This window comes from Alexandromys fortis, unplaced genomic scaffold (genome assembly GCF_014885135.2).
Source record: "Alexandromys fortis isolate MF-2015 unplaced genomic scaffold, M_Fortis_MF-2015_v1.1 scaffold_99, whole genome shotgun sequence".
NCBI classification, from domain to species: Eukaryota; Metazoa; Chordata; class Mammalia; order Rodentia; family Cricetidae; genus Alexandromys; species Alexandromys fortis.
Window position 1 is genome coordinate 745,950 of NW_026067982.1, and position 71,250 is coordinate 817,199.

The 71,250-nt window shown below is 48.9% G+C and overlaps 2 protein-coding genes across 2 annotated transcripts in view; both read right to left on the bottom strand.

The window, feature by feature from the left end:
• Nucleotides 1-28,486: 28,486 nt before the first annotated feature.
• Plekhd1 (pleckstrin homology and coiled-coil domain containing D1) lies at nucleotides 28,487-57,896 on the bottom strand. Its single transcript, XM_050158648.1, has 13 exons — nucleotides 56,044-57,896; nucleotides 46,010-46,103; nucleotides 45,574-45,663; nucleotides 45,311-45,387; nucleotides 44,483-44,574; nucleotides 43,511-43,563; nucleotides 35,451-35,545; nucleotides 34,147-34,240; nucleotides 32,583-32,761; nucleotides 31,997-32,129; nucleotides 31,157-31,301; nucleotides 30,609-30,758; nucleotides 28,487-30,379 (listed from the first exon to the last, which is right to left on the bottom strand). Exons 1-13 carry the CDS (start codon nucleotides 56,442-56,444, stop codon nucleotides 30,213-30,215), a joined length of 1,770 nt encoding a protein of 589 aa, XP_050014605.1. The 5' UTR covers nucleotides 56,445-57,896; the 3' UTR covers nucleotides 28,487-30,212.
• An 11,201-nt stretch (nucleotides 57,897-69,097) lies between these two features.
• The window catches only part of Slc39a9 (solute carrier family 39 member 9), a 44,837-nt gene continuing 42,684 nt past the window's right edge, over nucleotides 69,098-71,250 (bottom strand). Inside the window, exon 6 of the mRNA XM_050158591.1 lies at nucleotides 69,098-71,250. This exon is cut by the window's right edge and continues 1,706 nt beyond it. The gene's annotated coding sequence lies outside the window, so the exon portion shown is untranslated.

Below are 71,250 nucleotides of genomic sequence, written 5' to 3' on the forward strand. Positions count from 1 at the left end.
CATCTGTCTGAGGTGTCTTACCTCACCTCCTCTTCCTCCCAGCATTCTGTTCTGTTTACTCCACCCACCTATGTTCTAACCTATCAGGGCCAAGCAATTTCTTTATTAATTAACCAGTGACCTTCCTCCATCACCTGGGGAGGGTTTCACACATAAGACAGGAAGCAAGAGGGGCTGGAGAGATGGCTCAGTGGTTAAAGAGCATTGCTTGCTCTTCCAAAGGTCCTGAGTTCAATTCCCGGCAACCACATGGTGGCTCACAACCATCTGTAATGAGGTCTGGTGCCCTCATCTGGCCTGCAGACATACAAACAGAAAAAAAAATAAATAAAAAATAAATAAATAAATAAATAAATAATAAAAAAAAAAGACAGGAAGCAAGAGACCAAGGAAAAACCAGACGCGCTTTAAGGAATCCAGCCGCTCCCGCAAGACCCAGTCCATTCTGCAACACCAGCTTTCATTCCTTCTGAGGGTGGGATCCTTAATGTAATACCTTCCATTAGGCTCCAGCTCTTCAAGGTCCCACCATCTAAATACTATCACCGTGGGAACCAAGGCCCCAGCATATGAGCTGTCTGAGGGCAAACTATATCCAAGGTACAGCAATGAGAAGGTAATCTGTAGTCTGGCTATTTTGTAGTCTGTCTCTTAGTCTCCCTCCATCACACAGTCCATTGAGACAGATGCAATTCTATGTAAGGGGCTGCATCTTATTTACCACCAATTCTCCTTAGGACAAGTAGATAAATACTGGATGGTGCGTAGAACGGATGTGTGTGCAGACCCGCAGTCATTGGTGAATATCCATTGAGCACCCACTATGTGACAAATACTACTCTTTGTGTTTGGAGATGGTTTCTTTGTGTAGCCCTGGATGTCCTGGAACTCGCTCAGTAGACCAGCCTGGCCTCAACTCGGGGATCCACACGTCTTTGCCTCCTGAGTGCTGGGATTAAAGTCTATGCCAGCACGACCATCTCAAATACCAGTTTTGATGTTATTAAAATTGAATCTCTTGGAGATACCTTAGGGGTATTTTGTGCAAAGTCATGAACATGTGTCTGCCTCCCTATTGCGTTTACCTAACTTCCCTCCTGAATATATACATTCTCAAGTAGACCTAATTGTCCCTCGAGATACTAACTTCAAGCCTCTTTGGACTCCTAGAGACAAGCCCTCTGCCAATCAACTAATCATTGCTGCTCCTTTTCCTTCACAAAAGGCTTGGTTAAGTGGGTCAAGTTTACAATGCTATGTGCTTTTAATTATAAGGCAGGGGAGAGAGAAAGAGAAAGACCAAGAATATCACCTTCCAGGGTGATACATGTCAGTTTAGAGAGGAGGCATAAATCATCGTTGTGGACCAAGAAAACCAAGCCTTAGGCCATGCAGAGTCCCAGTTCACCAAATGGAGTGCCTGCCCCACTGTTCAGCTGTTCTTGCTAAGACAAGAAAGTTAACATTTTAAAACTATTTCCCACTTAAAACTTTCCCCCAAGCAATTTCTGGTTAAGTCTCAATTGATGAGAAAGTTAGCTAAACAAGAGTCTCCCATTCACTTAAATGAGCAGCATCTAGGTAACAGGCATCAGCCACAGGTTGCTATGGAGACTTGCCTTTCCCGCACTGTATAACTACAGCTCTATCTTAATGTCTTAGAGAAGCTTGCCAGAGAAGAAGGAAACAGGCGTTTTTAAATTGTGCTTTGTTTTTGAGAGAGTCTCTATGTAGCCCAGGCTAGTCTCGGTCTCACGATCCTCCTGACCAAGCCACTCAGTCTCAGGGTGGCAGGCAGCCATCACCATTGTGTAGTAATGCTTGGCATCGCTTGGCACAGCTTGGAAAGAGGCTCTTAGGGACCCAGCAGCAGACACCTGTAGATTCTAGAACTGCTAAGTGTTCTATGTAGTGCCTGACTTTGCATGTCTGGAGTAGTGCCTAAGTGTTGCAATTGGTCACATGCTTTGGTTACATGTGTCTCTACAGAAGGGCACCTCATTGACTCAAAACATGGGGCTCTCTGGCATCCTACCTAATGCACCTCCTCCTGCTTTGTCTGCTCCCCAGCAGTCTGCCCCTAGCTCTTCACAGCTACCTCTGTCCACAGTGCCTGGCTTCTGACAGGTCAGGGTTAGTCCAGGCTAGAGGCTGGTGGATGTCAAGGCATGGCATGTGGGATGTTTGCTTCTGAGGAACGCTGATAACACAAAGTTATTGCTCCCCAATTCATCATTGCAAAATCATGCCCCTCATGATGACAAGAGCCTTTACCCATTCATCATGCATAAGCACGCCCCTCATGAGCAGAAATGCCAGTCCCACGTGACTTTTAAATCACCTGTCACTTTGAAGGGCTTATGCCTTTCTTCTCCACCGGCACAGTGCCGATACCCTGTTTTTGCGTCTGACTCTTTCACAGTTCACGGAGCTGTCAGGAAGATGGTCCACGTCTACTACTGTCTGTAAAAACACGTGTGCAAGCACACCCACCCTGCCAACCCTAGTGTTGGGGTTCTGAAGAGGGAAGGAACCTGCAGCCCTCATGTTCTCCCAGGGAGCAGTGGGCTATTCACAAGGGAAATCAAGCTAGTCTTTGGTGGGGGGTCTCTTCCTTTCACCTCCCTCCGGAGAGCTAAAGGGTTTCATCTGTAGACTGCTTCAGATGCTTGTCTATTAAGTGTGGTATCTGCATTTTTCAGGTCCCTCTACTGAGCTTCAAGGATGACCAAAGCTTTTCAGGACATACTATACCCCGCCTTTCTAGGGTGTTCCTTCACTTAGTGTGATTGATTGACTGGGAGATGGAATTTAGGTGTTCTGTTCACATCTGGGCCCATCTGAGAGTAAGAGAATGAATGGTATTCACAATGCCATGAAAACCCATTCCACACGACTACCACACTTTCAGAGCAAGGGATTTGTCAAAGGAGCAGGTACCTTGGGCTTATTTAGACCAATCCAGCATTCTCCTGCCTGCCCCTCTGTTGTATGTTAGATTGGAGACATAGATCCTACTTGGTAGGAAGTGGTTAAAATAGTTCATTTTTTGAAATCTCTGGAAACAGCATGCAGTTAGTGGGCAGTGTTGACTGGTTTTAGGGTGTGGTAAAGGAAGGAATTAGGGAGACTTAAGCTTAAGCCTGGAACTGAAGGGTGGGTGGGTACAAGATTTGGGTGGTCTCTCTTCTGGAGTTGTCTGTGTTAATCACTCTATGACAAGACCCCCAAATATCTTGAAGGAAGAGGGTCTTGGAATAATGGTTCCCCTGGGGCTATGTGTTAGGCTCAGGTTGGGGGGGAGGGGCAGGTATGTTGTTTACTAAACTACCTTATTAGGCAGTAAAATTGGATTGACATGGATGGTCATTTTGGAATTTGTGCTATATGGCTTATATTGATCCACGGAGACACTAAGCAGATGGATTGGCCTGTGCTGGCCCTGGCTGTGGGCTGGCCGTGAAGACAAAGAACGAAACACCCTGCTGGGTGTGCTCCCAGGTGTCACCTTTCTTCTGTCCTTGGCTATCCTAGAGGGGAAGCCCCAGGGGCTCTCAGAGGTCCCCAGAGCCCTCCGCAAAAGTGAGGGTAGGCAGAGTGTGCCTCCCAGGAATAGCTAGCTGCTTGCTTGAAAAGAACTCACAGGATGAACAAAATGCAGAGCAGATGGGAAAATTTGCTAAGTTTGGGATAGGATTACAAGACTGATAATAACTAATGCATTCAAAGCCCTTATGCCGTGCAGGTGACATTTAGTATTTTTGTCATTACCATTTTAAATTTATGCGTGTGAATGTTTTGCCTGCATTTGCACCTGCATTCCAGGTGTGTGCCTGGTGCCCTGCTCCAAGAGGCCAGAAGAGGGCATAGGATTCCACCCCCCACCCCACCCCCATACTGGTGTTACAGATGGTTTCGAGCTGCCACGTGGATGCTGGGCATCCAACCTCAGTCCTCTGGAAGAGCAGCTAGTGCTCTTAACCACGAAGACATCTTCCTATCTTCACTGGTCACATTTTAAAGCACTTAATTCTCACAAGATGTCTTTGAGATAACAAATATTTAATCTCATTCTAGAGGTGATAAAATTGAGACACTAAGCAGTCTTTCCAAAGTCACCTAACAAATGTGCAGAGCTGGTTTAGACCCAGTTAGCCTGACTGGACAATACACATATTTATGCAGTGTGTTTTGTTGCTTCCTGCAATCAGTGGGAATATTATTTTATAAGTTTATAAAGGTCTTTTCAGAGTGTCCCAATGACAGCTATTTGTAGTCCATCAGTAGATCTATCTATGAGACTCCTAAAATTTGGACTCCATGGGTCCTACTGACAATGAGGTGGAATAAAATTCACTGCCCAGAGACAAGGGGCCAGTATACTGATGCTAAATCTTACCATATCCGAGATAATGCGCCTTCTATAGCAGAAAAACTCAGAGTGGTCCCTGGACCAGTAGACCAGCATCAGATATCAGGAGTAGGACCTTTGATCTGGGTGTTAGCTACCTCTCTGGATGATTCTGACATGCCCTCAAACTTGAAAGCCACTGCTGTGGACCTGGCCTTCCCAAAAGACCACTCACGAGTGTCATGTGTCTGCTTAAATTTAAGCTAACTAAATTTAAATAAAGCTAAATAAATTTAAATACAACTGAAAATTCAGCTCCAACTTGGCAAGTGTTCAGCAGTCACATGTTGGAGTCACATGGCCATGATATGGGGGGGGGCACAAATCTAGAACATCACAGAAAGCTCCACTGAAGTGGTTCTCAACTTGTAGATCGCAATAACTCCTGGGGGTTAAATAGCCCTTTCACGGGGGTCACCTAAGACCAGTGGAAAAATAGATATTTACATTAAGATTCATAGCAATAGTAAAATTACAGTTGTGAAATGGCAATGAAAATAATTTTGTGGTCATGGGGTCACCACAACATGAGGAGCTGTATTAAAGGGCTGAAGCATTAGGAAGGTGTCTAGCTCAAGTAGCAGAAAAAAGTATACAGACCTTTCCCAGAGAAAGGCAGTCAGTTCTGTAACTTTGAGGTCATAATTTCCAATGTGTACATCAGCTTGACATATGTGCACAGTACCAGAATTTAGAATGGCTTAGAAGGCAATAAGCAATAGATTATACTCACAGAGCAAGATAAAAATCTATTGCTAGCTTGTTGAAATAGGAAGCGGCGGCGGGGCTGCGTCCCCAACACCCCGGCCGCTTGGCTAGCTCATGCCCGAAATAACAACACACAAACTGTATTCATTTAAGAACTGCTTGGCCCATGAACTCTAGCCCTTACAGGCTAATTCTCGCACCTGGACTAGCCCATTTCTAATGATGTGTGTAAGCACCCCAAGGTGCGCTTACCGGGAAGATTCTAGCCTCTGTCCATCCTGGGAGAGTTGAGCATGGCGTCTCTGCTCCAGAGCAGAGCTGTCGGGTCTGTCCAGGAGCAGAGCAGAGTCTGACCTCACTTCCTCTTCCGCCCAGAATTCTATTCTGTTTACTCCTCCCATCTATGTTCTAAGCTGAGGCCAAGCAGTTGGTTTATTATAACTTAACCAATGAAATCAACAGATTGATATATGACACTCCCACATCACTAGCTTTATTTAACATTATTGTATAATTTTTATATGCTAAAAGGTGTCACCTGTCCCCAGAACTTTCAATGAGGTTCAACTGCTCCTGACCTGCAAAGCAACAGACAGGGAGGTGGCAGGTGCTTCAGCTGGGGTATCTGAAGCCCATGCAGTTATTCAGTGTGCAATAGCACACGGGGTGTCATATTGTTGGGACATCCAGGTCCCGTGAGAAACTAGCACAGACAGCCTTGTGGAACACTTAGGTGAGGATTCTGTATGATGAACACATTTTCGCAGGCTTGTCTAGATACCACTTGGTTTGCTCCCACAGAAACCCATTTCCTTAGAATTGGCAAACTTTTCTGCCGTCTGTGCCCTTCTGTCTGACACAAGTTCCCAGGAGTTCCGTAGGAACTGAGGTAGTCAGCGGGAGGCTGCCTGCCCAGAATGCCAAGCAGCAACACTGCAGGGCAGGCTCACATCCCTGCGCCGCATCCAGCTTCCTTGGCATCAGCGCTGCCCTCCAAGAGCTCTTTCTCGCTCGCCATGGTGGTTTTCATACAGATCCACTTGTTTCCAGGTGGCAGAAACATGCCCACCATGTTTCTAAACCTTCTCCATGGCAACTCAGCGTGAGCAGGCTGCCAGCTCAGAGCTGGCCAAGAGAGGCCCTGGGGCCAGATAATAGACAGAGGCCTAGGACATCTGGGAACGCTGAAATTCTGTACTGACAGCGGGGCAGTCTGGAGGATAATAGCAATGAATCCCAAACCCAGTGAAGTGGACACTGAACACAGCGAGAAAAGCCCGGGTGAGCGCATGTCTCCAGATGTCCATCAACGAGAAATCAGAAAACAAAGTGTGCAAGGCTACTGACGTGTCCTTTCTTCTTTCTGTAAAGCTATTTTGCAGTTGAAAGCAGGAGAGAAATGGACTGGAGAGAAGGTCCAGCAGTTAAGAGCAATTGAATCCCTTCAAATCCAGAAGGGATTCAGTTCCTAGCACCCACATCAGGCAGTTCATAACTACCTGTAACTCCAGTTCCAGGGGAGCTAATACCCTCTTCTTGTTTCTCTGGGTACCGGGCATGCATGTGGTGCACACACATATTTGCAGGCATTCATATAAAAACAAAAAGATGAGGGATTAGCAAAGGAGAGGTTTCTAAATAGTTTGCCAGTGGGCTTGAGATTAGAGGGTATTTGCGTGTGTGTGTGTGTGTGTGTGTGTGTGTATGTGTGTGTTTAAACCAGGGCTTCACACATGCTAAGCTAGCCTTACCCATAACCCTGAATAAATTTTTTATAAATCCAAAGTGCTGTCCAGATGGTGTGTCTCAGATGCTCCCCCCATCCTCTGCACAGCCTGCCGAAGCTGATCTCACAATGGCCGCAGCCCCCCCCCCCCTACTCTTTAATAACAGCGTGAATCCTTAGGACAGGATGTCATCCCAGCAGAGATGACTGTTTGACACCCAGCATCTGCAGAGAAGACAGCTAGTTGTTAAGATGCGGGGTGGTGGAGGAGGTCACCAAGAAAATTTATGAACTAGCTAGAATGCCAAAGGATCCAGGTTGGGCTATGTCTGCAAGTTGGAAAAAGAGGCAGACACACAAGGCACATCTGTTCTGCTTTAAAAACATCACTGTTTGATGTGGCTTCTTTATGCCCAAGCTAAGGGCAGAGGTCCAGAGCTCATGCAGGGTATCAGCTGCTCTTTCTGGCTGCTCTCTGTGCCTTGCTAAGACTGCGCCTCTCCTTATCTTCACTCACATTTAAGTAGATTTGGGGTGGATCTTCCGATCTCAAATGACCCAATCAAGAAAACAACTTAGCTGGCTGTGGTGGCGCACACCTTTAATGCCAGCTCTTGGGAGGCAGAGGCAGGTGGATCTTTGTTAGTTCGGGCTAGCCTGTTTTACAGAGTGAGTTCCAGGACAGCCAGGACTACACAGGGAAACCCTTCACAGGTGTGTCTAGTTGCTTGAGATTTAGTTGATTCCAGTTGTGGTCAAAGTGACCACCAAGAGCAGCCATGGCAATGTCTGTGGTAAAATCCGAAATCACATCATTTGCTACAAGTTAAGCTAAACTCAGGGAGCCTTGAGCTGTCCCCATTTTCCTGGGATCTCCAGACAGGACTAGGACTCCCCCATCTCTGTGGTCCTCATTATGTTTGTTTCATTCCTGTCTGGACCCTTTCTTATACATAAGGGTAGGGGAGTACTTTTTTGGAACCATTAAATGTGAGTGTAAAACATAGCCTTTCTCGAGTTTCTTCCCAGTGCTGTGGGAGTCTATCCTCTTACAGAACTGTGCAGTGGTTAAAACTGAGGAGTCAAACACCCCTGGCCTTAAAGTTAACTTGGGAAAATTATGTGATTTACCTTAGCCTTAACTTCCTCATCTGTAAAATGGGAACAATAATGCTATACATAGTACCCAGATTATCGCGAGACCCAGATGAGTAAAAGCACACAGGGAGAGCAACATATTGCGTGGCTTGCAGGATGTGCTCAATCCTAGCCTTTGTCAATCTCATCATGACTCTTTGTTTTGTTGAGATAGGGTCTCAGGATACACCCTGGGTGGCCTGAAACTCACTATGAAGCATGCTGGTCTTGGATTTACAGAGAACCATTGTTCTAGGTCCAAACTATAATATTATGTTCCCTTGAATTCATGAGAAATTTGGTTGAAATATTCACTCCCAAGGTGGCATTATTTAGAGGTGCTGGTGTCCTAATAGTGTACGGGCGTCAGGAATGAGTTCTCTCTCTCAGGGCTAGATTGGTTACCTCAGGGTGGGTTGTTATCAAGCAGGCCTGCCCGCTCACCCTTCCACTCCTGCCAGGATTTAAAGCAGCACGGGGCTCTCTCACCATGTTCTTGGACTTCCCAACCTCCAGAAACACGAGCTAAGTAAACTTCTTTCCTACGTTAATTGCGCAGCTTGAGGTGTTTCGTTGTGGCCTCAGAAAATTGACTAAGACACTCGCCTGTGAGAGGCTTCCTATCTCTCCTTGTCCTGGATTCCACCAGGGAGAAAACCTGAGGTGACCGTCAAGGGCAGGGTGGTAGAGAACAGGGCCCACAAATGTGTGGATTCTGGTGCGAATAGACAGCCAAGCCTGCATAATCACCCCACTACTGCAGGGGGCTACTGTGGTACCTAACCTACGCAGTGAGATAACAGCCTCGTCTGGAGGTCAGTCTAGGGTGTGGACCGTGCTATGCTTTAAATCTCCGCAGCAGAGCCTGCTGGACAGTGTAGACTGCTCTTTTGACCCTAGCAGCCATAATGAGATTTGCTGCGTGTGGAGAATGCCAAAGGAGGGTCTGGCGAAGACAAGGAAGCTGTAATTAAAAGCACAGCCACGGGCTGCTGCCAAGACCAATGCCCTGGAAAGTGTCTTCAATGAAAGGCTGGCAGGAGACCAGAGCCTGACTCTGAGATGTTACTGCTAAGACCTTGGGTCTTGGAGGATATACGCTCCTGCTGCAGTGACCAGGGGCACCTAACACGAACACCCACACGTTTGAGCAGACCCCACAGCTACGTATAGTGGAAAGCAAATTCTAGAATTCACATCTTCTTCCAGTTAAGTCTGACATACAGATCCTTCCTTCCCTTCCACCAAAGGACTCTGATTTTGCCTAGTTTTCAAATCTAGAGAGGGAGGGAAATTTCTGCTACATTTCACAAACCCCTACCTGACTTCCTATTGCTGTGGAATGAACAAACATTTTTATTTTGAGCCCAGGTTAGCCTCAACCACACAGTAAAGAGTGACCTTGAATTTCTAATCCTCCAGCCTCTCTCTTCCAAGGGCAGCGAATAGAGGCCACGCCTGTTTTACTTAATCAGAGCCGGGATTGGACCAAGGGCTTTGTGTGTGCTAAACAAACGCTCTACCTGCTGAACGACACCCCTAGCCCAGGCCTCTCCATTTCTAGGTTCTTTTGTGAGCCTTCATACAAGGGAGAAAGGTCCAAATGCCACGGGAAGAAGGAAAAGGAGCATGGGAAATGCTCTTCCATGTTTGCCTGTGATGAGCTTGTAAAAGTGCTGGTCCCTTTAGGAAAGAACGAAGGCAGTTTGTAAGCGTGTGGCACTTCCACTGGTTTGTTCTGCAACTATTAAGCGCCTATTGAGTCCTTGATCCTGAGAAAATGTGGGCAGGTGGGATCCCAGTCCCCGACTCACGGTGCTCCCAGCCTTGTGGGATTTGCAGACTGGTGGTGAAGTCTGTAGTGGTTTGAATGAAAACATCCCCCCCCCCATAGACTCACAGGGAGTAGCATTGGAGGTGTGGCCTTTGGAGTAGGTGTGGCCTTGTTGGCTGGGGGTGGGCTTTGAGGTCTCAGATGCCCAAGCCAGGTCCAGGGGCTCCCTCTCTTCCTGCTGCCTATGGATCTGGATGTAAAACTCTTGATTACTTCTCCATGTCTACCTGTGTGCCACCATGTCCTGCCACAATGACAATGGTCTAAACCTCTGACCTGTAAGTGTAAGTCAGCCCCAATTAAATGTTCTTTTATAAGAGTTCTCATGTTCATGGTGTCTCTTCATAGTCAAAGAAACCATAACTAAGAAAAAATGTGGGGTGCTGTGATGGCTGCATCCGGTGGATACATCCAGGACAGGGTGAGCACACACAGGAAGCCCTGGTCAAGGAGGGGAGGATACACAGGGAAGCATCACACAGGCTAAAGCCTGAGGGAAGAGTAAGGAAGAGGTGTGTCTCCTCTTGCTTGAGTCTACAGTAACAGGTGGTCCAGGCTGGGTAAGAAACCCTGGCTGTTCAAGGCCCAGCTTCCTTTGCCGTCTTCCAGGGTATCTTTTAGCTCACCAACACCCCCTGCACTTCCCAGGAGAAAAGACCATGTGCAGGACCAACCATGTCTTCCTGAAGAAGTCTGACCAATCGCCTTTGCTTACATCCTACCAGCTGGAATCTTGTCCTAGGCTACTCCGGGCTACAAGTGAGGAGGGGAAAGTGTGTGTATAACCCAGCAACTCAGAGTCAAGGTACTTACCACAGGACTTGGTACCTAGCACATCTTTCCCCAGGTCTGTTGTTGGGTTTGTCTCTTGCCATTTCACAGATATTTTCTCCCTCCTGTGGCCTTGGCTTCTAATTGTCTGCTAGCAACCATCTCTTCTTCAGGGAGACGACTCTGGTTCCCTGTGGCTCTTCTGAAGGGTTCAGCCTTGGGAGTACAAGGCCCCATGGGTATCGTGGTTTGATGAGGCGCAGCTGTCTTCCCATGTGTTAAAACTGCTAATCCACAGACTTGGGAGTTCGGGGAGGCCAAAGGTTCTGCCCATTCAAGGCCAAGTGGTGTAAATCAGCCTGGCTTTTTTTTTTTTCAGTGCTGCCCCTATCTCAAAGCTGCGGGGCCACTGGGCCCCTGGACTGTGATGTCAGACAGTGTCACTGACCTCTGTGGGTGTCAGGTGCAGTCATTATTCCTTTGTCTATGCCCTCACGGCTACAACCTTGAAGAAAAATCATTCTGAAATTTGCAGCAAGTTGGGCCTATGAATAATTCAGCAGCGCTCCTGACGGGGAGGAAAGATTCGGTTTCTGCTCCCCCTGAACCATCGGAAACAGTAGATTAGCAGCACACTGCAGAGCAGCGTCTGCTCCGATTGGAGATGGCGGGTGGAGGAAGGGAAGAGGAAGAGAAGATGGAGGTGGATGTGTAAGGAAAAGATGTGGGATGAAACACCTTCCATGGGTCTTAGGCGTTCCCAAGTTCTTTATCTCACGTGAGTGACCTGAGACCCGGAGGGGTGATCTGTGGTCCGGCCGAGGGAGCTGCTTGAGGGACAGGCCACTTTTCCTACCACCCAGGCAGCCACAGCTGGATAAGAACCAAGCGCAAAGCCTGCCCAGCAAGGGAAGCTTAATCTGAACAGAGGAACCCAGAGCCCGTGTGCAGAGCCTGCCTAGACAGCACAGACCACAGGGCATCCTCCCGTTTCTGCTCAGCCGTGTTTCAAGACTCCAAGAGGTTAAAGGGAAGATACGAAGACTTGGGTGGGAAGTTCAAGCCCCAGTTCTGCCTTTTGTGGGAGTAGGATCCTGGGTATGTCACCCTCCTGTGGGATGCATGAGATAAGGATGGGATACCAGGGTCTGACCAGAAACTCTGCCTTGTCCCATCCTGCCCCATGTCAAGGCAGGCAAAGGCAGCTCTTACTACTGAAGATTTTTCTGTCCTCGTGGACCAGGCTGCCCATTATAGGGGCATCTTGATTTAGGAGGGGACTAACCAGGCAGCTTAGTTTTCTTTCTGATGAATCATAAACCTATGTAAATTTCCCACTGTAAGGAAAAGTGATTCTAAGGAAAATATCTAAAACCATTGAAGGGCAGAAGGTCCAAGGAACTCACCTGCTCACTTGGAGGGACGGCCCAGGACTTACAGGAAGAGCAGGATGCACGCAGGCCTAGGGCGTGTCTCCTCTTCCAGTCACTGGTTAACTCATTGTGATACTGAGGGGTAGGAGATAATGGTGGTCAGGAGCTCAGACTGAGTGGCACTTTGAGGCTATCTTGGAGCCGCTACACTGACCTCTGTTTCCTCCTCTGTCAAGTAAGAATGATAAAACAACGGTCCTGTTCCCTCAGGGGTGGGGAGGAACCAGGACTTTATGGGTTGAAAAGGTGTCGGCAACAGCGAAGAGCCCCACCACAGTGGCTCTATGTCCCCCTTCCCCGGCATGCTGTATGGGACAGGGTCCATGACTGTGGGTGACTAACATGTTATTGAGAATAAACCACTCGTGCAACAGCTGAGGGAACGATACAGATGGTGGAGACGGGTCCTGGCTCCCTGTAGATAGTGTGTGCAAGTCCATTTGAACACCCGACGGTCAGGTGCTGTTGGTCTCTGTACTGTGGGCTGTAGTATCTCCCAGTCTGGCCCTTCACTTTGTGGTCCCTGAACCCCGAGAGGCACTGATATAGGGAGCCATGCTGGTCAGCCCCTAGTCTAGAAATAGCAATGCGGTGTTTATCCTGGAAGCCCTTCCGCTCCCCCGCCACATGCGCAGAGCACACATCTCTCTGTGACGGAATTAAATCCATCCCAGAGTGTTTTACAGAGACTAGCAGGTTCCCTTACCGAACGAATGACGTCACAGAGCGCTACAGTAGCATGGCTGACTGCCTCTAACAGGTCTCATCCGGTCTCTTCCTTCTGCGGACCTCGGAGTCACTGGATCCTCATGTGAACCAGCCAAGTCATTTTCTTTTCTTTTTTATTTATTTATTTATTTATTAAAGATTTCTGTCTCTTCCCCACTGCCGCCTCCCCTCTCCCTCCCCCTCCCCCAACCAAGTCCCCCTCCCTCATCAGCCCAAAGAGCAATCAGGGTTCCCTGCCCTGTGGGAAGTCCAAGGACCACCCACCTCCATCCAGGTCTAGTAAGTATTTGGTTTCTAGCCAAGTCATTTTCTAATCAGTCCCTTGCCTTTTGTTTTTCTGTCCTTTGTAAGCCATTTGCTGCCACAAGAACACTCAGCATGTTAGTGTACCTGGGACACTGACTTCCTTAGGAGCCCACAACCCACAGCTGCCTCACCCACTTCCAGCCCCTGGACCACCTGCGATCACTGCCCACAAGACCAACTCTGAACTTCAGGAAGCACCATCCTCCCCAACCGTGGAACTTGCTAGCAAATAGTCTTTCACGTGCTCTCAACCTTTGCGTTGGGAGTGGGGCGGTTACCAGAGCTCAGACCCAGGTAAAGCACCAAGCAAGCCTCTTCCATGGGACTACATCCCAGGACTTAAGTATTTTTTAGCTCAATTCCTGCCCTCTATTAATGGCTCTATCAAGCTTAACTACCTGCAGTTTGAGTGACAAAATTTAAATACTATAAATAACTATTATAATTTAATATTTATTATTTCAAATTGTATCAAAATATTGGAGATAGTTTCAAATTCTGTAGTGTGGGTCCCCTCCCAGGAGAATGTTTCTTTCTCCCTACTTCTCATGAATCAGTGTATTGGTGACCACTGTAGATGGACCTTTGTTGTGCTACAGTGAACCAATCCCTTGGTCATCATCAAGGGTGGGCGGCTCTAAACGTTCCCGTCACGCGGCCTGTTTGTGTGTGACATAATTATTATACAATTCATAACTAAAGGGTAAATTTGCCCAACTGTGCTTTGGGATTCTGAGGGTGGTCTGGAGCAAGACGAGGTACCCCACCCGAACTGAGATTTTATCGATAACCTGGGAACACAGCTGGGAACCTGTGCTGGGAACCCAGAGAATGCTGGGGAAAGCGCACATGGTGCCCCCTGGAGGTTACAGACGGTAGGACACATGTCCCCGTGAGGGCTCAAGCAAGCCTTTTCCTATTCATTGCTAGCACATCAGAAGCCCCAGTGGTCCACCTCAGTCACCAGGCTAAGAAGCCTAGAATGTCATAATTGACCATGTCCCTTTCCAGAGTGTCCCTGGAGCATTCCCGTGATTCATTTTCCTGAATTCCCACCCCCAGGCCTTGTCTGTCTGGGATGGAGAAGCAAGTGCTGAGCATCTCTTCCTGGGGTGGGAAGAGGCAAGGCCCTTGTTTCCTGTTCCTTCGATTTACGTTAAGCCCTACCTCCCAGTGTGATGGTGCTCGGGCATGGATCTACAAGGAAGTCACTAAGATGAAGTGAGTCATAGCCATCAGGACTTACATCCTTAGGAGAGGGAACCAGATGTCCTCCCTCACGCGTGCAAGCACAAAAGAGATCAGTGAATCGACAGCCACATAGATGGTGAGGCAGAGGTCCAAATAGAACCTGCCTTCCTGGCACGGCACCTTGGGCTCCAGTCGCCAGACCTGTGGCCATCAGTTTCTGCTGTTCACACTGCCAGGTGCGACTGACAAGAAGTGGACCCTGCTAGCTTACATCCTATTGCCGCTGCTCACCCTCCCCTCCCGGGGCTCCCAGACTCCCTTTATCTACTTTTTCTATGTACCATAGCTCTCTGTGTCTTTTAATATATTACATAATTACTTTTTACTTTACATATATTGCTTATTCACTCCCCCCCTCCCGCACACATTAGAACAAGCTTGATGAAGGCCAAAGAATTTGGGGGTGTGCATATGTGCATGCGTGCGTGTGTGCGTGCGTGCATGCATGCCTGTGTGTGTGTGTGTTAACGAAGTCTAACCATGTAGCCAGGCTAGCATTGAACTTGTAAGCCTCCTGGCTCAGCCTTTACAGGGCTGACACAGCACTCCTTTTTTTTTTTTTTTTTTTTTTTTTTGTATTTTGAATGAGAATGGCCAGCCTTGGCTCACACATTTGAATACTTGGCCCCCGTGCTGGTGGGGCTGTTAGGGAAGGATTAGGAGGTGAGTCCTTGTTGGAGGGGTGTGTCCCTGGAGGAAGGTTTTAAGATTTTGAAACCCCAGCCCACCACTCAGCCTCCCTTTTTCTGCCTCCTGTAAGAGTTGAGCTCTCAGGGGCCCGTTTGCCATGTCTTTGCTTTGATATCATGGACTCTGACCTTCTGAAACCATAAACTCCCAAAGTAAATGTCTTCTTTTATAAACAGCCTTGATCATACTGGTTCATCATCACAGCAATATAGTAACTAAGGACAGAAGTTTTAGCTGGCTCACTGTATGTCTGAATATTTGGTACATCATGAGCTTTCGAGAGATAAAAGAGATAAATCACCCTCCTGACAGAAGCAAAGGGACCATGGAGAGCTGCTTATCTCTAAATGGGAAGCTGGCTAGCCTGGCAGGGGTGGGCAGAGCTGAGCGTACTCAGAATTAGCTGTAGACAATCAGAGGGGAAATGTGACTCAGGAGGCTCAGGACCAAGTGTACCATGAGGGCCAGGCTTGTTGGGGCTTCTGTCCTGCCAAGTTCCCACAGCCGGTAAGACCCAACTCCATAAGTTATAAACTAATTGGCCCATTAGCTCAGGCTTCGTAATTAGCTCTTATAACATATATAGCCCATTATTCTTATCTATGTTAGCCACATGGCTTGGTACCTTTTTCAGTGGGGTAGGTCACATCCTGCTTCTTCCATGGTCTGGGCAGGACTGGGGAAAGAGCTTCCTTCTTCCCAGAATTCTCCTGTTCTCATAGCCCCACCTCTACTTCCTGTCTGGCTACTGGCCAATCAGCATTTATTTAAAATATAATTGACAGAATAGAACTGTCCCGCACCATTTCCCCCTCTTTTTTTTTTTCTTGAAAACAAGAACATCCATAGTCTCTTTTTTGGAAATATGGGCATAGTTTTCCAGGCTACTTCCGGCTGGTTGAAGGCACTGATAATCTTATGGGGACCTAAAGAAAATTTAGAATTATGATCAAGTCCTGACTGGAGTATCCTGTGAGGCTTGATCATCTCAGGCAGCATCTTGAATCTGTTCTGGATGTAGAACTCAGACATCCAGGCCATCTGTTCCTACTGGAGATTTCTCAGGTGGTCTTCCTTGATCAAACCTGATTTTTCTTAACTCAGAATGAATCCACAGCCTCTCATTTCCTGTGGAAACAAAAGCAAAATCTCTTCTCCAAAATAACATACCTTTTGACTTCAATTGTGAAGTCAAAGTATTTTCAAAATACCTATCTTGGATTAATTCAGCATCATTTATAAACAAATATCTTTTAGCAGCTGTTGCTCCTTCCTCAGCATTCAAACAATTTAAAGAGAACATAATAATATACAGTATCAAGATTCTCTGTGTATTTTCCATCTTGATTTTAAACTCTATTTCTTTTATTTTTAAATTTTGGCTTTTTGAGACAGGGTTTTTGTGTATCTTTGTCCTGGAACTCACCCTATGATTGGTGTCCTCCCCATCTGAGCATCACCCCTACTGGAGGGGGTCACACATTGTGCCTGGAGAAGACGGTGCACTGCTCCAAGGGAAAAGGGGAGCAATCACCAACACACAGAGCTTGTAAGGACCCAGAGGGAGAGCTGCCCTGCAACACAGGCTCTCAAGGAATATGAGTGGGGGAGATTGGCAGACACAGAAAAGATGAGATCGTAGGACTAAAATGGTTGCATTCAGCGTTTGCCTAAGCTTTGTTCTGCTGGGAGTCTGGAGTCCTGAGGGATTGAAGCAGGAAAGGAAGGTGAGGAGGTTCACTCATTAGAAAGAGGGTTTGGGCAGCTGCTGATGGAGGAGCCAGTAGAGGCAGGGAAACCTCGTAGGGAAGGCTGTCCCACCAGCCTGGCACACCCATACGCTCTGTGGCAGCTCTTCATCTCCTGAGAGACCAGTTAGGCATGGGGACACATCTCTGTTAACCCCTGAGAGTCCTGCACAGGCAGAGAGGGTATGGAGAATCTGCAGCCTAACGCCTCGCCATGGATCACTGCCAACTCCTCTACCCAGGCTGAGGCGACCTAAACAGCCTTGTCATCCTTTGTCCCCCAGAGAAAGAAGGACTCATCTGTAGTCAGATACCTTTCAAAACTCTCACCCCAGTCTTTTTCTTGAAACGGTTCGCCTTCAGGCTGTTGCCATGACAACCGCTGACCCAACCTTCAGGAAGCAGCAGCTGCAGTTCAGAAAAGCTGTGGTCCTGCTGCTGCTCCAAAATTACTCAGCTTGTGATGCAGCTATAGCAGCCTGCAGCTCTCACCACACACACACACACACACACACACACACACACACACACACCGTCTGTGTCTATCCTTTGCACAGATTTCCCTTGCAACACCCCGCCCCCGGCAGTGTTGGCGGATTGCCTGAGTAATTATAGGAACTCATTCTCTTCACCCACTGCAGTGATTTAAGCAAGTGGTAAGGACAAGACCTGAGAACAGGGACCGTTCACTCCCTAGGATGGACACTGGAAACCTCAAAAAGAAGCTTCCTTCCTCCCTGCGGGCTTCTCATGCCTGTGCCTTCACCCCAAATGTTTGCAGTGGTAGAGGGTGAGGTCATCACAGAAAGGCACAGAGCCCAACAGACCTGTCCGGTGTCTGAACCCCGAGCCTTGGCTCCTGTGGCTAACACTCAGGTTCTGCTCCTCCTCAGCTTTGGGGGGGGGTCACTGTGCTCTGTCGTAAAGGCCCAAGTAGAGTCAATTGGCTCCCACATGCTCAGCCCCCTCTGAAGAAATTCCATCCCTTCTGTGTGTGCTACCTTCAAAGGATGGGGAAAATGCACCTTGGTCCTGGCTTTCCCTACTGTGGATGGGGTAAGGATGCAGCAGCAGCTGGCGGAAGCATTCGTGTCAGGGCCAGGACCAGACCAGGGGATTCTGGAATGATGCTCCTGTTGAGGAGCAGTGGAGAGACAGAGGAGCCTCTCCATAGAGCTGGCCTGAGGCTGGGAAGCCAAACCTGTGTTGCCACACCTGGAAAAGGGCACCTCCTGGCGTTGATGGGCTGCTGCCAATCAAGAATGCGCACACCTGGCACACCAGAGAGGACATTCCCAACCCGGCCTTCCTCATTCCCAGAGAAGCCCATGCTTTGGTAGCTGCGCTTTCTGTGCCTGGCCCTTGTTACTCATCTCTGACTCACATTTTACCCCAAATGCTGAAAGGGTGGAGCCTCGCCATGCATGTGTGTGTATGTATACATACACATACATGTGTACAAACATGCAAAGGGGCATAAGGAGGGAAAGGCGGTTTTAAACAAGTAATTGATAGGCCAGGCAAGCCGTTGGTTCTGGCACTTTGGAAACTGAGGCAAGTGGAACTCTGTTAGTTGGAGGCCAGCCTGGTCTATGTAGCAAGTTCCAGGCTAGCCAAGGCTATATGGTGAGACCCTGTCTAATACCAAACAAAAATAGATGAAACATGCCAGATATGATGAGCCTGGAAAAGGCCACCATCCCTCATTCCAGGAGTTTTCGCTGACTAGTATGGTGTCTATACTTGTAATCTCAACATGGGAGGTGAGGACAAGGATCAGAAGCCCAAAGTTATGCTGGTTAGGTAGCAAATTTGAGGCTAGTCTGGGCTATATGAGACTGTTTCGAAAAAACAACCAAAGGGCTCAGAGATAGCTCAGTGGGTAAAGTGCTTGCTGTACAAGCAAGAAGACCTGAGTCTGGGTCCTATGGGGACATGAGAAGGGAGAGCAGCCTGCATCCCGGAGTCTGATTGCTTAGCTGAGAAGTAAGAATTCAAGCACAGCCAACATTTGAAACCTACTATATTAATTATTAATTAATATTCCTTCCATACATAGATACTGTATGTTAAAATAGCAGAGACCCTCAGTTTAAGGCCTGCATGCATATGACCTTAGGTAGGGTTTCAACCCTCTCCTACACATTGCCCACGAATTTCAAACTGACTGTAGAGACTCTACCCTCCTGTGGGCCCTGTCTATTCTAATTGTACCAGGTGCCCCCCCCCAGGAACCACCAGAAATAAGACAGTGGCTTCCAACTTCACCCAAATCCTATCAAACTCCACCTAAATCCTATATATGACTAATATAAAATTGATAAGCTGTGTCTCCTCGGAGGAGCCCCCTTCTGTAGGTCTTACACCCTTTCTCTACTCCTCAGGGTTACACTTGTATTAAAATATTTGAATAAAATCTCAAACTCTGTTTAATACACTGGATAGTTCTGAAATTCTTTTTTGGCATTGAAGTCATGAATCCTTATTTGACCTGAGTTAAGGTTCCTGGAATATTCTAGAACTCCTGGGGTTGCTGAGGGTGGCAGTGGGGAGTTACAGTTCTAACTTGTACCCCACAAACATGGCAGTTTTCTTGATCCACCTGTAGTCCTACCCAATGCACCCCAGGAACTACCCTATGATCTCATTTTACTGACAGAAAGAGAGAAAACAGTTCCCCAGAAAGCCTTTGAACAGCGGGACTTCAGAAGTCACCCAAACCCAGCAAGTGTTGCCGTGACCAACAAGCTGGGTCCCACTTGGTGGAAAAGATTCAACTCTTGCAAGCTGCCCTCTGACATCCACTTATCAGCGTGCTCTCTCTCTCTCTCTCTCTCTCTCTCTCTCTCTCTCTCTCTCTCTCTCTCTCACACACACACACACACACACACACACACAATTAATATAAGAAGTATATATACAACTATTGTTAAGACAGCCACCACTCTCTTGAGAAATCTACACTTGGGTGTAGCTGTCCTTTCCCTAAGCATCTATTTCTATTAATGCTCACGGTTAAATGCTTAAATATCTTCTCAATGCACTCCAATTCTAGGGCCTGGGGAAACAGTTTAATGATTAAGAACACTTGCTGCTCCAGAGGGCCTGAATTCAGTTTGGTGTTAAGCATCTCAAAGGAGGTTCTGATTTCAGAGGCTGAATAGCAAGGGAAATGGGCCAGAAGTTTTTTTTTTAAAAAATACGCTCTTGATTCTCAAAGAATAGTCATTGAAAGAATGAGTAGATGCCTCTAGTTTCTAATCTGGATTTAAAAATGCTTTTTGACTCTTTTAAGGTCAAAGCCCTTAGGTATGGGAACCCCATCAACGACAACGCTGAGCTGGTTGCTTACTAGGTCGCTCCTGATGGACAGCAGAAAGTCCAAAGGGGCTAAGCAGCAAGCAAATGAGCTCACATGGTAAGAAGTCCTGAAATCGGATGGATCCAGGGCAGTTACCTCCAGTTTCTCAGCAATTCTGGAGGGAGCCAAGATCCATCTCTGCCTAGCCATCCTGCTGTCCTGCACACGCTGGTGTGGTCCCCAGGTCAGTTTTCCTCATGGTCCCAAGTGTCATGGTCAGACATGGCCAAGTCAGTGGTGAGAAGGGACTGTGACTTTCCCATGACTCACCTCAAGGAGGAAACCTGTCCCAGGAGTTCTCTGGCAGACTTGGGTCTTCCGCATCCTCTTGGCCAAGTGCCTCCTCCTGAAGCAATCTCCAGCAGAGAAGGATAATTGCCCTGGTTACATTGGGCCAATTAGGATGTATCCTTGAGCTGGAATACAGTTCACCTTCCTCTAGGGGTGAGTGCCTGGAAACCAACCAAGATGCTATTCCTGCGAAAGAAGTGACCCGGTGGTGAGAGGTACTTATCAGAAGGCACCAAACATTTGACTATGAAGTTGCTTAGTGCCACTCCCATCACAAACATACATTGTCAGAGAAAATATCTCCCACAGGACATCAATATTCATTCTTATACCAAGTTATGGTCACTGTGGACAGTGATAAAGGACAATAAGTCATGTACAAATTGGTAAGTAAACATAATACAGCTAGCAAATGCCCCACCCAAAATGAAGGAGGAAAAGAATCTTCTGCATAGATACACACACACACACACACACACACACACACACACACAAATAAACAAAAAGCCGGGCACTTCAGTACATATTTGGAAAGCTGCAATGCACAAATCCATAAGAACAATGGCCACCTTTCCCTGAGTGTCCTTTACAGCCATGCTTAGTCGTATTGCTTGATTTTTGAGACAGGCTCTCAAATCTGCTAGGCAGCTGAGGATGGCCTTGAGTTTCTGGCCTTCCTGCTTCTTCTGCCACTGTGTGAGGATAATAGCCACACGCCCTCTTCTGGTTCATACAGTCCTGGGGATTGAACCCAGGACTTTGGGCATGCTAGGCAAGCTCTCTACCCGCTGAACCACGTCCTCAATTCCTGCAGCTACTCTCCAAAGAAGCTGTTTCACACAAGGTCTCTTTAACATTGAAGCTGAATGTCCCATTTTTGCAGCGATGCCATAATCACTCATCAGAAGCAAACTCTAGAAGAAATCAGAGGCCACAATAGAATCCTCAGACGAGCAATGTGGTCATTGTTTCTGCCGTGTTACAGGAGGCGGAAAGAGTGGGTTTCATTGTACCAACTTCCACCCACATGTTCATTATCGAATGCTTAGTAGAAGGCAGCATCCTGGGTCTTCATCCTGGATGACAGGCCCAGGAGCAAAACCACTGGCCGCTTTGTTGAAAGGCTTATTGCTGTTCAAAGTTATTTTCAGATGCGTTGATAAAAACAAACAAACAAACAAAAGAGAAGCACTGATAATTTCCCTTTAATTTTATCATATGCCTGAGAAAACTTTTTTTAATTAATTAATTAATTTATTTATTTATTTATTTATTATGTATACAATATTCTGTCTGTGTGTACGACTATAGGCCAGAAGAGGGCTCCAGATCTCATTACAGATGATTGTAAGCCACCATGTGGTTGCTGGGAATTGAACTCAGGACCTTTGGAAGAGCAGGCAATGCTCTTAACCTCTGAGCCATCTCTCCAGCCCGAAAACTTTTTTTTAAGATTTATTTATTTATTATGTATGCAACATTTCTTCCATGTTTGCTTGCATGCCAGAAGAGGGCACCAGATCTCATTTTAGATGGCTGAGAGCCACCATGTAGTTGCTGGGAATTGAACTCAGGACCTCTAGAAGACAGTCAGTGCTCTTAACCTCTGAGCCATCTCTCCAGCCCCTGCCTGAGAAAACTTAAACTTGCAGTATTGAACATTTTAACAGCCTATGCCCATAACAAATAGGAAGTAGACTTCTGCCCCATGCCCTTTGCTCGTATCATGCACTCCCTACACACTTAGGACAAATTCCTCCAGGGATGAATGGAATCCCTTCGGCTAGAGCCTGGGTGGCGGTGCCATCCCCCCCCCCATTTGTTTCCTGAGAAGGTGACATTTTTCCCAGAAAGCATCTCCAGAGGTGGGAAGCTGCCGTCTACACCGGAATTGGAGGAGGGCTGTGAGAGGATCCAGTCACACGTGTGATAACGTTGTTCCAGTGAGCCACATTCCCAGGGTGGCTGCCTTGAGCTCCAAACCCTTAGCTTCCCTATTTCCTAGTCATGTGACCTTGGGCAAGTCCCTTAACCACTGCAGACTTTTTTTTTTTCTCTTATAAACCAAGGAAGGGGTGTTGCGAGAACACAAAAGAGAAATCAGTGTGAAAGTGTCTGGTATATAATGCACTCAGTATATATAAGGATCCAAACAGAACCTTTGTTTTCTATCCTAAAGGGAAGAACGACCTACAGATTCAAGCCAATCACACAACACTGCGTAGCCACAAAGCCGCAGCTCACGTTCCCACCTGGGTCTGCGGGCCTGATCAGAGCATGCTGCCATCTGCTGGGAAGAAGGAGGAAGTGAATAGCCAAGCATCACTTAACTGCAGGCGGCCAGAATGGAGGAAACACTGAAGGAAAAAAGGGAAGGACCTTGTGTCCTTAGAGACGGGCAAAGCCCCACCCCACCCCATCCCGCGCGCATTGGCCTTGTCGGAGGAACTGTATTTCAATTCGTTCTTATTTTTTAAGTGTTAAGATATTACTGAAGGAAAGAACTGTACACATTGCCATATTGTGCAGCATGAATGAACCTCGAGGATTTTATGCTCCTGAAGTAAACTAGTAAAAATAAAATCTGGGCAAGAGCATCAGGTGCTATCGCAGAGGACCCTGGTTTGGTTCCCAGTGCCTGCATGGTGGCTCACAACCATCTGTAACTCTAGTTCCAAGAGATCCAGTTCCTCTCCTGGCTCCTTTCAGGCTCAGGGCATGAATGCACTGAACACACACACACATGCACACGCAGGCAAAACAGTCATAAACACAAGATAAAATAAATCTTTAACAAAACTAAAACAAACAAACAAAAATGGGTCTGCAAGATGTCTCAGTGGGATCAAACATGAAGACTGGTGATTCCTGTTTGATCCCAGAAACCCACGTGGTGGGCGGAGAACTGGTTCCAGCAAGCTCTTCTCTGACCTCCACGTGTGTGCTGCACAGCACACATGTAAAGAAAAAGACAAAGACTATGTAGTTCCCTCTCTTGAGCTAGCTGTATCTAGAGTTGTCGTGGCCCAGGAAGAAGAATGGTGGTTGCCAGCCCAAGGAGTGGAGTGGGGGAATTATTTCTTCCAGGGTTCAGAGTTTGAGAGCATCCAGGAAACTGATTGCACAACCACATGAATATAGTCAACTTCACTAAGCCACCCGTGTGGTTTACCCTTTCAAGGGGTAAATTTTGTCTGCACATTTTAAAAATTTTGTTTATTTATATTTTATATATGAGTGTTTTTGCATTATTTATATTTTATATATGAGTGCTTTGCATGTATTCTTGAATGCCAGAAGAGGATATCAAGTTCTATTCCAGATGGTTGTGGAGCCACCATGTGGGTGCTGGGAATTGAACTCAGGACCTCTGGAAGAGCAGCTAGTGTTCTTAACCTCTGAGCCATCTCTCCAGCCCTTGTTTGCACATTTTACCACAATGAACAAAAAAACAGTAAAGGACAGAATCAAGCCCATGGACAGTGCATGACCCCACACAGCAGAACCACAATAAAAACTGACATCACGAAGATGGGGAAATGACCTCAGACATGGACGAAGGTAACAATGGACATATTCTATTTACTAGAAAAGCTGTCCACGTGGCTTTATTCTTTTCCTTGAGCTCATAAATTGGTTCTGTTCTTATCTCAAGGTCAAAATTAATGAATTGATATTTGAGACAGGGTTTCACTATGTATCCCTGGCTATCATGGAACTCACTCTGTAGACCAGGCTAGCCTCAGACTTACAGAGATCTGCCTGCCTCTGCCTGCCTTGTGCTGAGATTAAAGGTGTGCACCACAACTGGCTCAAAATTTTTGTATTTCAGATTAATTTTTAGGACAGTGTGGCACTGAGCTCAGTGCATTTTTGCTGAAGCCTATTTGCTCTGACCTCTAGTGGCAGTCACAGCCAGATTCCTATAGGCTACAGAGCAGTTAAGTCCTGGGTTACAGAAGTCCATAGCCTCCAGGACTCCAGGTGTCTTCATGCGACTGAAGGGGCCTCTCTTCTGCTGAATAAAAACATATAGATACAGAAATCAATATAAAAGTGGGTCTCCAATACCACAAGGCCAGCAGAGGCTTGCCCTTCGCCATCAGGACCTCCCACCACCTCTCCACAGCAGCAGGGAGGGGAGGCAAGGTCCTCCCCGGGGTCTTGTCACTTCAGGCACTGCTTAGCAAGGGACAGTCTTTGCAGACACTCCAAGCCATGGCTGGGACAGGTAACAGCAGGACTCACAGACCAAAAGCAGGTATCAGGTCCCCTAGAACCATGAATTCCCAAAACACAGTCACCTGGATGGCTCCTGGAGCCCCTGGGTGTACAGTGTCTGTCTCTAAGCAGCCCTGAGTCACTTTGGCCTCCTCACCTGATCACCAGGTTACACCCAAGGCAAAGTCACCAAGACACAGGACAGACTGTATTTCCAACTGTGGGGCTCTGGGAGAGATAGATTCATCACCAAGGAGTTTGGTTTACTAGATCTCCATCCCAAGATTCCTGGACTTGGCCTGTTCTCTAAACTTTTGAAGGACCAGCATTCGATCCCACTGGACAGAGTGGATTTCACTTTCTACCAGGCTAAACCAACTTTTTGGGGTTAAGGAAGTAAGTAGCTCTTCCCTGAGTCAAAGCTGTGGGGTTCTGACTTTGGGGAGACTCTGCAGAGGGCTGGAGAGTTCCATGCTGGCAGGGTCACATGGCTCCATGAACTCTGCTGGAGGTTCCAGGCAGCTGCTTTGTCCCGTAGTTTAACAGCTGCTGCCGGGTTAGATCACATCTGGCACCCTAGGCTGCTCCTGAGACTCGGGCACGTGCTGCCCTCCAAACAGGCTGCCCAGGTCAGACTGAGCTGTGAGCAAGCAATAGTTTGAACGTATTACCTCCTTCCAGAGATGGAGACGGGAACCTTGGAGGCAGCTCAAAACACCCCAAGATCAAGTTCTCAGCACAAAGGAGATTTATTTGCCCCAGAGGGACAAAGGGCAGGGAATAAGAGACAAAGACAAGAGACAGAGGATGAGAGAGAAGGGGAAGAGAACAAAAGGAGGAGGGCAGGGGTATTTGTCCCAGAGTGGAGGAAAAAGGACTGTCTCTGGAGAGAAAGGAGACAGACGAAGCGCATAGGAAAATGGCAGCTTATAGGGGGCTGGAGAGATGGCTCAGCGGTTAAGAGCACTGACTGCTCTTCCCGAGGACCCGGGTTCAATTCCCAGCACCCACATGGCAGCTCACAACTGTCTGAAAATGCAGTTCCATGAGATCTGACACCTTCACACCAATGCACATAAAATAAAGTTAAATAAATCATAAAAAAAGAAAATGGCAGCTTATAAAGGGAGATGGGAAACCTCATGTTGGGATGAGGTGTTTGATTTTAATTGGGCATGTTAATTAGGTGAGCCAAAGGGGGCTTTGATTGCTGAACTTCAATACTTTGATAACTGGACCTTAGTAGTCAGACTCAGGAGGAGGAAGCAGCCAAATAAGGGACTAGACCTTGGTGGTTGGCTAGTTTTAGGAATGTAATCTAATGGTTTTTAGCAAGACAGAGGGAATGGGGGAGAAAGGCAAGGCCAGCCAGAGCCGTGTTTGCCGTGCTAGGGCTGGCTAGATCCCTTCAACAGGTCCTTCCCTGGGCGGGATCATGGGATCTTTCCAAGTCTCTTGCCTTCTCCTTCAACGTGTCTTTGAGGAGTAAGAGGGTTAATATTGACAACTTGCCGGGATTGAGGATCACCATGGAAACAAACCTCTGTGTCTGTGAGAGATTATCTGGATTAAGTTCATGGATGTCAGAACATTCCCCGGAAATGTGGGCGGGGCCGTTCTACGGGCTGAAGTCTGGGGCTCAGGTTAGCGCTAACCCATAGCTTTCCCCGCTCTCAGCTTCCTCCCTACAAAGGCAGTGTGACAGCTGTGGGGGAAACCTTTTCTGGAAACACTCTCGGCTTCAGAGGCTGAACGTTTGCCGGCCTTGCAACCGAGTTAATAATATACCTGGAGACCACTTAAAGCTATGTACTTAACCTGTTTCCCTCTGTGTATTCAGCCTGTTTATCTTGCTTTAAGAGAACAGTGTAGCCAAGCTTACTGGGCCTTGGATTTGCCCTGTAACCCACTTTTACAAGCTAAACTGAGTGCACGGTTTTACTCTCAGACCATACTCCCTCTTTCTCTTTTGTGACTCTTTCATGACCCTAAACTGTGGTGTGTGTGTGTGTGTGTGTGTGTGTGTGTGAGAGAGAGAGAGAGAGAGAGAGAGATTAGTCAAATCATTAGATGAAAGTGGAGCATTGAATACAACAATTTAGTTGTCCACCTAAATGATGGAAACAGCACATAGATGTAGATTGACAGCATCTGTCTGCAGTTTGGCGTGCTATTCTGGGACGCTAGGGTTCAATAAAGTCAATTCTTCCCTTGTAAACTCTGGTTTAAAGGAATTAACTCAGGCGATTCCTCAATCCTTTCCTATGCCACGTTTTCTGTGTTGTTCAATTAATACAGAGCCAAGCCCTTAGGGGCAGACAATGGACGTAGGAAGAGAAGTCAAGAACTCCCATTTGGGATCGCTCTTGGTACAGATTGTCCCAAGAGGAAGACTCTCATCTGAGGTGGCACTGTCTCAACCAGCTGCCCCAAGCTTCTGTTGCCATGACTTCCCCACCGTAAGGGACTGTGCCCTCAAGCTACAAGCCAGAACAAACCTTTGTTTTTGTGTTGGGTATTTGGTCACAGAAACGAGAAAAGTCACTAAAACTGTGGCAAAGCATTAGACGCAAGTGACCCCTCCACGGCTATGTATCCTCCTGGGAACATTCATGATGGGACAAGGGGAGCCCCTGGGTATGCTGACCAGGGCAGTATAGACCAGGGCAGCCTGGCTTGACACTTATCTCCCATCCTCAGCTAGGAAACCAGTCGAATAGCAGGTTTCTGTACTTGATCCAGTAACTCATTTCTGGCTCTCCTGTTATGAAACAAAGCAGAAACCTCACCAGAGCATTTGACTGTCCATTTCTGGTGTGGCTATTGAAGCTAACGACAGTTGGTTTCTTCAGGCTGCCCCGTAGTCCCTACTCAGATCGGGGGGAAATCCTGCTGATTGTCCTATAACATGGTGACATCAGGACCTCGGGTGGAAACACATATCTTTCAGCTAGTTATTAAGAAGCCAGTCACAGGAGAAAAAGTGGGGGAGTTCTTTTTGCGGGACTATGCAAAAAGTGATGCTTCAATTCCATGGGTGGCCTGCAGGGGGCAGCATCTCTCTAGAAATGACTCCACTGCCTACTCAGAAACGCAGCAGGAAGTAACACATTTAATTAATTGGCCAATGAATAAGAGTTACTTTTAGAAATTGCTACATAATATTAATACCATCTATCATGTCAATATGTTTCCAGTGAGTAATTCCAGCCGTCCAGATTTTTATATACAGATGCTGCGTGTGCATATGCTGTGTTAGGTATGTTTGGAGATAACCCAGACTTGTCTGAGGATGCGCCGTACCAAGTGAGAATGGGAGGTAATGAACTAGGGAATTGGTTGATGCTTGTGACCAGACCCCCCTGCTGCGATTTGAGGCTGTCTCCTCCCAGACTCCTGTTAAAACCTAATTGCTATTACCACAGTGTTAAGAGTGGGACCTCAGAGGTTTAGGGGGGCTCTGCAGGAGTGAGGCAACATGGCAGCGGGTTTTGGCAGCTTTGTCTTGAGACAGGGTCTCAGTGTGTACCCCAGACTGACTTTGATCTCAAACTTGAGGTGGGCCCCCTGCCTCAGCCCCTTGAATGCTGAGATTACAGCCCAGTGGCTTTCATACCTCATAAAGTACTTAGTCCAGCTGGGTGTGTAGCTCAGGTTACCCTCAGTGGCCCTGAGTTCAAGGCCAGCCTGAGCTGTGTAACACCCTGAATAAAAACAGGATACGATACACACTCGCAGCTGCTCTGTTATAGCAGAACTTTTTTTTTTTTTCTGGTTAATAGCTTGCCCAGGAAAACCAAAACGCATTTGAAATTTTCCCCAAGAGCAAACCATTATTAATTCTTTAAAAACAAACAAAAACAGTAATCTTAGTTTTATAAATCTTCATTTCAAAATCCATTCCACATACATATATTATCTAGACAAGCGCCAGGTCTATGCGTGTTTATATACATTTAAAGCTTCATATTTACACACAAATGCAGACTCCAAAGCACCCTACCTGAGACCACCCCCACCAAAAAGGACTGCTGAGGACAGGGTAGCCTGGGCCTTGGCGAGGGCTCCTCTCGGGGCCTGCTTCTCCTGTCCCTCCCTCACACTTCCAGTCTTTCAAAGAACAAAATATGGGCGCCTTTGTTCCACCAGTGTCTGAGCACCCAGCCCCTTTTAACCACTTTTTAAAAGACTTATTTATCCCATGTGTATGAATGCTTTGTATGTATGTATGTACACGCACCGTGTGAGTGTCCGGTGCCTGTGGAGGTCAGAAGAGGGCGTTGGATCTCCTGGCAGTGGACTTACGGGTGGTTGTGAGACACCATGTGGGTGCTGGCAAGCAAATCTGGGTCCTCTGTAAGAGAACCAAGGGTTCTTAACCACGAAGCCGTATCTCTCCCCCACCCCCATCTTGTTTGGAAAGAATGATCTCAGGCAGCTTTGTGAGGGATGGGCCCCGAGGACTGTCAGAGACGAGGAACACGGTCCACAGTCCTTGGCCTCCTGAAAGGTGGAGATCTTCCACAAAACCTGCAGGCTGGTGTTAGTGCCACTGTGACAACAGTGAACCAACCCGCGGCTACTGGCTCACCGCAGACCCAAGTTCCCCTGTGGTGGGTTCATGGCTGTGCTAATTCACTGAGTGAAGCAGCTGCAGGGAGTGGAGACAGACAGGTGAGCCAGCTGGGAGGGAGACACAGCTCTGTGATCTCCGGGCAGCAGCATCACAAGAGCCCGAGGCAGCTGTAGCTCTGCCTGACTGTGGATAATACAGGAGCCTCGGCTGCCTTGCTCCTGATCCAGCTGTGCGGACTTCAGGGGAAAAGCCCCCCCCCCCCCCCCGGAGTCGAGGGCTCCCAATCAGGGCTGGGAAAGAACCAAGTGGGATCACGCGCTTCTCCCGCTCCTCTTACAGGTTGTTGGGGCTGTGTATGGAGAAGACCACTTGCAAATAGGAGGGCAGCCCCCAGGAAACAGATACCGCAGAGAGGGTATGGGTGCTGTGAGCCTGGGGTTGTGTCTTAGGGCCTACTCTTCCCTCTCCAAGGACATGGAATAAGTGAGGGGCCCGGACAAAAGTTGCAGAGAGGAACAGGGGTAAAGAGAGTTTGAGGGTGTCCCGTGACCAGGGGCAGAGCAGCAGAGACACAGATGGGTATGGTGGGTACCAGGGAAGTCTTTCAGTCCTCAGCTAGTGGGCAGGCCCTGCGTGTCCTTGCGGGATAAACATTTTCTTTTCCAGACCAACGGACACTACACATGGTCAGGGCTCATCATTACAACCAGGTAGTACCCAGTGTGGACCCACCCACCCAGAGGAGACCCAAGGTCAGGGCTTCAGCCTGGAGAGATGGCTCAGTTGTTAAGAGCACACTTGTGATTCTTCCAGAGGACCCAGATTCAATTCCCAGCACCCAAATAGTAGCTCACGACCATCCATAACTTCAGCTCCAGGGGCTCAACACTTCCTTCTGATCTCCAAGGTCAGGACTTGGTGAATGAGTGTACGCCTTCCTGGTGGTGCCCTGGCAGAGAGGAGCCAAGAGGAGTCAGGCTTCCTCCCTCCCCTACCAAGGAGGTGGAGGAGGATTCCCATCATTTCCCTCCCCGAGGGAGCGCAGAGGCCCCAGGCTGGGTGGCCATGATGTGGTAGATGGATTCCCGGAAGCGCTGGTCTCGGCTTAGCCGCTTGGCCACCTCCTTTAGCTCTTCTATGTTGTTGGCTTCTAGCTGGGAGGCCATGAAGGACTGAGAAGGCTTCACTGGGGAGACAAAGACCCATTGCCCCGTGAATGGCACTCCCCCTTGGCTGAGCCCACCCTTCCTCCCTCATCCCAGCCCTACGTGCTGGTGCCTCCTGCCAAAGGCTGGTAGAGCCAGGTTCAAGAACATATTATCCAGCCTGTCTACTTGGTCTCAAACCTGTTGTCTTCCTGCCTTGCCGCCAATAGCCTACGCTACCTGACCCCACGCAGGCATATGAGTGCTCACTGTCATTCCAGGAAGTACTGGACCGGCGACGGTGGAAACGGCAGCTCTTGATGCGGCGAGTGGCTGCCTTATGGATGTACACGGAGTTCTTCATGATGACCGGCATCTTGGCCTCCAGCTCTGCATTCCGGATGCATTCTTCAAAGAACCCTGTGGTGGCGGGAAGCAGCCATTTAGTGTATCTTTTTCTGGGCCTGTCCTTCCCCACCTAAGTGCTCATTTGGTCAGGTGGGAGATACGTTGATCTGTCCTTGACAGAACACAGTTCCTCCACACACCACACACAGTCTGTAGCTAGCACAGAGAAGATCTGCTGGGAACAGAGCTTTTGAAAAGAGGACAAAACTCCAGGCTTTCCTCACCCCAGGCCCAACTGCCACAAAGCGGCAGTGCTAAAGGGGGCTCCTACAGGACAGTGTCTGGTGTCCGTAATAAGAACTCCAGGAAGGATCACCTCACACACGCAGGGCCTGTTCCAGGTTCTGACGGGTTTGGGATTAAGGGGCTGAGCTCCGGGATTGGGGCTGGGCCCTGAAGGGAGGCCTTACTTTTCAGGTGGCTCACGTCAGCCCGCATCCTCTCTTCCTTCTCCTTGTTCCGAACCTTGGAATTAAGCCCTTGTTCCAGGCTTCTCAAGGCTGCCTCTGCCTCTCGGAGTCGTCTCTCCAGGTCCATGCGCACCTTCACTTCAGCCTAAATGGCGGGACAAGCGAGAGGGAAGCTGAGTCCAGGAAGCAGTCGCCACCTCCCCCAGAGCCTTCCGTGATGGCTTGTTTTCTTTGTTAATTCAACCCGATTTAGGGTTACCTACGAGACCCACGGTGTGAGGGCATCTCCAGAAAGGTTTAACCAACCGAGGATGCACCCTGGGTGTGGGTGGCACTGTCCCACGGGTTGGGGTGCCAAACTGAATAAAAAAGGAAGGGGGAGAAGGTGTAGATTCGTCTCTCTGCTTCCTGACTGCAGACACAATGTCACCAGCTGCCTCACTCCCACCATCATGCCTTCCCTATCATGACAGACTGCATCCCCTAAACCACGAGCCATCCTTCCGTTAGCTGCTTTTGATAGAAACGTCATCATAGCAATGAGAAAAATGGTTAGTATCCCTTTCCCTATCATCCTGGGCTCAAAGGTCTTGGGTGGGCGTTTCCACGTCTTGGTTCCACACCTTACCCAGGACCCAGATGGCTGGGCATGGCCCTGTTGCTAACACTTGACTATCAATGATAGAGAGATTGCTGCCTCCTGTGATAAGCCCGCCCCTGAATCTGGCCAGCTGGCCATTCTGGGAGAGGAGTGTAGGGTAGCTGTGAAGAACAGGGACGGGCAGGCATCCCCGGCCGTGTGGAAGGGCCCAGAGCTCAAGGCCCATGCGGGCTGCACACCTTGAGCTCCCGCTCAGCCTGCTGCTTCTCTGCGGTCAGCTCCTGAAGTGAGTTCTGCAGGGCTTGAGACTGGCTTGAGTAGAACTCCCGCTCCTCCTCCAGGGCCCTTGAGCGTTCTTCATTCTCCTTCATCCTGTGGGCAGGAGGGGAGCTCACCCAGGGGTCGCTTACAAAGGGGGTTGCCCCTGCCAGAGGCATGGCTAGAGAAGGGCTGCGTCCTCTCTGGGTCCAGTCAGATAGGGGATGAGGGAGGTGATGTGGAGAGACGGGAGCCCTAGACGTAGAGGTGCAGGGATTGCTACTTCCCTGACCTCGGGAAATCCTCCAACCCCAGCGAGGCTCAGTTTCTTCATGGGTTGGGTGGACAGCCGCTAAGGGAACCTGCTGGCCAGCCACGGGCACTGCTCTGAGGACTTGATGATGCTCTGAATGATTTGTCAAGACAACTTTGGGAAAGCCAGGTCATGGGCAAAAAGGAAGTGACCCGTCTTGTCAATGACAGCTGGAATTCAAATCCAGTTGTATAACTTGAGGGTAGTCACAGCTCCCAAGCTGCTGGAGGACCCAGTGGTCTCGGGTGCCTCACCGCTTCTCTGCTAGAAGCTTCTCTGCCAAAAGCTCCTGCATCCGCTCTTCAATCTGCCTGAGGTTGCTATGGAGACCATCACTGGCAAGTGGCTGCTCACTCTGATTGGCCGATGGCTGTGGCTGGTTCTTATCTTCCTCCAGCATCTCTAGGGTTTTCTTCTTCTCTAGGGAGAGTTCCTGGTGCAAAGGCAGGGAAGGGTGAGAAGGAGCATGGGTTAACCCTCCAGCGTGACTGTCCTGGTCTCCTTGCAATTCCGAGGAGTGACCGACTCCTCCCTTGGTCCTCCATGCTGAGCACCTTACACGCCTGATTCCAAGATCTCCTTTCTTACAACATGGCCAGGTTACTCCTCTATCAAGACAGACAGACAAACAAGGAGGAACCCAATGTGACTTCCAAGAGAGAGGGTACCTATCAGGGCCAGGTCCCAAGGCCTCAGGGCAACATGACCCTATGAGGTCCTTGTTCCTCGAGGAGAAGGGAGATGTTACTGGGCTCATGTGAAGATGCCCGAAAGGACCAGCACAAGAGTTCTCTGCACTATCAGCCAGGATCGTAACACCACAAGGAAACTCTGGGGTTGGAAATACCCATGGTAATCACTCCCCATACCAGGGAAAGCTAAACAAACCAAGGCTCCGGTCACTCCAGGGAGACTAAAACTCTCGCAGCCTTCACGACACTTCATGGATTCAACTAAGATGTACGGTCCCAAGCTCCCTTCAGGTGCTGGACTTCGGGAAATGGCTAAGACACGGCCAAGTGAAGTCCACAGTTTTGAAAATTCAACCCAGCGTGTTAATTCATGGATGTACAAATTCACTGGAACACAGAGCAAATACCTGCCCAGAAGAATCAAGGAAGCTTGACTACAGAGATGTTTTAGCTTAGTCTGAAGACAAACAGTTGCCAAAGAAGAGACAAAAAGATATACGTTGTGTAAAAGCAATGGTAGGGTGGAGGTGTGTGTGTGTGTGTGTGTGTGTGTGTGTCAAAAACCTTGTTTTCCTTAGGGACATGCTCTCAAGTAGTTGGAGCAGGGGCAAGGGATGAAAGGGTAGCAGGGAAGGAGGGGGGGGTTGTACTTGCATGCTATGCTAAGAAGCTAGGCCTCTGTCCTTGACACATGCTGCTTGCCCCTGCCCCTCCGCACCTGCCCCTCCCAGTCTCTTGTATCAGATGAAGGTGACCTGGAAGTCAATTTCCCCTAATGCTCAGTTTCACCCAGGAGCGGCTAAGTGAAGGAACCACAGAAGGATGTGGTGAGTGAGGCTATCACCCACTCTGATCAATCCGGTCTCTGGTATAACCCCAGCACTAAGAGAGCAGGTTTCCTGAGGCCACGGTCATCACAAGGGCAAGCTGGAACATTTGTTCTGGGTCTGGGAGGAACCAGTCCTGTGCCAGACAGAGCTCCCGACCATCCACAGGCGGGGTCCTTCAGATAGACTCCTCTTCACGCTCATTCTCCTGTGGGTACCTTCCCTGGGAGATATATGGGAAATCCAGTATTATATAGCCCCACCCACCAGCTCGCCTCCTGGGCAAGCAGCCCCCTCACCTCCAGCGTGTGCTGTAAGGATTCCGTGAGGTGCCTCAGCTCCTTCTTCTCCTGTTCTACACCCTTGAGGCATCTTGCGGTGAGTTCGAGCTCCCTGTGGGGATGGAGAGCTGGAATGGCAGCCAGCACCCTCCCCAGCCTCTGCACGCAACCGTACCTGATGCAGCTCAGCAGGGCCCGTGGACAGCCAGCGCTCTGCAACGCTGGGCACTGAAAACAGCTGCAGAGTCAGGGCTGCAAGGGCGGCTCAGCCAAATGAGGTGGGTTCCCTAACCAGGTACAGTAAGGTCCTGCAGCCGGGGACTTAGCTTCCAATTCAGTGTCTAACAAGTACTTAGGGAGATTCTCTTATTTGTATGATAATTAGAGAAAAAAAAGAGTCTCTATTCCTTCCCCCCATATATAACCAAATGACTCCCTTTAATAAGGTGCTTCTGGGCTGTCACTGATACTCCGTGGTGGTGGTGGTGGAGATGGGGATGGTGGAGGGGGTGGTGATGATGATGGTGGTGATAGCATTGCTATGACCCCGACCGAGCACCATCCATCACAGAAGTAGTTTCCAAATTCTGGATAGACTACATCTGAATCGCCTGGGCTGGGGATATACACAGGTCCTACATTCACGAGAGTATAATGCAATTAATGCCTAGAAGGGGCAACTAGATGGGTAAATAATACCTCAGACAAAAGATCCCAATGAGTCATTAACTAAAGTGCGGAAGGACCGCAGGAAAGATGGAGAACGCTGGGGGCATTTTTTGGGCAGCACTTCTAGGCCAGGCCAGTTTGCTGCCAATAACTTGGCTCTGGCAAAGGTAGGAGGGGCTTGGTCCATGGGGGAGACTGACCTGCACTCACCCACATCTCACACTCTTGTTCATACCATTGCAAGAGTGATGGGAAATGACCTACTAGGGATGGAGAGATGGCTCAGCTGTTAAAGGCCAGGCTCCCAACCAAAATTATAAGAAATGACCTACTGAGGGGGGTGGTTATTTTCTGGGCATACTCAAGATCTGGAGCATTGGAAAGATCAGGTCATAAGTGGTTTCCTGGCAAAGCCTTCTCCAGGTCTGACTGCACATGGCTGCCAAGGCTAGAAAATCCCCCCTGTTGTCCCTCACAGGGCCAGGGCATCCCCGTGTTGCCTTCCCCACCCCCCACCCACCCACCAGCATTGCCCATCCCAGGGCCTGGGCAATTCCATCCCTTCCTATCCCTCCCAGGGTCTGGGCATTCCCCGTTGCCCCGCCCCCCCGGCATGCCCCGCCCCCGCTGCCCGCCCCCAGGCCCTAGGTCACCTCTTGATCTGCTCTTGCTCAACTCTCAGCTCTTGCACCACCTCCTCGAATTGCTGTTTCTCAGCCTCCAGCACCTGGTTCAGGCGCTCAAGCTCCTGAATTGAAGAGGAAAGTCAGAGGAGACACAGGGCTCCTAGGCTCAGGACGACCCCTCCTTTCGCTAGCCCAGGGGACACCCCAGGGTTTGGATCAGTCTGGGGCATAAGGACAAGCTTGTAAGTTCCGAGGAGCCCAGGCTCCATTCAGCGCACGCGGTCTCAACTAACCCCAAAATATGATGAAGCTGGCCGTGAAAACGGTTAGCAAGAGGAAGGACAGACAGATTTAGAAATGATCCCAACAAGGGTCTTCCGACAGATGTGACTGTAATTCTGGATGTTGTTCCACTGGGCAACATGAAACTGTCTTCTCATTTTCCAGTTCCAAACTACTCTCTGGTCACCTGGGGGCTTTGTTCTCAAGCAGAATGGCATCCTTGCTAGGGAGGGGCACTGCCTATGGAGGGTGATGTTGCCACTGACTTTGAAGAGATTCAGATGGGGAAGAAAATATATAGAGGGGAGTATCTGATTTTAATTCCCACACCTAGGTTTCTTACCCACGTAAGTTACTTCTTTCTCATCTAATCTTTCCTGGTACCTGCTTACAAACTGCCTCAGTTTGCTAATGTGGTCACCACCTGGACAACTCCCTGGCGTTCCGGTGCCCCTGGGCACATGCCCGGCTACAGTACACTGGGTATAGGTAGCTGGGCTCGTGGGAGTAGCTGAGGCCGATGGAATGTGAGCAGGAGGGCAGATAGCTTTTGAAAAGATGATACATGGTAGGCTATGGTTCCTTTCCCCTGGCACAGGTAGGGGTCCCCTTAGCCTGGATCCCCAGGAATGAGGACAGATGAAACAGAGCTCCGACCAGTCCAAGTAGCTGTGTGAGAAAACACGTTTGTGCTGTTAAAAGCCATGGGCATATGGGGGCTTTTGGTTACTGCAGAAGCCATGACCTATCCTATGGCTATATTTGACATATCTAGATAAGATACAAATGAAATTTGTATTCTTGCACATATACCCCCTCCCACAACTAAAGAAAACTTCAGACCTTAAAAAAAACAACATATATATGAAGCCGGGCGGTGGTGGTGCACGCCTTTAATTCCAGCTCTCGAGAGGCAGAGGCAGACAGATCTCTGTGAGTTTGAGGCCAGCCTGGCCTACAAGAGCTAGTTTCAGGACAGGCTCCAAAGCTACAGAGAAACCCTGTCTCGAACCCCCCCCCCCCCAATCAGAAACTCTGTGTCAGTTTTGAACAACCTACAAAAAGCAGATACAAAAACATTGGCAAATAATGGGAGGTTTTGTGGAAATCTTCACAGGGAACCAATAGCAGGGCTCACCTTGTTCAGGCAACAAAACTCTGCCCCTCTCCCCACCTCTCGAGTCTCCCCTGTGCTTGTTCAAACTTTCCCTCCCTTCAACAGCTGCCTCACTCCCAACCTTTACCAAACTTTCTTCCAGGATCTCTCTAAGTCTCGGAGACCTGTGGAACCCAGCCCACAAAATAAGGGCTAGCACACGGTCCTGAGCCAAACAGAAGACCCGCGGGGCCAAGGGCAGCAGCCAGCATCTGGTCAGTCCAGGTTGCTACAGCGCACTTGGAGAAGCAGGCAACCCGTGTTGCCCACCAGGTCCATTTCAGCCCAAATCTGCCTCCCTCCCAGCTTCCCTCACCGAATCCAGCTTCTCCTTGGACCATCAAATACGACTAATTTCTTTTCCCTTCAGGTATTTAGAAAGAAACAGTGTGTTCCCAAGTCTCCTGTCCTCCAAGCTAAACACATCTTGTTTGCCATGCTTCACAGACAGTGATTTCTTGTCCTCAATAAAACTAATTACATCCGAGAAAAGAATGCAGCTGCAGGGGCCCCCGCTCAGGAAGCCTTGATACAGAGAGGATTCTTCGCAAGGAATTTACAGGCCCAGTGCAATTCCAGGAAATAGCCCAGTGAGATTCTTTTCTATTCATCCATGCTACATCTATTTACCAAGCACATACTATGTTCCAAGCTCCTGCTGGGCTCCGCGTGGAGGATCTGAAGATGTTCTTATGGAGCCCGTGGCCGAGCGTAGCTACTGGGAAACCCTGCCCAGGATTTTAGAGCAAATGTAGGAATCCAGTAGTGCTGAAATAATCAACCATCTCAGAGAATACTACAAAACAAGATACATGTCCTTCAGGACAGGGACACAGTTCCAGGCCAAGCTCTCCGGGATGGAAGTAGAACAGAAAACTCCACGGAGGTGAGAAGAGGGGCAATCAGTTGATTCTTGAGTTGAGAGACAAAGATGGGCAGATAAATGGGTTGGAGATTTAGCTCAGTGGCTTGCCTAGTAAATACTGGAGGAAAGAACATTCCAGATGGAAGGAATAGTACATACAAAGCCCCCATGGAAACATGTTGCCTGGAAGAACTAAGCCAGGCCTAGATGAGACATGAGGGCAAATACGATGGGAGAGAGACTGGATCAGAGAAGCAGGGAGGCTGGCAAAGGAGACGCTGGAGGTCATCTCTGACTTGGGTGAGGATCTTACTGAGTTTTGGGTGTTTTTTGTTTGTTTGTTTTCCCTGAACAAGAAGCAAAGAACATTTTGTTGTTTGGTCATTTTGTTTAGATATATAGTGAGACAGACTATCCCAGACTGGCCTTGAATATGTTCCCCAGTCCAGTCCAGCCTTAAATTCACAATCCTCTAGCCTCTGCCTACTGAGTGCTGGGATTGCAGCTGTGCACCGTTGCAGCAGCTGCAGTGAACGTTCTGAGAACAGACGGATGGTGATGCACTTTCTTTTCCCTTTAACCACTGAGTTGGCTACCTTGTAGAGGAAGAGACAAGGACGTAGAAACAGTTTAAGGGCACCAGATAGGAGGTGGTGGCACCAGTACCTGCTAGTGGTGGCTCTTAGAAGTAGGGTGGGAAAGAGAGGAAGGAGGGAGGACAGGGTGAATGAAGCATGATCCCCAAGTTCCTGGCTTGAATAAACCATGGGTGGTACATACCCTGAGATGGGCATGTGAGAGGAAACCCAGTCCTTTCTAGGAAAGGTAAAGGCAAGACATCTTGATCTCAGACAAGGTGTGCTCTCAGCATCTTTGGAAGTCTGGCTGGGATGTGAAGTCAGCTGTTGGGAAGCAGAGGATGGACGGCAACAGAAGGAAGGGACTGGGGATATCATCCTGGGAGTCATTTGCACACAAATAGCAAAATGTAGTGAGGGACTGTAGGCTAGACAGCCTTAAGATCTAGAGCAGAGAGAGGAGGGGAAGTTCAAGTACTGTGCAAGGCAACACGGTCTGCAGAGTTGCTGGGATGGCCGCACAAGTTCATTCACACAGACTGCTTGTAATTTAGAAAGTGCTTATCACGTGCCCACCAGGCCAGGCTTTCAATCTTAGCACTCAGAAGGCAGAGGCACATGGATCCCTGTGAGTCAGAGGCCATTCTGGTCTGTGTACTAAGTTTCAGGCCAGTCAAGACAACACAGAGAGACCCTGTCTCAAGATGAGGTATAATACATAGTTTGAAGAGACTATCAGAGTCAGATGGGAAGACTGTTAAAATTATCAGACCAGGAATTAAAAACAAACCCAACTGTAGGTTATCTGCTAAAGACTTTACTAGAAAAAAATAGTTATGTAAAAACAGATGACTAATATATGTAGGGAGATGGGATTTTTACACACATATGCACACACACACATACACGTGCGCGCAAACGCATGTGCACACACACTCCAAATTCAAGATTCAAAACACGAGACAATTAAACAATCGCCAAGTGTGATGGTGTGTTCTTGTGATCCCAGAACTCAGGAGGAGGACGCAGGAAACAAAGATGATCAGGAGTTCAAGGCTGACATAAACTACATCTCACTCTGCCTCACAAAGCAAGCAAGAAAAGAAAACCCAAAGCAAAATAATAAAGCCACACCAGGAAACAATAAAGAATGTCTTTGCTGAGAGAAACTCCTAACTACACCAGAGAGCTTGCTTTTCATGCCTTCCCACGTGTGTACAAGGCAGGACACAGCGTACACCATCAACTGGCAGCTGCCTATAGAAGAGGCCTCAGAATAAAACAGTCCTTTTGACAACTTGATTTTTCATTTTCTAGTCTCCAGAACTCTGTGAAATATATTGCTCTTGTTGAAGCCACTTGGCCTGATTTTTTCATGGTAGATTAAACTGAATAAAATCAATAAACCACACTATTCAATGATGGCAATATTCCATCAGGATCAATGAGCCGCACCATTCAACAAGGGCAATATTCCACATTATTCCCAAGCTCGCAGAGAATATTCACCAATAGAGTCTGGACTCTGCAGGAGGAGAACAGCTTAACAAATTTAAAAAACTAGAAACCACATAATGCTTGATTTTAAGCAATAATGAGATTATACTAGAAACTAAGAACAAAACAATAGCAAGAAAATCCACAGTGATTGGCGATTAAACAATATTTTCCTGAGTAACAGGAGCTGAAGAAGTGATTTCAAGAGAACTCCCCCCAGATTAAATATTGAGAACTAAGTCTTAAAAAAAAAAAGTAACATTCCTTGTCACTTATCCAAGTGAACTGACAGTGTCTGCCCACACAAAAACTATCTCTGAGAGTTCATAGCAGCTTCACTCAACCCAGAGGTCCGCCTGTGGGAAAAGAGATAAACCAAGGTATACACCCAGGTAACAAATTTATTCAGCTCTGAGAAGAAATCAGTATTCAAGCCATGGAAAGTCATGGTGGTCGCTTAAATGTACCTCACTGAGTGAAGGATGGTGAACTGAGAAGTCGCGTGTGGCATGCGACTCCAACTCCATGAGCTCTGGAAAGAGCGAAACTTGGAGACAGTAAGAAGATCAGTGGTTTCTGGGTTAGGGGTGGGAGAGATGAACACACTGGAACACAGGATTCTTAAGGCAGTGAAACTATTATTTGTGATATCCCAGTGGGGAATTAGTGGTGTTTTACACCTGTCAACAACTACAGAATGTGCTATACTGAGTAAAGCCCGCTTGGTGGTGGTGCCACACGCCTTTAATCCCAGAGCGTGGGACACAGAGGCAGGCGGATCTCTGTGAGTCTGAGGTCAGCCTGGTCTATAAGAGCTAGTTCCAGGACAGCCAGGGCTACACAGAGAAACCCTGTCTTGAAAGAACAGAGAGAGAAGGAGAGAAGCCTGATGGCCCTAGCAGATATGCCTGGCAGCTCCCCATGAATTCTGGGCTGAAAACACTTAGGCTAAGAGCCCAAGGATCTCTCTTGGAAAATGCCATGGCTACAGGTACATGGCCACACCATCACATGGAATATTTGCCTGAATTCTAGTCTGTTTAGCTTCTCGGTGACCCAGAAGAACACAAAGAAGCAATTGCTTTTATTAAGCATTGGAGATGAACACAACGTCCAGAGGAATCAGATGACAATCACACCAGAAGTGTTGGAGCTGAGACCCTACCGGGTCTCCTGGCTGTAGATTCTAAGGTTCCCTACAGTTCAGACTATCTCCCAGAAACCTCATACTTATCAGAAGAACCATCTTGCCTCTGGGATACAGAATTCTTGCTATGTAGCCCCAAACCCCTTTGCCAATTTTGGATCTAGGAGGGGAAGGTACTTGGGACAAGTAGACCTACCCTATAGGTGAGCTACCTAAGGAAGAAAAACATTCAGGCACAGGGGCTCAGTGTGACCAGACCAGGAGCAGAATGTGGGCTCTGTTTCTGGCCTAGAGCACATCACCGACAGGGAGCTTGACCCTCGTGTGGTTCTCTTCCTGCTGCCCGCTCCAAGCATCCCCCACCATACCAACATCTGGGCTTGCACCTTACTCATATTCTGTAGCTGCCAGCGTCCCACTTCAGTGTGGCATTCGGGAGGCCTGTGTGCCCTGGGTCTCTGCTGCCCTAATTTCCAAGCTAAGACCTAAATAATGTGTCTAAATTTTCCTCGGGCCAATTTCTGCCCCAGATTCAACCTCTGTTGGCTAAGTCTCCTCGCCCCATCGGGGGCGGTGTCTCCCACTCCATCCCATGCTGGGTCTCCCAAGTCACCTGTCCTTAAAGTTTCTGACAGTATACCAAAGTCTCCCTTTAAATGCACAGGATACTATGGAGAAAAAGACCAAACTCTAACGGAATCTAGATGAGAGTGTGCAAACCTTAGGGTTCAAACTCACTATGGTGAGACCAACTCAGGGTCCTACTCCCTTATTTGCTCTTCCTAGGCACTGGGCACACATGTGGTGCACTGACATGCATGCAGGCAAAACACCCACACACATAAAATACTTTTGGGGGGGGGTTGAGACAGGGTTTCTCTGTGAAACGGTCCTGGCTGTCCTGGAATTCGCTTTGTAGACCAGGCTGACCTAGAACTCACAGAGATCCACCTGCCTCTGCCTCCTTAGTGCTGGGATTAAAGGTGTGTGCCACCATTGCCCGGCCATAAAATACTTTTTAAAGACACTTAATCCCATTTTCTACTCCAAATTAAAACCTTAAACCTTGTTTTTCTTTTATTTGTAATCAACAAAAGGACTCTAAAGTCTATTTGGAAGGCTTAAATGGGCACAGGAGGTGAAATTTTGGGAGAAAAAATGGAAGTGGAGTCCTAGTGGCTTGAAATGAAGCCATAATGTAAAGCTGCCAGAATCAAGTTGGCTTGGCCTTGATTCGTTCCATGGTTGCCATACTTTCCTCTTAAACTGGGTGCTGTGGCAGGACCTGAGGGTTTGAGACTTGTATTTCTGACTTCAGGACGTGTTTGAGAGTCCCATGAGGGGGGACGGGTGAGAAAGGAGCGGAACTCCTGAGCTGAGTCAGTCAGGCACTGAGCTACAGCTGATGGCCTCAGCCCTGTGGCTGACCTGGAAGAGGACAGTGAAAAGGGACAAGGCTGAAGGCAGGGGATTGGGTCAGTCTCTGCCGTGAAGGCTCCTGTGAGCACCACTCTGCCAGGCCAGGCCTCATCCATGCAGGAGTGGCCCATAATTGATAATAACATGAGCATCCCACAAGCTGAGAAAAACAGCTGGTCACTGAGCACGCACTGCACGCACAGTGTGCCAAATGCTTTCAGTATAACATCGTGTTTCATCTTTACAACATCCCTGAAAGGATGGATTTCATTGTTTTCCTCGGGTTTTTGGATGAGAATATTGACATTCAGAGAGGTTAAGTAACTTGTCAGGGACCATCAAGTTGGAAGGACTAAGACCACATACAACCCCAGGAAGCTGACTCCAGGGCCCTCGGCTTACTTACCAAGTGCCCTGCCCTTCAGGTGTGGGGACGGAACAAATGGTCAAATGATTGAGACAAGAGTCCCCTTGGCCTTCAGGCTGCTTTAAATCTGTGTGAGCCTCCACAAGGCTGTACTGCTGGTGCCAATAGGATGAAGGGATCTCGGATGTTCTCAGACCCCATCACTCTTATGTACCAGAAGCCCCCACCCCAAAACCGAGGCCATTACATCCTCCTATGGATACCAGTAAAGCTGCCTATGAAGTATTCAGGCGGCTTTGTCTCTAAGACCTGCTCACTCATTCTTTTCCAGAGGGCTCATGGGAGAAATGTTGCTTCCCACCAAGATGCTGCAGCAAGATGAAGACACTGTCCTCTGGTGGCCTCGCTGCTCCATCCCATCTCTGAGGTCCCTCAGGCAAGTCTCTGGATGCCTAGTGCCCCCCACCACTAGTACCATCCCCTAATGTGGTGGTTCTCAACCTTCCTAATGCTGAGACCCTTAATTACAGTTCCTCACATTGTGGGGCCCCCCAACTATATCATTATTTTTGTTGCTATTTCAAAACTGTAAGTTTGCTAATGTTATGAACCAAACTGTAAATATCCATGTTTACGGATGGTCTTCGGTGACCCCCGTGAAAGAGTCATTTGACGCCCCTGCCCAAGGGGTTGTGGCTCACTGGGTGAGAACTACTGCCCTAATGGCAGCCATGAGGGGGAGCTGAGTCTTCCTGCGCAGTCACACTGCTGCTTACCTCCCTCTGCTCCCTCTGAAGGCACAGTTCTTCCGTCTCCTCCATCAGCTTGTCTGCCAAGGCAAACACACACTCACTGAAAACAGCAGGGGTCCCGAAGGCAGGGGCCTTAGGTGGCCTCTGTCACCTAAGCCATCTCCCAGGGAAGGGGTCTGCCCTCCTAGTTCAGAGGTGGGGTCCTGCTCTGCTGAGCGGAAGCTGTCCCACTGGCCCGAGCTGCCTTTCGGGTCATCTTCCCTGTGCTGTGCACGCATAGATCCACAGAGGACTTGACCGCGGAGGCTCGGGTGGGTTTTCAAAGCCTGTGGTCTCTGCGGTTTTCTATTGCTGGCACTAATGCCTGGTTAGTCAGAGAGGACACATTCCAGGTAAGGGACAGGTACTTAGAGCAGGCAGTGAGGAGCCGGGGCCCTGGATGTCTCAGCCGGCTCCCAGGAAGAGGATCAACCCAGGCTCATCCATCTCCCCATGTCATTGAGGGTGTCATTGAGCAGACAGAGCATGGGGGCTGGATCCCTGCAGCTAGGCTTAAAGTGACTTTGGTTAGCGATGAAGAGGATAGGCACAGGACTTGAGACTCAGGCAGGATAATATTTTTTCCACTTTTAGGTCCTTCAGCCGAAGGCCTGACACGTTCACACACCCAAGGATTTTCCCTTTAAACTGCTCTCCACCCCATGTCTAACACGAGGGACCATTTTGGTCTCTTCTCTAAGGAGGAGGAAATTGAGGTTTATAGTGACTGGGTGACCTACAGATCCACACAACAGAAAGGCAAGTGACGGGGCTGGGTCTAAAGCCGAGTTCCTGGTCACGAGTCTCTCCTGCCTCTAGCTTCCTGGTCAAAACATTTATCGCACCAAAATGTACTCTAGGTGTCAAGCTCCCTGCCATGCCCCAGAGAGATCTCCCGTACCACTCTTCTCTGTCTGTCACCCAGGTTCCCAATTCCAGCTCACCCCGGTAACCAACCTAAATATTCCTGCTTCTCCTTAGCCAGCTGTAGCCCCTGTGCCTCCAGGCTTTTGATCATAGCTTCTCCTAACTGGGCATTTTTCCAGGTCCTGGGGAGGGAAGGCAGATGGGAGAGAGGAGAGGAGAGGAGAGATACAAACAGTTAAACCAGAAGGAAGGCCCGCGGAGAAGGCGATGGTACATTTTTCGTATTAGCCTCTCTTCTGCCCTGCAGAATCCCGGCTCAGTCTGGCACCCAGAGCTCTGGGCACGCCACCAGCATTGATCAGTTACAGTAACTGGAGGCTGAGGTTGCAAAATGGGCCACAAGGACAGAGCCAAGAGCGCTCACAGAGGAGGGAAGGGACTGTTTCTCTCGTAACCTTCTACGCCACTGCATGTCCACCGCTTGATTCAAAGCTGGGTACTCGGTGTTATTGTTTGGGTTAGGAGATGAACTGGCTTGAACGGGCACGGGCTGTGTTGGTCACGTGGGTTCTGTGATTTGTAAACACCATCTCTGGTCCTTGCTAGGGTCAATGACAGGTCTGGGCAGGCAAGGTGGACATACTGGAGTGTTGAGTATGAGGAGCAATGATTGATTAACGCCTGAGAATTGGAGGCTAGTGGTGTCCACATCTGCCACCTGACAGTGCAGATGCCTACCCGAACTCACCACTTAGGGCACCCTCACAGACCATCTACAGTTCTTCCCATACACCTTAGTCAGCTCCCACAGCCCTGTCTCGGGACCCAGCAAAGAGGCAGGTGGGTAGGACCAGCCTCGCCCATCCGCTCTTATCCTGGCCCCTGAGAGACCCTGCTGGCAGACACTCAGACACTTACACCTTCCCAGACTCCTGCAGCATCTCGAGCCATTGCGTCTGCTCAAACTCAGACTCAGCAGCCAACAAGACATTTCCCTGCAGGGAAGAGGAGCCAGAGTAAGAGGTAGCCACTCCCAAGGAGAGGGAGGTGATCTCTTCTCTTCTCCCGCCCCCCAACAGGCCTGGGCCCTGACAGCCCTCTCATACAGGGCTGTTTCCAGGGGATCAAGACAAAGCTGCTTTGTCCTGTGGACCCTGGGCTAGGAGAAGGTCCCCACTCACATGGAAGTCCTGGTGTGAGATCTTCATGGCATAGGGCATGCTGGGCTCTTCTCTGGCCTCCACTAGGCAGCCGCCCAGTGGGATGACACCCTGAGGAAGAAGCAGAGCAGGCAGCTCCCACCCGACCCAGCTCACATCACTTAAGAGTCCCAGAAGGTCTTGGAGAAAGCCGAAGGCTTTGCTAAGGACCGCAGACGGGACCACATCCCAGGGTTATGATACCAAGGCTAGAACTGACTCCCAGAAGGAAGAGAGCTAGGGCTGTCTCTGTGACTCAGGAAGTGTGTGTGTGTGTGTGTGATGGGGGACCCAGTGAGCCCTGAGAGGATTTGTCTTCCACATTCTACCCAAATCACACAACAGATAGTTTCCTAGCATCCCCAAGTGTCCCCAGTGGGCCCTCCCTCGCTGTGGCCCTGGAAAGGAGCCTCCTTACCTTAGGGTGTATATTGAAGTATTTATTGGTTTCGAAGCTCTTTCTTTCACTCTCAGAGTAGTAAAGCAGGAAGCTTTCTTTGATGATAAAAAACCTAGAGGGAGGCATGAGAAAATGGTGAGATCTTGTGGGTCAAGAACACCCTTAGGGGCCCTGGATTCACATGGATAGGAGCCTGCGGGGACCCTAGTTCACACTGCACATGGCTCAGAGGGGCCTCAGATGACCTTCTGGATAGGCGGTGAAGGAGGGAGGCTCGTGGCTGGCTTCCAGGGATGCCCCTTCAGCTCAGGAGAAACCTGTTGTCCTTCTCCTCAGGTCCCTTTACCCTCTGAACTACCCAGTACTCCAGTCACGTGGGAGTGCCTGTCTAGGTGTGGATGGAGGATGAGACACATGGTTCTAAATGGGTGTTTTGGTGTAATCAAATGGAATCGGTATTCAACTGCTAATGTCTGCAGCCCTGATACCCCAAGGTGATCCTTGCATTCTCTTTTGTTTCTGACTGCTCACATCCTCTTTCTGGGACTCAAGTTTAACTTGGAATCAAAGTGGCCATGGTACTTTCTGGGTACCAGGGAAGCAAATCCTCCATGCCAACAGGTACATTCTTTGACCTGTCTTGGGGACCCTTACAGAACTATCAGTGGAAGCTTTAGGAAACCAAGTGTGCTCCAGGGGGAGCCCCAGTTAGGTCACAAAGCTCCTGAGGCTTAAAGACGCCAGAGTTCTCCTTCCTCCAGGGACAGTGCTCCGATGTGACCTGAAACGGATCTGGAGGGATCCTGAGTTGTGAGGCATGCACCTGTGCATGCATATGTGTGTGTGTGCGCATGCGTGTGTGTGTGCATGCGTGTGTGTGCATGCGTGTGTGTGTGTGTGCACTCCTGGGTGTATACACAGGGGAAAGGTCAGAGCAGCAACACAGTGGAACCTGCTAGGACAGACTCACAGTGGTCAACGGTGTAATTCTCTTAGCTGCTTAGCATTCAGTGACATGACACTGGAGACAATATAGGCCACAGCAGGAGTATTTGTACTATGAAAACCAAATGCTGCAGAATCACCCCAGGAGCCTGTTATTAAACCGTTCCCTTCTGGTGAGGAGCTTGAGAAGATGCTGGTGGCATCAAGAAGTCAGAGGACCCCTTCAGGTTCCACCATCCCCATGATCTTTCTTGTGACCACAGTGGCTTTGGGGCAGAGTGGAGGGGCAACCTGAATGGCTGCAGCAGCCCCTTTCCCAAGGGAACTTAAGCTCAACTTCATACTTTGTTGTGAGTTCATAATTTTGTTCTCTCACTCCCTTTTGAGATGGAGGTCTTGCTATGTTGCTCAGGATGGTCCTGAAATCATAGACTTGAGCAATCCCCCCATCTGCTGAGACTGCGGAGCAGTCTGACTTCAGCCCATGTCTGTGTTGTGCCAACCATCCAGTAGCCATAGAACAAATGCATTCCTGGCAGACACTGTGTTTGGGTTCCTGCACTTGGCACCAAGAACTCACTGGCACACCTGAGTGCTTCTTTATCCAGAGGGGGCCACTGGGTTCCTGGAGGGTAGGACCATGCCATATCCGTCCCATGGGAAAAACAGATGTCCTCCGATGGTTCCAAAAGAAAGTTAGAGTACGTAAGAGCTTAGACCTCCCATTTTCCAGCTTGGGGATGGGGAGTTTGGATAAAGACACTCAGCTCCCTGACCCTCAGTCTCTATAGAAGAGAAGTGAGGACACCTGCATTATGGGATGGAAGTGGGGACTGAATGAGACCGGAGTCATAACCTAGCCCATGTGTGAAGGACCCAAGGTGGGACGGAATGATGCATGGCCCGGCGAGGTCCCCTGCAGGAAATGCAGGCAAGCAGAATAGAGTTGCCTCCCCACTCCCACAATAGTGCAACACGAACCCCTTTCTATGTTGACTCCCTATCTGCAGAGGGATTCTGTATCTGCACACAGGATTTTTAGGCGGTATCTATGGTTCAGCAAACTAATAATTAGTCAGGACCACGATCTAATGGAACTGTGGCTTTATAAAAGAGGAACCTGGACTGGAGGTGTAGATAATGGTCGTTAGTTAATGGTCGTTTGTCTAGCATTCTCCAGTACCACGTAAACTAGCATTGTAGTACACACCGCTAACCTCAAACATTCAGGAAGTAGAAACAAGAGAATAAGAAGCTTGAAGTCAGCCTCCACTATGTAGTGAGTTCAAAGCCAGCCTTGGCCACATGAAGCTCACTAGTGGCACATGCCCCTAATCCCAGCATGTGAGTCTGAGGTCAGCCTGAACTACACAGAGAGCCCCTAAGTCAAGAAGAATCAGAGAAGGTAATTTCTGAAGAGAAGGCAGATACCTCGGACACAGGGCCCACAGGTATCAAGGTCCAGGGCTGAGCTGTACTTGGTTTTAAAAGGAACCAAAAGGCTGAAGCAGAGGAAGCAAGACTACAATCCCTGTATCTAGACTACCGAGGGCCTGGGGCTGCTGTGACAGCAATAATGGCAGCATTTACATTCACTAAGCCCTTACCGCCCCAACCTACCCGACTCCACAGTTACCCTCCCAGACAGGTGCCCTGTGCTTCCTATGTGCAGACACGGAGCAGAGAGCTGGCACAAGGACCTGAAACTCCCTGGTAGAGATTGGCTTCCTCTCAGAGTAAAATGACCGTGGGGGGGGGGCGGCTCAGCAGGAGTGACACGACCTGACTTACACTGTAAAAGGCTTGCCCTGGCTACTGCATGGGAAACAGGTTGCCCTGGCATAAACAGGGGATCTGCTAAAAAGCTATGGCCACACATCACTGTGTGTATGTAGAGTGGGTCGAGGCATGTAGAGTTCCCAGAGTCTTCCGGATACACAGGGCGTCCCCAGAGGTTACCCCCTTCCTAAAGCAAGCACAGAAAGGCAGAGGAGAACACTCCAGGCAGCCTCTGCTCCACGGCGGCCACACTTCAGCAGGCCGAGAGTCAACATGAACTGCCACATGAGCCATACCCAGCACAGACCTAGAGGCCGAGGGCCAGCTCCTACCCACCGTGGCTCATCTGACAAGACCCACAGGATCTTTGCTTGTCAAAGAGCCGTGGTGGTGGCCGCTTTGGTTGATGTCTTTTGGCTTCCTCTCAGCAGCTGAGACCCTTGCAAGTCTAGAAAGGCGTTCCTCTTCTCATACCTTTCTTCAAAGTCGCCCTGTTCTAGACACCCTTGTTCAGGAGGCAAGGCTGGAGCAGCCCATTTGGGGCCCTGCAGAGCTGGACAGCCAGTGTAAGGGCTGGTCACAGCCAATATGTAATTTCTACGTATTAGCTTCTGTGAGACTCAGAGAGCCTGCCTCTCGGACCAATGCTGGAGGTGAGGGCTTTTACTCCCGGTTCACAGGTGAGGAAAGAAGGGCTTAGATGTGAGGTAACGCACAAAGCCCTACGACTGCAGACGAAGGATCGGAGCCCAGGACCATCAGGCCCTCTTCCCACCCCCTATATGGCTCATGGAGCTGCCGTCCTGGCTCAGGACACACACCCAGAAGAGAGACATAGGAAAACAAACTGCAGTAGGCAAGGTGGGAGTCCATCAGATACCAGCAGTGGTGGGCAAGGATCTAGTCTTCTAGGCCTCAGGTCCCGTGAGGAGCTTGAGAATGATAATTAAAGGCTATTATTTCTCCTGCCTGGGAAGGAGGGAAATGAGCCTCATCACACAGAGGCTTAGCTCATAGCAAACACACGAGAAAAGTTCATTAGTACTCTGATTACTGCGATTCCTTATCCTTAAGCTCAGCGTCTGTGCAGCCACTCTGCCCCCCTTCCCATTCGGGCTCACACAGCAGCTACCGAAGAGAACATGGCTGCAGTCCAACTGGCTGGCTTCTTGCTTTCCAAACACATGCCACAGCCATGTCCTCCTCCTGTCTGAAGCCTCCCCACCTCCAGGGCCAACATCTGTCCTTGGAGAAGCTTTACTGTCAGCTTTTGCTTTTAGCTCTCCTGGGTTACAGGAAGCCTGGAGTGTGTGCACAGGAAAGGTTTCATGTCAGTCCTGGCTGCCTCCTCTCTCTAGAGGGTTTATTACCACTACTATCATTATTATTTTATTATTGTGTCTCAGATGGTCAGGCTGGTCTCAGAATCACCGTATAGCTGATGCTGACCTCGAACCTCTGATCTTTCTGCCTCCACTCCTGAGCACTGTGGTTATTTATAGGCGTGAGTCGCTATGCATGGTTTATGGAGCGCTGAGAACGGAGCCCAGGGTTTCATGCGCGCTACACAAGCAATCTACCAAACGAGCCAGGCCCTCAGCCCCTACCCTGCTATTTCCTCCAGATGGAAGAATTTAGAAGTCAGCAAGGCATGCCCTTCGCTGCACATACTGTATTGAAATTATCTTATTTAATGTCTCTACGTGATGGGTGGGATTTTTGTTTCCTAGTACACTGGTGAGGAAACTGAACCACAGTGAGACCGAGCCGCTGGTGAGTGGTAAACTCGGAGCTCTGTTGCCAAAGCTCAAGTTCTCAGCTGCCTGTGCCCTGTGCTGCCAGTACTGCCCACCACCACTACTTGCTGTTGGCTCCCTTGAGCCGATCACTGTGGAACGGCTGCAGTGCCCACTTGGCTCAGGTCAGAGGCCTGTTATGGTGCCACTTGCCCCACCTAAGCAGGTACCGTGCTGGGCCCTGACAGCTCAATGAATCCCTGCCCCGAAGGAGCTTAAGAGTTGAGTGCAGGAGAGAGCATGCGGAAAGAAAGAATTTTAAAACGGCTCATGTATATCAAGCTCCTTCTTGGCACCAGGCCCTGTTTGATCAACCACAGGTTGTGTAATAATTCATTCACTGCTTATTCAAGGTCGGTGATGAAACTGGAATGCAGAGCAATTGAGGAATATGCCCCAGATCACACAATGGGTGAACGGGGAAGCTAATAGTATTGAGCGCTAGACTACATGGTGACACCGTTAGGCCATGGGAATTCACAGCTGCGCAGAGTGCCAGATGCCGTGACCCTGCGGAGCACCGGGGCGCATTGGCGTGACGTTATAACACAGCAGGGTGCGTGGCAAAGTTACACGGCACCTGGAGAATACACGGAGATTACAAAGGACCAGGACACGGAGCAACAAGGGAGATCGGTGTGAAAAGCAGAAGCATGGCCTCCCAGGGCATGAATGGCTTAGGGTTTGACTGAGGTCTGAGCGAAGGTCATAACGGATGAGGGTTTTGAAGAAGAAATGTCTTAAGAAGTTGGAGGAGGGGCTGGAGAGATGGCTCAGAGGTTAAGAGCACTGACTGCTCTTCCAGAGGTCCTGAGTTCAATTTCCAGCAACCACATGGTGGCTCACAGCCATCTATAATGAGATCTGGTGCTCTCTTCTGGCATGCAAGCATACATGGAAGGAATGTTGTGTACATAATAAATAAATAAATCTTTAAAAAAAAGAAATTGGAGGAGCTAGGAGAGGAAGCGACGTTCTCTAGACATAGAAGGGCATCTGTGGAGAACAGTGGCTCAAGGTTACAAAACATGTCTGCTGTTATACGCAGATTGGTGAGGGGTGGGGGGCAGAGGGTGGGTCTGTAAACAGGGGCTGAGAGCGGGCAGCCCTCACACCCTGCACAGATAGCAAACAAGTCCTGGGAGGTCAATTTGTGGTTTTAGGATTAAGAGAGGTGGCCTTGAGGAGGTCACATCTGGGCAAAGGGGTGAAGCAGTTATTAGAAGGTAAAAATCAACAGAACACACTGAATAGTCAGACAGGAGCAGGATGACCTAAGTCCCATGACACCACGATCAGGATGTTAGTCTGAGTGACAGGATGACACACAGGTGTCATCTAACATGATGGATTTTCCGAACATGGCTTCCCTTCCCTCTACCCTGTGCTCTGAGTCTAAGGGCCCCGCCAGAGCTCAGTGGTTAATGCTGGTCTCCTGAGAGACCCAGTGGAGGCAGAGAAAAATGTTCAGAGCACACATGCCATGTATATCAGACAGGCCTTGTTAAAGAAGGACCAGCCTGGGGCTGGAGAGATGGCTCAGTGGTTAGGGCTACTGGCTACTTTTCCAGAGGACCTGACCTGGGTTCAGTGCTCAGCACCTACATGTCAGCTCACAACCATCTGTAACTCCAGTTCCAGAAGATCCAATTCCCTCTGTAGCACAGCATACACAAGATGTACAGATATACATGCAGGCAGAACACACACACACACACACGATACAAGTAAGTAAAATCTTAAGAAGAAGAGGAAGAAGAAATAGAAACAGCAGCAGCAGTCAGGCTGGTGTCCTGAGCTCCCTGAGCTTTGTTTTGGGGATGTAGACCGCATGAGAGAAACCTGAAGTTGGGGACATCACGTAGGACAGAAAGGAGGTGTGATAGTGAGTACAGAGGAGGGAGGGTCTCAGTAGCATGCATGAGTCTGGGTCAAGAAAGTGGCATTGCCTGTACGTTGTATACATACATACAAGCAAGCATGCACAAACAGATGTAAATTTTTAAAAAATGATAAAACCTAAAGTCAAGACACAAAAACTGGAAGAAAAGTGTCAAATAAAATAGGCTTCAGAAAACAGAGCAAAGAGCCCGTCTGAAGGCGCTTGCCCTTAGTGATGTCCCTCAGCTTCCATATTGGCACACTTTCCCTTGGGAGCAGAGCAAACTCTGCTCCCAAGACCATGTGATTAGCGGTAGGAGGCAGTGGAGAAGGCTGGGCTGCAGGTGGGGAGGCTGAGGAACCAGCCCAGTTCCACCTAGAGTATACACCACCCGACAGCAGGACATCTGAGTTCAACACCTCCTGGGGATTATAAGATACAGGACTTAGACTTCTGTGGGAGTTTTCGTCTTGGAGCCAAGGTTATCTCGCTCCCAAGAGGGCAGCAGGAACCTACCCAAGGTCTGGTTTCCCAGCAAAAAGAGGGCGAGCCAAGTTCTGGAGGCACTATGGTGGTCTGTGGAGGCCGAAAACTGCAGGTCCATTTCCACCTTGTCTGCTGGTCAGAGAGTTTGGAGATTGACAAGCATAGTTGTATGTCCTAATGCAGGAGGTGACTGATTCTTTTGAAATTGAGATAGCTCAATACCATCCTGACGGGTGGTCAGGATGTGTATGGTCAGGATATGTATGCAAATGAATTTCTGCTCCTTCTGTTGTAACTATGAGGTCACCTAGGGAAGGGTGGTCTTCAGCGGCTGTGACTTAGAGACCTTAGCTACCTAGAGGACAGAATGCTAATGATTGGATGTCTCAGAGTGATAAGGCCATTAGCTGTGTGAGTTATCCTATGTATCATGTTAATAAAGTCTTTTGTTACCTTCTCCCCTGGTTTACATTGGGTATAAAAGCTGTGGAAAAATAAACGCGGGTGAATTTCAGGATTTCAGTCACTGGAATGCCCTCCTGGTACTTTCTATGTTTTCTGTCTTATTATTTTTATGCGTCTTCATATTCTTTATTTATATTTCCTCAATTTTCACGCCCCTACCCTGGTAAGAAGTCGGACCGGTCCTCCACAGTGGTCTCAGAAGGGCATCCCATGAACCTCTTGCTGACCCTGACTGAAGCCAAGACCGTCCCCTCCTCCTGTTCACAGCACCTAGGTCTCTGCATCTGCATTTCTGCTACCCCCAGGGGAAGGAGGGAACTGTGGTCATGTCCTCTAGACCCCTCTCAAACCCCTCCTTTCTTTGTTATTGAACTCTTCGATTCCCTTCTTCTCTCTGTCCAGAGGAAAGTAAACTAACGGGGAAGGCATCTTCCCATTGCAGTGTGGGCAAGGTGGGGATAGAGGTGGGGGGACACTGGATGCTCCCCCTAAGACAGAGCCTGAGGAGGAGAGGTTTTACAGAAATCAGCCAGCCACAGCCAGTTCCGTCCTGCCTAATGGTTGGTTATTTATGCAGCCCCGGGCCTTTCCAGGCTCTTCTCCTCGGCTGCCCACTCGGGCATCGATCTCCCTAATGGCAAGTCTCTGCAGTGGTGGGTGTTGGCTGCCCTGTCCCGAGCCTTCCTGTGGCCACTAATTAGCTGAGGTCCAGAGACTGCACTTCACAGATGGAAAACTGGAGCCTGGAGGCCCTGCCAGGAAGCAGGAGAAGGCTGGCTGCGCTGGGCATAGGGCCTGATTCTAGACTCTGACTTTCTGACGGCTGTTGCTGACTCAAGGGGAAATCATGTGTGTTGGGGTGGAAGATGGGGAGGTATTCTCCCAGAGGTGGGAACACAAAGGTCTAGAGCTGGCAGGTAAGATGCTGTTTTCTGAGCCGCAGAGCAGGGAGAGTCTTTGCATGGTGACAGCTCCGGAGCGAGGAAGGTGAGGGGTTGGCAGTGTCTTTCAAAGGGTACAGAGCTTGGCTTGGCACTGGGACCTATTGTTTTGACTTAGACTGGCTTGTTTTGGGTAACTGTAGGGACAGCAGATGGAGTTTATCAGGGCCCCAACCCAAGTGCCCCAGCGTCTACAACCATGACTTTAGCTAAGAGGTTTTCTGACACTTATCAGCCCCAAATCAACTGTGTATGCAGTAGCCAGGTCCCCCATACTTGCAGGGGAAAGAGGACCAGGAGACCCAGCTAAGGGATCCCAGGCACCTACCACATCGTGGAAGCCACCAGGTGAAAATGCCTGGCGGGAAAAGTCTTAAACAAGGACAAAAGTCAGGCCTGTTGGAGAGAGAAGACCGCCTGAGGTAGCTCAGGACATTCTGCACAATTGCTACCCCACCCCCCACCAGTGCTCAAGCTCACAGGACTCACACAAGTGCTGAGGCAGAGACTGGATGCTCCTGGCCCTCGGTGGCTGCAGTTCCAACGGTGCAGCCCTGGGAATCTCTCATAACCTTCACCCTGCTCCAAGCCTTCACTTAAAGTATCAGAGAGAAACAACTTGGGAGGGACTGGGGGGCGGGCTGGATCCCATTAAATCCCCAAGAGAAATCAGCCAGAAGTAATAAAAGGGTATGAAACGTCTCCGCAAAATGTGAAAGCCCATCCACACCTCCATTTGTTCTGAGGTCTTACAGGAATAGTAAATTATTCATCAAAAATCGAACATCTGCACTAACCACCACTACCACCACAAGCACATGACCTGTGGTCCTGAAAACATCCGAGGCACTCAGACTCCTGGTGTGGGATGGAGAAAGGGCTGTGGTCCCAGGAACAGTCCCGCCTTCCAGGGAGGGGCTGGGACAACATCTTGAGTTTTCTAGACACCAGCAGTAAATCTCAGTTAGCTTGTGGATGAAAGCGATGCAGAAAACGGTCCATTGCCCTTGCAGCCAGCTTTGGGAGGTTCCTGCACGTTCAGGTCTGGTTCTCCTTCTCCCAATACCTGTCAGGGCCATTTGTACGTAGAAAGTCGTGTTTATCTAGGGCCTTCATTTGGAGTTGCTGAGAACGGGGCCAAGGTTGCTCTGTGTCTCCACAATACCACTCCAAACATCAGGAGTGGACAGGACCAATCTACCGTCTCTCCCACTCCAACTTCAGGGGTGTGTGTGTGTGTGTGTGTGTGTGTGTGTGTGTCAAGGCACAGTTGGAGGGGTTGTGGTTACAGGTTTGTGGTTCACTCTGCTGAGTGTTACAGAACGGCGAGTGATCTGCTGAACAGAGAGTGGCACCCGTCTCCCAGCCCACTTTAAGCCTCAACAAAGGGATGGAATTGGCTGTGGAGGTCTCTGCAGAATCTCTGGTTGTTGATGGGAAGTCTCCTTCTGCCAGTCTCGCCCAACTAACCTCAGTCTCTCTAGCCCACATGCAGCCTCGCCACTTGGGACCCGGGACTCAGTTCATTCCTCAGGGAATTCCCGGCCACTATAGGCCCGTGATTTCATTCTAACTTCGGCGGCCAATTAAAGTCGCATCTTGGGGGACAGCACAGGGAGAAACTAGCTGGGCGGGCCAAGGTCACAGAGGAAGGCTGAGGCAGGGCGGTGACTAGAGGAGTGGGAGGGGTCCTGAGGCCCCGGGGCTCCCTCCCAAGGCCGGGAGGGGAGGTCTCCCGGGACCGGGGCACTCACTTACCGCCGGGACCACTTGGCCGACGATCTCCCGAACGGCCGCTTCCACAGAACCCCGTAGAGCTGCACTTTGGTGCTGATGTCCAGCGCGTCCGCGTCGGCCTGCTCCAGGGACGGCGATGGCGACACAGAGTTAGACTTGGACGTGAACATCCTGTCTCGGAGGCGCTGCCCCGGCCGTGCCCACCCCTTTCCTGGGACTGGAAGGAACAGGGAGGACAGCGAGAAGCAGTGGGCGCGACGAGCAAAGGCAGCTCGGGACGCCGTCGGGGCTCGTCCCAGCGAGCGGAGCCGGACGCCGAGGGGCGCGGGAACCGCAGCCAGCGCCGGGGACGAAGCTCGGGAGCGCCGCCGGCTGGGAGGGAACTCCGCCGGGAGGGCAGCTCCGCCGCAGGCTCGGAGCATCCACTCTCCCCCACCCACCCCCTCCCGCGCAGGCAGCCTCAATTCTGGTGGCCTGGATTGGCTGGGAGTGGCAGGTGAGCCGGCCGCAGGCCAGCGGCGAGCGCCAATGAGGGCAGGCGCCAGCTGCAGAGCCCAGCTCAGAGAGTCCTCAGGGTCCCGGCCAGTCGCTCGGCCGGGGATTTGGCCATTGCACCTCCCCACCCCCACCCAGGCGCCCAGCACTCTCCCAGTTCCTTTTAATCTGTGGCCCCTACATCAAAACACCGGCTGGCTAGGTGTGCTTGGTGAAGAGCAGGGTCATTCCGCAGGCACCTGCTCGCCTCTGGGCGTGGGCGTGGTGTTAGGGAACTGGACTTGTGATTCCCACTCAGGCTTTCAATGACTCTGCAAACCTCTGGACCGTGTTTTTCTCACCTTTAAAACAGAGACGCTTGCTTGGGGCAGGCCGGTGTCCAGCTAAGACTTTTTGGTAAGTGCCCAAGGACCCGCCTCGTAGAAAAGGTTCCAGCAAGGTTCAGGACCCTTCCCTGTCCCCACAGGTGGGTTTCACTTTGCACTACCGCGCGACCGTCTGTCTGGACCAGATCGAATTTCTTTTCCTGGCACTTGGCAGTCTGTGCTGGCATTTGACACTCGGCGTCAATCTCAAACTGTCAAGGCAGCTTGTGTTCGTGATTTATCTGTGCTTCTCCCGTGCTCCACAGGGCTAGGTGCTCTGTCCCCTTCCGCTCTCAGTGAGGGCATTTGTTGACCGCGTCACTCTGGCCCGGCCTTTGGCCTCCTTCTCTGTAGGTGGAAAGGCACTCCAAAAGTGAAGAAAAGGGTTTGTTTGCATACTGGAGCCGCACCCCTCCCTCTCCCCCTTCGAGTCTTTTCCAGGTTAAGAACCCACCAGCCCTCAGAGGCAGTCATAATTCACCGAAGCCCTTAGTGAAATAAAGAAGTGGAACTGCATCAGAGTTAACAAATAAATGGGTAATCTGAGAGCCAAATCAGTTTGCGCAGACTTGATGAATTTGTCCTGAGCAAGCAACATTGAGGTAGTTAGTATACCATATCTCCAGGGCTCATTTGATGAATGCGAACCCCATGTAACCACTACCCAAAGCAAGAGACAGACCTCTCCAGCCCTAGCACCCTTTCCAGTCAACCCACAATCTTGCCTCACTTTTCACCATTTGCTTAATTGCCTTAAAATATTTGTCCTGAATGCCTTAAAAAAGGCCTCCTTCAAAGACCTCACTGTCACCTTCTCTTGTTTTCTTATCTACCCAGCTTTTCTTCTTTACAGTCTATAAAACTGTTTTTATCTTCCCGAGAATCAAGCCTGGGGCCTTGTGAATGCTCAGCACCTGTCCAACCATTGAATTGCATTGTCCCTTGCAAGCGCTAGGTCCCTTGCAGGTGCTCAGGCCCTTGCAGGTGCTCAGGCCCTTGCAGGTGCTCGTTTATAATCCTGATCCTGGATACTTTACTACTTTAGGAGGCCTGCTCTTCTTAAACACAACAAACCAAACACACACATACACACACACACACACACACACACACACACACAATGGAAACTTGCACCAAGAGCCTTTGGTACTGTGTTCCCTGGAGCACAGCAGGACCTTGAGTTGCAGGTGGTAAACACAGGAAGCAGGGGCACACTGGCACGTGCTTTTCCAGGGAAGCAGGTGGCAAAGGCACCTGACTTGCGTCCAGAGGTTTCTATGGCTTCTGGGCTGCCTTGCTGAGGCAGCGGTAGCAAGGGTGTCCACTGCAGTGGGAGTCACTTGGAGTCAGAATCCTGGCAGCACCGGACAGCAGCAGCTAATGCTCTGTGGCATGAGCAGGGTTCTAGAAACTTCCCCTCAAGCCTGGCTCTCTGGCCTTCCTGATAGCCTTTTAGCAAACTCATTCTCTCTCCTGAATCAGGTCAGTGGCAGCCCTGGCCTTGTGGTAAAGGCCAGTGATGAACTTGTGTGCTATGGCACGGGTAGAGCCACTCGTGAGAAATTTTTCAAGGGGAGGGGCTGAAAAAGCCCCGGGGGCTCCTGGGAAATGTTCTGTGATGGAAGATATGGAGCCTAGGTCCAGTCTTGCCCATTTCATCTGCGTGCAGGCTATCTGGACAGCCTTCAACTAACAGTTAAGGTTGGGTAGAAAAACTGTAAGAGGCAAGCAATGAGATACTTCAGCGGTTCTCTTCCCCTTGTCAGACAGCCCGGATGCCCCAGGTCAGGCATGGGCAAAGCTTTTCTGTTCCCACTGTGTTCTCTGCCCAGTTGACGGGCATCTTAGTGCACAGAGTCCTGGAGAAGACAAACAAGCCAGGGCAGAGGACGAGTAGGTGGGGGGTGCCCAAGCATTCTTTTCTTTATTCCTCTCTTCCTTTCTTTCCTAGAGATAGGATCTTGCTATGTAGCCCAGTGTAATAGGAGACTGTTGTTTCCTGACAGCTCAGACCCGAATAACCATATAGAAACCATATTAATTACAACACTGTTTGACTGACGTCTCAGGCGTATTTCTAGCTAGCTCTTACATCTTAAATTAACCCATTTCTATTATTTTATATTTTACCACAAGGCTCGTGGTTTATTACTCCTTGCTTCTTGAGCAGTTTACATGGCATCTGCCTTCTTTGGCAGCTACATGGAGTCTCTCTGACTCCACCTACTCTCTCTCTATATATCTCTGTTTGGATTTCCCACTTGGCTTTACTCTGCTAAGCTATTGGCCAAAACAGCTTTAGTCATCAAACAATAAAGCAACACATATACAGAAGGATATCCCACATCGGCCCAGCTGGTCTCAAATTTGTTATCCTCCTGCCTCCACTTCTGGAGTGCTTGGCCAGCATGACCCAGTCTTAGCATTCAAATGAGATTAGGGTGGAAACTCAGGCTAAAGGTTGCCCCCAGCCTCCTGGTTAGGTGTGGCTCTGCTGTTCTCAGTGTACCGTTTCCAGTTCACCTAATTTAGCTAACTGTGGCAAGAGGCTAAGGACAACACTTTAATCTTCATTGCCCCATGAGAAAAATCAAGATGAAAAAGGTTTATCTAACTTTTAATTCAAGTCTGGTGAGTCATATGTCCCCAGGAATTTATGCACTTCTAGATCTTCCATCTTTTTGGAACACAGGTTTTCAAAAATATTCCCTAATAAGCCATTTGTATCTGTTGGAACGGCACCACGCCCCACCCCCATGCCTTTCATCTCTCTTTTCTCAGACAATGTCTCACTGTGCAACCCTGACTGGCCTGGAAGTCACTGTGAAGACCAGGATGACCTTGAATTTACAGATATCCTCCTGCCTCTGTCTTTAGAGTACTGGGGTTAAAGGTGTGTGCCACCATTCCTTGCTCTAATCTTCCTAATATTGATCTTCTCTCTTTTTCTGATGATGAGTTTTGCTAGGCTTCCTTAGCCTTATTCCCCAGGGTGTGCTATCCGCCTGTTCACAGCCCCATGACACAGGACAATCAGATGTGATGGGAGTCAAGTACAGCAGAACTTAGTTTATTACTGTGTCAGCTTATATAGGTTAAGTGACATCGTGTGATGTAGGGGTAACTTCAGCCAATGAGAGACAGCCAAGCCCTCCCTCTGGCTGGAGGGATATTTTGCTGTCTCATCCTTGGTAGCTTTGAGACTCCCTCAAACACAAGCCAGGCTTTTCTCTGTCCTACAGGGCCTCACCCTGAGATAATTTTAGCTCAACAGAGTTTGGCTAAAAGCTGTCAATCTTGTTTGTCTTTCCAAAGAGCAAACTCTAGGTGTGGGGAGGTGGCCCCGTGGTTAAGGGCATTTGTTGCTCTCTTGTAGAGGACAAGGGTTCAATCCCCAGCACCACATGGTGGCTCACAACCACCGGTAACTCCAGTTCCAGGGGATCCGGTGCCCTCTTGTGACCTTTGTGGGCACCAGGCACACATGTGGTACACATACATACATGCAGGTAAAACACTCATGCATATAAATAATCTTTAAACTATTTCAAAAGAACTGTTTCACTTTTTATATCTTCTCAGTGTGTTTCATCACTATCTTCTGGTTTGGCGTTTGGCTTGTTCTTGTTTGCTAAGACCCTGAGGTGCACTGTTTAGTTGTTTCTGTGTTTTAAGTTATCTACCACTCAGGAGAAACACTTCTGTAATCCAAGTATTCGGGAAGCTGAGGCAGGAGGATCACAACTTGGAGATCAGACTGGGCTACATAATGAGACAGTGTCTCAAAAAAAAAGAAAGAAAGAAAGAGAAAGAAAGAAAGAAAGAAAGAAAGAAAGAAAGAAAGAAAGTTGGGCTGGAGAGATGGCTCTGAGGTTAAAAACACTGACTGCTCTTCCAGAGGTCTTGAGTTCAATTCCTAGCAACCATGTGGTGGTTCACAACCAGGTATAATGAGATCTGGTGCCCTCTTCTGGTGTGTAGGCAAACATGCAGGCAAAACACTGTATAAAAGCAAATCTTTACTTTTTTTTATTTTTATTTTTTTGGATTTTTCGAGGCAGGGTTTCTCTGTAGCTTTTTGGTTCCTGTCCTGGAACTAGCTCTTGTAGACCAGGCTGTCCTCGAACTCACAGAGATCTGCCTGCCTCTGCCTCCCGAGTGCTGGGATTAAAGGCGTGCGCCACCATCGCCCGGCTTAAATATTTATTTATTTGTTATGTATACAATATTCTGTCTGTGTGTATGCCTGCAGGTCAGAAGAGGGCACCAGACCTTATTACAGATGGTTGTGAGCCATCATGTGGTTGCTGGGAATTGAACTCAGGACCTTTGGAAGAGCAGGCAATACTCTTAACCACTGAGCCATCTCTCCAGCCCCTAATAAGCAAATCTTTAAAATAATAATAATAATAATAATAATAATAATAATAATAATAAGTACTCAAGGTTACATAGCTAGGCTTTCCCTGAAACATGCTGGGTCTGTGTATGCATGTGGAGTGGGGCAAGCCGTCGATCAGACATCTTGATTTGCTCTGAATCTAGACTTTCCCACTGCAGTTCACGGCTTGTCAACTGCAGCGGGAACTCGGGAGATGCTGAGCCACTTCGAGTGTTCTCCATGTTAGTCATTTCTCAATTGAGAACTTACCTGAGGGTTCTTTAAGGGACCATTCTTAGGATGTATTTTATGTGTTCATATGTTTAGTTGGGTGAGTTTTGTGTGCACCATGTGCAGGCAGGAGCTTGAGGAGGCCAGACGAGGGTGTCAGACCCTCTGCAACAGGAGCATTAATACCCCACTCTACGTGAACAGCAGCCTCCAGGAAGGAGCTGTGTGAGGGAAACCTGATGGGGTTGCAGCTCTCGGCTCTTAGACACAAGACCAACTTCCACACTCAGAAAAGACAATAAAACATTCCCTGAAGGGAAATGGAGACAAGGGCTTCCCTGGCATCAGACCCTGACTGGGCTGCAAAAGCTTCCAGGAACATGTTCAAAAGTGGCCCTTCCCACAGTGTCGTCTCCTCAGCTCCCTACCCACTCTATCCCGGAGCCCCACCCTCGGGCACACAGACCATTTCCACTGTTTCCAGGCCTGCTCCAAGTGAAGGACCCAGGAATGATACAACCTGGTTTCTCTGAGCTACCACAGCACCCAGGTATCCCTTTAGGAGCAAGAAGTAGAAGTGGTTAGCGCTGGGATTCAGGTCCAGCCTGGAGCAACATCATGTCTCCCTCCGCTAGCACTAATTGCCGGACTCAGGCTACCACCTGGGTCCCACATAAGGGCTGTGGCCACTTCCAGATAAGCTTGGTACAGTGGATCTTTGCCTGTTCTACTCCAGCCCACTGCTTGGTTTGGGGTTTCTCTCCAGTGACTGCTGCTCTTCTTGACATGAGCTACTTCAGGACAGGGATGGGTATGTAGTAGGCACAGGACAGGGACGGGTATGTAGTAGGCACAGGACGGGTATGTAGTAGGCACAGGACAGGTATATAGTAGGCACAGGACGGGTATGTAGTAGGCACAGGACAGGGACGGGTATGTAGTAGGCACAGGACAGGTATATAGTAGGCACAGGACGGGTATGTAGTAGGCACAGGACGGGTATGTAGTAGGCACAGGACAGGGACGGGTATGTAGTAGGCACAGGACAGGTATATAGTAGGCACAGGACGGGTATGTAGTAGGCACAGGACGGGTATGTAGTAGGCACAGGACAGGGACGGGTATGTAGTAGGCATTCCACAAGTACGAACCGCATTGACACATCTTTGCCCAGTGGTTTTCTGCTTTTGTTGGCCAGTAAATGGAGACCAGTGTCTCAGACTCATAGTTTCCTCACCTCTAAGATGGAATCTGTGGCGTCTCTGAGAATGATGTGGAAGTCACCTTTCCACGGCAGACTTTGAGAGCCAAGGGTAATCACTGGGCTTCTGAGGGCCTTGTGTTCTCAGCCTTTGCTGCTCTCCGCTCCCAGCTTGAACTCTCCCCCACATAGCAGGATCCTCCAGAGCCCAGGCTTACCGGCTGTCCCCCATCTGATCTCAAAGTCCAAAGCTGACCACGTGAGTTGGCAATACCCTCTGCTGGTCGCCACTGCTTTGGCTCTAGCCCCCAACTCCTGACCTTCAGCTGTAATACCTGACACACACACACACACACATGCACACACACACACAAGAACACTCGCACTTGCGCGCACACACGTTCTGATGTTTTGTCATTACTCCTGCGTCTTTTCTCTGCTCGCCCTTCCTTTGGTCTAGAATGTTGCTCTTCCTTCTTAGTCCTGCTCACACCCAGGTCAAACGACTCCCCTGTAATGCCTTCCCCACGTCACGCCCTGATAAACTCCTTTTTGTTGTGCTCCATTTCTTCTGTGATTGGATTTTCTAATGTCAGGCAGGGTTGCTGTGCAAGGCTTGGCTGCCTCCAGAGTAACCTTGGAGAGATGTGTCCTTCTCTCGTTTTGGTTTCTGTGAAAACATACTCCGACAAAAAGCAACATAGGAAACTCTTTACCTGGCTTATAATTAACTCCAAATTACAATCCATTTTGGGTAGGTCAAGGCAGGAATTCAAACAGCCAATTACACCACATCCATGACCAAGAGCAGAGCATATAATCGCTTGCTTGCTTAGTGTTCAGCTAGCTTTCTCTACTCACACAGGCCAGAGCCTAGCCCATGGTACCCATCCACCAGCAATTAACAGGACAGTCTTTCACAGGCATGCCTACAGGAGGCCAGCCTGCTCTAAGTAATTCCTCTCTGAGACTTCCTCCCAGGTGATTCTAGGTTGTGTCAGCTGATAGTTAAAATTAACCAGTGCAGGAGGTAATGTGGGGTGCATGTGCCAGGGGTCAGGACCAAGCCAGGGAAAGTTGAAGGTAGGGGAGGCAAATTAGAGCATGGAAGACTGGTCCCCACCAGCCCTGCAGGAAGGGTGCTAGGTGGATGAAAATACATATATTAATTTAGTTTCTATCCAGGCAGTGGTGGCACATGCCTCCCAGCACTCAGGAGGCAGAGGCAGGCAGACCTCTGTGAGTTTGAGGACAGCCTGGTCTACAAGAGCTAATTCCAGGACAGGCTCCAAAGCTACAGAGAAACCCTGTCTCGAACACACACACACACACACACACACACACACACACACACACACACAATTTAGCTTCTAAGAAGATGGGTATTTTATTTGGGTCTTGGTAGATGTGTTGAGTTTGGCTAGTAAAGCTGTAAGCCATTTATTGTTATAATCTCACATGTTCCTAAAACATCCCTGAGGGAGAGCCAGGAAGTTGGTCCCTCATTAGAACTGAATACAAAATTCAGCAGGCCAGATAGCAGTGATTAGATACCAGTGGTTAGTTCCAGCTTCACTCAATAAAAAGGTTGAAGGCAAGTTACTTTGAAACCCTCTAGAACTCACATATCAAAAGGAGGCCCTATCACATGGTTTGGTGGTGCAAATCGCAGTCCCAGCAATTGGGAGGCTGAAGCAGGTGAATCACGAATTCAGGGCCAGCCTGGGCTACACAGTGAGACCCAGCCTTAAGTGGGGAGAGGGTCTTCCAATACTCAGCGCCATATTAGTTTGGATGTTTGTGCAAGACCCAGAAGGTTGATTTCTGATTCTCAAAGTATTGAGTAAATCTATGACCAACATTCAGGATAATCCGCTAAACATACCCAATCTTGTAGGACAAGGGCTGCAACAGAAGAGAATTTAAAAAGGCATGCTTCTTCTGCCCCTACCTTTTATCCTGAGCCCAGAAGATCCAGCTAAACCACAGCCAGGAGAGATGGCTTAGTGGTCAAAAACACTTGCTGCTCTTTCAGAGGACCTGGGTTTGATTCCCAGCACTGACATGGTTCACAAACATCCCTAACTTTGGTGTTAGTGGATCCAAACCCTCTGAGGGTACCATACAAGCACACTGTGCACATATAAGCATGCAGACAAAACACGCACATAAAATAAAATAGTATACACACACACACACACACATGCACGCACTCATGCACACATTTTGATGAGAATGGTAGTGGTCTATGCACAGAGGAGGGTGGTGGGCAGAGTCACTCTTAGGACATGCCTTTTTGAATAGCCCAGGAGCAGAGAACAGGACCATTGGGGAAAGGCCAGAGGCAGGGTGAGTCTGCCAGGATGAAGCAGGACTCTGAACAAGGGAGACTTTAGTTCCTGGTCAGTAATTCAGGAAGATAGGAATGCAGGCATGGGAAGGGGAACATCTCCCAATCACTAGAATGAAGAGACCTCGAACTCCCCAGCTACTCCATCCATGTATCACCCATACGGTGACCAGGCAGGACCGCGCCTGGCAGGGGACAATGATATGACCCACTTATCTCTAGAGTTTTATATTCCTCTGAATCCTCTCTCCCCTTGGCAGGGTCTCATGTAGTCAAGGCTGGCCTTAAACTCCAGATCTTCCTAAGAAATAACACAAAGTAAGGACTGCTAGTTACTTGGCTAGCGTCTTTCGCTCTCCCAGAAGTGAGGCAGGGTACAATGCTAACTCCCTGACTTCAGATTCCACTTCTCTAAGAGGTGGCAGGGACCACAAGTAGTGTGTCCTCTTTGCTGGTTTTTATCTTTTTAAATTTTTATTATTAATTTAATTTTTTAAAGCTGGCTTTCTTAATGAAGAGATGCTTGCTAGAGTCTGGAGCACCTACAGATCCAGACAGGACTCTACTGGGCCCAGCAGCACTACCTTCAAGACCATGCTGCCATATGAAGTAGTCTGCATTCCAGTTCAAGAAATTATCTGGGGAGCTGGGCGGTGGTGGCGCAAGCCTATAATCCCAGCACTCGGGAGGCAGAGGCAGGCGGATCTCTGTGAGTTCGAGACCAGCCTGGTCTACAAGAGCTAGTTCCAGGACAGGCTCCAAAACCACAGAGAAACCCTGTCTCGGAAAAAAAAAAAAAAGAAATTATCTGGGCCAGGTGCACACCTTTAATCCTAGCACTTGAGAGGCGGAGGCAGGCAGATCTCTGGGTTTGAAGCTAGCCTGGTCTATAAAGCGAGTTCCAGGATATGCAGGGCTACTTAGAGAAACCCTGTCATGGGCATGGAGAGTGCTGAACTCCGAGATCTAAGCACAGGCAACAGCTTTTGGAACAGGCCTCCAATACCTCATGAAATAGTAGTAGGAACCAACACACAGGATTGCACCAAATAAAAAAGTTTCTGAAAGCAAAAGAAACAATATTCAGAATAAAGAGACAGCCTACAGGTGGAAGAAAACCTCGTCGTTGGCTATTCAGCTGCTGGAGGATAATGTGTCTATTATATATAAAAAACTAAAAAAGGTATCCAAAGATCAAACAATGTAACCAACGAATGAGCAAATGAACTGAACATCTTAAAAGACTCAAAAATTGACAACAAATGCATGAAAAAATATTTGACACGAAAAACTGATTTCGTCTAAACATCAAGATTTCACCTGAGCCAGTCAGATGACTGTCATCCGGGAAAACGGCAAATTCTAGCAAAGATGGGCCAAAGGGTAGCCTTAAATCCTCTCGGGGGGAATACAAACCAGCTAGGCCATCGTGTCAGTCAGTATGGAGGATACAGTATGATTGTGTCACTCCGGGGCATGCGCCAAAGGAATTAAACTCAGTGATACTGAATACACATCTATGCTTACTGAGGTGATCATAGCATGAACTCTAATTGGTCTTAATAATAAAAACCCAGAGTCAGATATAGGAGTTAACGCTGAAGATCAGAGAAGTTGAGCACCAGCCACTAGAGAGTTCTTTTACCTCTACCAATGCTCAGACCGAAGGGGTGGCCCTGTCCTCAGACTGCAGCTCCAGACTCCGACAGTCTCCACCAAACCTCAGACTGCACTGAGTTCCTCTCTCCACCCAGCCATATCACTCCTGTCTCCAGCTCCCTAGTGCTGGGATTAAAGGTAAGGGATCCCAAATGCTGGGATCACCTTTGTGTGATCTCTGTTTCTCTTTTAGACAGATTCAATCTTGTCTAGACGAGGGTAGCCTTGAACTAACAGAGATCACTTTGTCTTCTGAGTTCTGAGATTAAAGGTTTGTGCTACCATTCCATGGCCTTTAGTGACTCAGCTCTGCACTCTGATCTTCAGGCAAGCTTTATTTGTTAAAACATAAACAAAATATCACTGTAGGCAATTGTTAGAAGAACCAAGATATGGAATCAGCTTAGCCACTTATCAATAGATAAATGGTTAAAGAAAATGTGTATGCATATGTAACAGGAGGAGCAGGCTGCTTGTCGTCCCGGAGACCCGGCTATCTTACACTCGAAATAATTAACACTGCCTGGCCCACTAGCTCTAACTTCTTATTGGCTCATTCTTATATCTTAATTTAATCCATTTTTATTAATCTGTGACTGTGGCTTGCCAGCAAGAGTCTAACCAGCATCCATCTCAGGCAGGAGATCCATGGCATCTGCCACTCTGCCCTTCTTCCCAGCATTCAGTTCTGTCTACTCTGCCTACCTAAGTTCTGTCCTATCACCTAGGCCAAGGCAGTTTCTTTATTCATTCTCCAATGAAAGCAACACAGAAACAGAAGGAACTCCTACACCATGCATACATGATGGAATAATATTTGGTCCTAAGGAACAAAATTACGACCTTTGCAGGGAAACAGTTGGAACTGGAAATCACTGTGCTGTGTGCAATAAGCCACACAACAAATACTACATCTTATCTCGGCTCTGTTCTCAATTTAAAAAAGATCACCCACCTCAATCCCAGACCCTGCCTTTATTCCCCAAAGGAGGCAGACCTCCGAATCCAAGGCTGACCTGGTCTACACAGTGAGTTTCAGATGATTCCGACTACATAGTGAGACCCTATCAAAAGAATAAAAATAACAACAAAGAAACCATGAAAGTAGAAGGCAGACGGTTTGGGAAGGAGCCAGCAGAAAAGGGAGAGGAGGGAAAACAGAGGGTAATAAAGGGATTAATATGATTAAAGTGCATCATATTATCTGTAGGCAGATGTCATAATGAAATCCATATTTTGTAAATTATATATGACATATTATAAATGATATATTAAATATATGATTTATTGAGCTGGGGGGTCTCGTGCAAACCAGGCTGGCCTTGAACTATGCAGTGAAGAATGACCCTGAACTTCTGACCCTCCTGCCTCTACCTGAGTGCTAGGATTACAGGCACTAGCCACCATCCCTGCTGCATGCAGTATTGGAAACTGAACATGCAGGGTCTCTTGCATACTAGACAAGCATTCTACCAACTGAGCTACATCCCCAGAGCCTGTCGTTTTTGTTGTTTGGTTGGCTTTGCTGAGACAGGGTCTCACTCCTTAGCCCATCTTGAATTCATGGCAGCCTAACTGCTTCTGCCTCTACAGTGCAAAGTCAACAGGCATGGGCATGCCATTAATAAATACAATAAACATGTTACTAATAAATACAATTTAAAAAAACAACTCCATGTGCCAGTGAGATCGCTCAGTGGGTAAAGGTGCTTGTGGCTTGTCAAGCAAGCCTGGCAGCCCAAGTCTGAATCAACCCAGAGGAGGAAACTCATGAAAGTTGTTCTCTGCCCTCCAGACTGAGGCATGCCTGCGCCTGACCGCCCCCATGCCTAATTCAAATGTCAGCAATTCCATTGAAGTATCTTTCTCCAGACACAACTGATCAGAGCATTTATATGCTTATTAACCTTAACCTTTGGAAGGGGCAGATAATGATCCACTTGCCTGCTTCTCTTTTGGAAAAGCTACTTTCATAAATTAATATCTGCTAATGAGCAGCAAGGGAGGAGATAGTTACCACTGGGTTTGTCTTTTGGAGCAGTGGCATTCAGGGTTCATTTCCCTTCTTTCCTCCTCTGTCTAAAGGGTACCTTTCTTCTGTCCTTTACAACCTACCAATACCTAAAAATATTTGTATTTTTGTTTTTATGGGGGTGGGGCACACATACCACAGTACACATGTGGAGATCATAGGTTACTCATAGGAGTTGGCTCTCTCCTTCCACCATGTGGGTCTCAGGATTGAGCTCAGGGCACTGGGCTTGGCAGTAGGTGTCTTTACCAGCTGAGCCAACCTGACTACTCACCTGTTTGATTGTTCAAATCTGCATCAGGCCTGGTTGCCAAACACAAATATTGCTACTGTATAAATAAAGAACCATTCACATAAGATGTGCACTAATAAAAATTTAATATCATAAAACAAATCAAAAAACAGCAATTTTGAAACCATTCACAATTAAAGTGGAAAGAGACAAAATTATAAGGCAGCCATCCATGGAATGAGTTTATGTGTACAAAGGATCCAGAAAAGGGAACATCTCAAATCACTGTTCAGGCCACCAGACCAGGAGAACTGTGATGTCACCACACCCTCAGACTCCCGGCCTACAGGAAGACATCACCAGACAAAGAGCGGACGAAGCCAGTCTGTGTTCAGCAGCTGTGCTGGACTGAGCACATCTAAAGCAGCACTACGTGGTCTGCCAGTCCAGTCCTGTCCCTGCAGCCACACACCTGCGGGGCTCCCGAGCTGAGCTGCAATGTCTCGAGCACAGAAAGGTTGTCATTGTACAGTATCTCCACCAGTGGTCTTCAGGGGCGAGGCCTATCTGTACTGTGCAGAAACCTGCTGCTGCAAGCCTCTCTTGTAGAGCAGCTGCCGAGGGTGTGGCCCTGGGCTGCAGCAGTCTGGGGCTCTGGTTTGTGCTGTTGGCATACAGTTCCCATGATCACAACTTCACTACCATGAGTTTCAGGGCTTAACACACTCTGTCGCTGGTGTGTCTGTCCTAGTTCTAACCCTTGAAAAAGAGAACCAGTCAGGGACAGACTGTTTTTTTGTTTTTGTTTATTTTTTTTAATCTTTTTCCCCTTTCTACAAGAAATGGCACCTTTTCTTTTCTCTAATAATCCACCTTTTCTTTTCTCTAATAATCCAAAAACCCCAGAGCAGGCCGACCTGGCTGTCTTTAATTGAGAAATTTGAAGACTAGGGTGGAATGGGGAGACACACTGCCTCAGTACTGTTCCAACTGCTGGTATTCCAGGCCAGACTGTCTGCCTGTAAGACACACGCTGGCAACAGCACAGACAGAAAAGCAGAATCAAACAGGAACACCGCTGCTCTGCTGACACGGAGACTGACGACACCAGGGACCCAGTGAGGGGAGTGGATCAGTGTTTTCAACTTATAGTTGCCTTTTAGCAGCATGCCTGGAATCTGAAGTATATCCGTGTCTCCCAGAGAAAGGGGCTCCAATTGTAATTAAGACTGCTTTGGTTATGAGGAAGGATGGCCCATGCTTTTTATGTAGTACTTCTTTGGTAGCCCATAACTCCACTGGTAATCACGGCAGCAGCCGAAGCATCACCAATGTGTTCAAATGTGTTATCGCATTAAGGCATCCACACCTCCGAAGGGAGTTTTGAGGAGGAAAACCACAGAAACATGTTGGAAAGTGAACATCAAGGTGACCTCTCTGAGGTCACTGCCTGCCCATGAGCAACCTCTCCCTCCCTAGACAGAGGCTCTTACCCTACGGCATGGTTCCTGCTGCCTAAAATGCATTGGAGCCCTATTAAGGTTCTATGGCTATTTGAGCCTGCTGTCCAGGGAAGGGATGAGCGGTTCCCAGGCAGCAGCTCAGGGCCTGCAAAGGGCCCTAGCTTTGGAAGGCTCATTACCACTGAGGCGGGGGTGGGGGGCAAATTTAGCAGTTTGATGGTTCAGTCCTTACTAGAGTCCAAGGCCCAACCCAGCAAGATATTCTAGCCAAGCTTAGAAGCAAGATGGCAAGGCACTGCTGAGTGAAAGAGGCTCTGGCCAGAGCAACAATCCCTGACTACTGCATGTAGTAAGATGACAGAGGTTACTTCGACTCAAACCAAACTAGACACAGAAATTGGCTATTTACTTGACACAGTAAAGTTTCTAGAAAGAATCATGATAACTGTACTTTGGAAGGTCTTGATGAGCCCAGACCTTTCCCAAGTTAGCCTTTTGTGCCTCATCAGGAGTCACCCAGCTCCCACACTGCACGCCTTCTGTCACCTCACGTGGGCTGCAATGGCTACCAGCCTCCAAACAAAACCGCACTTCTGCTAACTTTCTTCACTGTGGCCAGCAGAGGGCTTGCGAGTTTAATTCCACAGCTGCTGCCCCAGTGACAGTTTAGGAGAGAAAAGGGAAACCACAGGCATGCTGGCAGTGTCCTAAAAATACAAATGACTGGAGCCACTGCGCTGAAGAAACTAGTCTTGGCTCTCTCTTTATGTAAAGTGTTTTGACATGATAGAGAAAATATAAATTAATACAGTATTATAC

Bases quoted from the DNA above. Each gene is read 5' to 3' on its own strand.
- Plekhd1 (XM_050158648.1), bottom strand. From the start codon at position 56,444: ATGCTCCGAGCCTGCGGCGGAGCTGCCCTCCCGGCGGAGTTCCCTCCC. The intron at 45,664-46,009 runs GTAAGGAGGCTC...CTTCTTCCTCAG, and splicing joins ACTTCAATATACACCCTAAG to GGTGTCATCCCACTGGGCGG. The intron at 31,302-31,996 runs GTGTGCAGCCCG...CCCGCCATTTAG, and splicing joins AGGCTGAGCGGGAGCTCAAG to GCTGAAGTGAAGGTGCGCAT.